Source organism: Macrobrachium rosenbergii, chromosome 37 (assembly GCF_040412425.1).
Source record: "Macrobrachium rosenbergii isolate ZJJX-2024 chromosome 37, ASM4041242v1, whole genome shotgun sequence".
Lineage (NCBI taxonomy): Eukaryota > Metazoa > Arthropoda > Malacostraca > Decapoda > Palaemonidae > Macrobrachium > Macrobrachium rosenbergii.
This window is the reverse complement of record NC_089777.1, coordinates 38830031-38902119: the sequence shown is the minus strand read 5'-3', so window position 1 is coordinate 38902119 and position 72089 is coordinate 38830031. Positions and strand designations below refer to the sequence as shown.

At 39.3% G+C, this 72089-nt stretch overlaps 3 protein-coding genes across 6 annotated transcripts in view; all 3 read right to left on the bottom strand.

The window, feature by feature from the left end:
• Positions 1 to 9841, bottom strand: part of Naprt (nicotinate phosphoribosyltransferase) — a 130454-nt gene extending 120613 nt beyond the window's left edge. Inside the window, exon 1 of the mRNA XM_067082079.1 lies at positions 9554 to 9841. Coding sequence (XP_066938180.1) covers positions 9554 to 9641 — 88 coding nt within the window. The 5' untranslated portion in view covers positions 9642 to 9841. The remainder of the gene's footprint in view (positions 1 to 9553) is intronic.
• A 3172-nt stretch (positions 9842 to 13013) lies between these two features.
• On the bottom strand, positions 13014 to 49366 carry VhaAC39-1 (V-type proton ATPase subunit VhaAC39-1). Its single transcript, XM_067082076.1, has 7 exons — positions 49192 to 49366; positions 44027 to 44152; positions 43206 to 43383; positions 31260 to 31432; positions 28421 to 28578; positions 28031 to 28207; positions 13014 to 14551 (listed from the first exon to the last, which is right to left on the bottom strand). Exons 2-7 carry the CDS (start codon positions 44145 to 44147, stop codon positions 14312 to 14314), a joined length of 1047 nt encoding a protein of 348 aa, XP_066938177.1. The 5' UTR covers positions 44148 to 44152; positions 49192 to 49366; the 3' UTR covers positions 13014 to 14311.
• An 11164-nt stretch (positions 49367 to 60530) lies between these two features.
• LOC136825507 (protein masquerade-like) overlaps positions 60531 to 72089 on the bottom strand; it is a 74077-nt gene continuing 62518 nt past the window's right edge. Inside the window, exons 3-12 of one of the 4 annotated variants that reach the window (XM_067082072.1) lie at positions 70264 to 70422; positions 69521 to 69606; positions 69001 to 69286; positions 68344 to 68546; positions 67355 to 68144; positions 66450 to 67022; positions 66002 to 66227; positions 64906 to 65183; positions 64352 to 64506; positions 60531 to 62682 (exon numbers count right to left, since the gene is read on the bottom strand). In XM_067082072.1, coding sequence (XP_066938173.1) covers positions 62515 to 62682; positions 64352 to 64506; positions 64906 to 65183; positions 66002 to 66227; positions 66450 to 67022; positions 67355 to 68144; positions 68344 to 68546; positions 69001 to 69286; positions 69521 to 69606; positions 70264 to 70422 — 2924 coding nt within the window. In that variant the 3' untranslated portion in view covers positions 60531 to 62514. The remainder of the gene's footprint in view (positions 62683 to 64351; positions 64507 to 64905; positions 65184 to 66001; positions 66228 to 66449; positions 67023 to 67354; positions 68145 to 68343; positions 68547 to 69000; positions 69287 to 69520; positions 69607 to 70263; positions 70423 to 72089) is intronic. The other 3 variants (XM_067082073.1, XM_067082074.1, XM_067082075.1) reach the window with 3 other exon arrangements.

Below are 72089 nucleotides of genomic sequence, written 5' to 3'. Positions count from 1 at the left end.
TTTTTTTTTTACTATTGAGCTAAAAAGGAACGGCCGTCATAAGCCAACGTTTTATTGTGCTTTTTTTTATGGTCAGTTTCACAAGATCACTACAATTTGCTTTCTTACTGAACCCAACATTAACAACCGCTGAATCACAATTTTACCTAAAATGGTCCCCTGGTTAACATCACCACACAAAACTGGGAAACAGAACGGACCACATGAGGGTTACGCCTAACTTGTCTCGGTTGGTTGCCCATTCCAGAGGTCTGCAACAGACCCCATAGTCCTTTTCACACCTTACTACACTTTGGACGAGGAACCGTGCTGGACCATAGTTGGATTAACCTAAACCAATCAACCTATAACTCTCACTAAAGGAATATTAAAGTATTAAGGATACACGAAAGAAACTGCCAAATTGATTGTTAAGTCCAAAAACAAATTCAGCAATTCTCTCTCTCTCTCTCTCTCTCTCTCTCTCTCTCTCTCTCTCTCTCTCTCTCTCTCTCTCTCTCTCTCTCTCTCTCTCTCAAACATGAGTGATCAATCCTCAGTGAACATACATACCGTGTGGTTAAAAGAACAGGACCCTGACGAGGTAATCCTCATCTCATACAAGTGAAACATTCCTCGTACACACGTGAATATTACTAAAATATTCCTTGGGTATAGAAAGCTTCCTCGATAGATAATGAAAAAAAAAAAAAACGAGTGAGGAAATTTTACAAGTGACCAGCACCCATTTTTCTCACCTTGTGTTCCTCACTCAGCCGTGTATGGAAGCACATTACGCCTCAGGTTAAGAGAACATTTTGAAGGATGACAGAAGGCCATACTTTCCACACCACGGTATAGAGAGTAGTATTTTCTGATAGTGTAACCACCCACCTCCACATTCCCCCCCTCTTACCTACAAACATTATATATATATATATATATATATATATATATATATATATATATATATATATATATATATATATATATATATATATATATATATATGAGTACACTTTCGTACCACAAATGGGGGATAAATCCACAACACCATACGTGTTCGGTGATAATTTACCAAGACTGCTTCCGCTTGCTACTGACAGGCTTCGGTCTTATTTCAGTTATCGACCCAACATTTATATTATTGTGGATCTGCTCATTTTATATATGTATAAATATATATGTTGAATCTACTGGTCACTTTTTACCAGATAGATAGGTAATTGTAATAGCCACAATGCCCTCTTAACTTCTCGAATTCACGAGGTAAAGTTGCCGACCTGACCTCGTTGTGATTATGGGACGCGGGTTCGTTTCCCGCTATCAGACACCATAATTACTTCAAATGTCTTGCACTTGGATCTAAGGCTTTGTAGTGACAAACGTATCCAAAAAGCACGAAGAATTCGAGTAGTTAAGAGGGCACTGTGGCTATTACAATTACACAAAAACACACACACAAACATACACACATATATGACTAGTTTCATAAACGAGAGGCTGAGCCTTTGCTGACCTAAGCAGAGTTAGTACCTGGTAGGTGATCGACTGGGGGTAAACTCGGGGTAGAAAAGGGCATGGGGCTAGCAAATCCAGTCCATGAAGACTTGCTAGAGTAGCATTATCTAGACTCTAAGCTACCACCTCTAGGGTGAACTCATTGTGAGAGATGGGGTTGGAACCAGTGACGCACGCATCTCTGGATCTTGAACAGAACTTTTTACCTTTCCTGTCATCGTCAAGTTTAATAAGGAACACTTGCTCGCACTGGATGCATCATTGCTGTCTCTTTGAAGTTAGACGGCTTAGGAAATATGACGCTCCCAAATCACAGTGTTATGCAGTAAACATTAAAACCTGAGTCTCGAATTTTATGTTCAATTAACAGAAATTCGAAATGCAATCAGTCTTGTCTTGCCTCACCAATATAAAAATACAATATGGATACCAAGAGTTCTATGTTATTTTTTTTAACTTACATGATTGGGAAGTGATTTAGTCCAGCTCTGTTTCAACAGTCTACGAAATATGAATACTCGCCTCTTTCACTTTTTAACAATGAAATGTGTCGTGAGCCACTGCTACTTTAGTATTCCATCCCACTTGATAATTACGAAAAATATCAATAATGATCTTGTTGTACGTCCCAATTATTATTATCGTTACCATTGTTATTTTTTGCTTCATAACTAACATGAGCAAAGTTTTTATTGCTATTATTAACTCGGAGAGGCCTACTAAAGTTTGTTACTATCGGCATAAGACTAGAAGGCTAAGAACTGGAATAGACAAAAATGACAAAAAATTAAAGAAATAAACATTCAAATACATCACAAAAAAAACTTGAAGAGCAATGCAAAATTAAACTCCTAACAAAAAAATATATGCTAACACAGAATTCACATTCTTTACTACGACGGATTTCAACGTAATGTTTACAAGAGAGAGTGGATTGAAAGAGACTTTACCTTTACCATTCAAAAAGAAAAATCACTGATCCTGTTCCGTACCTCTCAATACTAAATACGTTACTCCCCTCATTGGACAAATAAACAGATACACTAATTGTTCAATTGAGTTTTCGAACCTACCGAAAACAATATGAAACGCCATGCAATGACAAAAATATCAAACAAAATAATGAGTTACTACCTAAACCACATTTAATCGACAAAATTACAATGAAGGAATATGCTGAAAAAATAAGCACAGGTCACTATCTCGCTTGGACCCACAATTGGTTTCAAACTACCAGACCGTGGAGATGATGCCAGAATTACATCATTGCAAAAAAAAAAAAGTATGTGACTCTTCATGAATAAAAGGACAAATTAATACAAAATTGCTGTTGTTTCGACACACATACGCAGACAGATAGACGGACAGACAGAGAGACAGACTCACTCTCACTTACACAATCACTCACTCAGGCGCACACACACACACACACACATATATATATATGTATGTATATGTATGTATTTGTGTGGGGGGGGGGGTCGACTGACACACTGTAGATGTCCAAAACGCAGTTGCTAAGGCTATGGTACAGCTTAAAATCTTGAGACTTCTGCAGCCCAGCTCAGCTTTTTCTTTTGCTAGTACACACATAAGTCCCTAATTTGCATATCTAGAATCATACCGCTGGGCGATGCTCATTTTGATAAAACACTACAGACTAACCTTAGCAGACGTCACGTGAGGCTCATACTGGTATCGTGAATATGGTGTATTTTATTTATCTCATGACTGAGACCGTAGTTAATTAGACTGTAACTTGAAACAGTCAGAGAGAGAGAGAGAGAGAGAGAGAGAGAGAGAGAGAGAGAGAGAGAGAGAGAGAGAGAGAGAGAGAGAGAGAGAACTTATGCTGGCATAAATTCAAAATAATCATGATACTTTACATCGTTTGCTTCATGATATAGCACTGGCTAATATTGACCCCAAACTTAAATAAGTGAGACTAGTTTTTGACATTTTACGAATAAATCCAAAATGATTCTGAAATTCATAATTCCAAATATAAAGCACTGCACTAAAACTGACTCATACGACAAAGACAAGTAACTCTAATTAGAACATAAAAAAAAGATTCAATTATACTACTAAAGTACAACTATGATTCATCTCCCTTTCCCTGGCCTTACCTAACACAGATATATAACGCGAGAAACTTTTCATCACCAGAGATAAGTAGATATAATAAAGATAAACGGACTAACCCATTTAATGTTTTCCCACCTGACATTGGGCTAAATTGACACCAAAGTTCCCAATAAAATTTGTAAAAAAATAAACTAAAAAAAATAAGTTCAGCAACAGAAGCGCAAGCACGTGAAGCTGGAGATTTTGTGAAAAACAAAAAAAAACTTATGAACTGCAGCAGTATATCCATCAACCTTCCCTGGAAAATTATTTGGTCCTGGCCATGACAAAATTTTTTAACCAGCAAAAGCCAAAGTCAGTTTTATTAGTCCACAACCAAAAGTCAATGTAGGGAAATTCAACCTAGTAAGCTGTGTTATGAATCAAACTACACTCTTAGGTAAGAAAATTTGCAAACTGTTCAGTCACTGCAGACTACTTTGAAGGAAGGAAGGAAGGAAGGAAAAATGTCCTCTTAAATATGTAAGTTGGTTAATTACACACTTCAATGGCAGATCAAGCTTAGACATCAAGTATACAATAACTACTGAGGTAAAATTTAAAACCAAATTATACACAATTTTTCTAATTCAAAATTTGTTTGTAAACCCTTTAAAGGCAATGGCAGACAAAAAACTTTCAAAAGAGCCCTAAAAGAAATTTCTAAATCCTTTAAAGGCAATGGCAGACAACAAACCTTTCAAAAGACCCTAAAAGGAATTTCTAAACCCTTTAAAGGCAATGGTAAACAACAAAACTTTCAAAAGAACCCTAAAAGGAAATTCATAAACCCTTTAAAGGCAATGGTAAACAACAAAACTTTCAAAAGAACCCTAAAAGGAAATTCATAAACCCTTTAAAGGCAATGGCAGACAACAAAACTTTCAAAAGAACCTGAAAAGAATTAAGATCCTAAAAATCTTGACTTTCTCAACGCATTAACCAATAAAACAAAATCAGTTTGACACATCATTGTGGGAATATCAATGTGATATGCCTGCTAGTTTTGGAAAGCTGCTCAAAGTACATCACACACTTAAGAACAAAACATTAACTTGGGTGAACAAGGTAAAATTTCTTCAGTCTCAATTGAATCATCATCTAATCTGTCAACCATTCCCAAAGTCTTTGTCCATACTAAACCCGAACAATTACCTTCACTGAGAAATGGGCACATATGGAGTGCTAGTAGTATATAATGCCTGGATTCCTTAATCTTATATACATATTATATATTACAAAATACATATGCGAAACCACTGACAGAGCTACATACAGCAACCCAAAATTCAAGAAACATTTGTAAATGGGGGTTTATTTTCCTAAAATATGCACTTGTGTAAAGTGACATGCACAGCATGCTGAGCTGAATTTCAATTCAGTACTACTGGTCACCTGCAATCTTCTTATAGTACATACATTAACATCATCTCTTTACAGATATCAGGCTATAGACGAAGGAAACACATTCAAAGCCCAATATTGTATAATTATCTTCATATGTCTGGGTTCTGAAGGTGCCAAATAAAACAAAACAGATTAAATCTCACTGTACAGCGTGAAAAAGTGGTGAAACCACGTTGCAAAGAAGGCAACAAAGTATAATAGACAAGCTAATCATCATCAACATTTTTAAGTCAACATTTACTTTTATGGGGGTTAGAAAAAATGGGTTCCCTCCACTCTTCTCATTCTGTCTGAACTTTAATCACATCTCGGTCCTATCCTGTCACCTTCCTCCATGTTCTTCCTGTGCAATTCTACAGGTCTTGTCCTGCTACTTCCCTATCTACTGCTTTTCTAGCCAACTGTTCCTTGTTCCCTTCTCATCACATGTCCAATCATCTCAACCTTTGAGATCCTAGTTTCTTCCAGCCTCTTAATAATACACCTCTCCCAATTCATCATTTTGTTACTTTCTTCCTGCTGTACTCCAGGTATGAATCTTAACATTTTAGTCCCATATTTTAAAAACTGCCTTCATTTTCCTTGTATGTGCCCATGTTTCATTGCTAAGAGTAGCATAGGCCTTATGAACTCACAGTAATCTTGCTCTCTACACTGGGCATTTTTATTAAACAGGAGTCTGGCTATCACTGTGCATTTTATCTATGCTTCAGCTACAGTACTCTTTTCCTTACTGCTCTCTTAATTCCTGCTTCATAACATAATTGCTCTACTTCTTCGAACTGCCCATTTATCACAACCAGGATCTCAACTTCCTATCTTCCCCAATTGATCTTCTAATGCATTTTGGCCATCAAAAATCCTTTAATTTGAAAATATTTTGTAATCCTGAAAACCTCCTGAAATACCACCTGCTACATACAATGCAAAGTTCACCCAAACATCTTTCCCACATCATCTGCATGGCTGCTTACCTAGCTGCACTTTTTCCTCTGTTTCATTTCCGGTCAACATAAGTGTGTGATGTATTCTGCGCAATTTCCCAAAACATTGTTTTATTTATACTGTACTGATTTTCAGCCCTCTCCTCTTCATTCCTCTCTTTCACCTATTAAGCGTTTCCATCACCTCTTCTTCAGATTCTGCTGTTAACACTAGGTCATCTGTATAAAGCAGCTGCCATACGGCCCTTATTTTCACTCCTTTGTAGCATCAACCACTATTAAGATATATAAGAAAGGGTTCAACACTAACCAGTGATGGATACCAGCATTTATCTCAAATTTTTCTTATACACTTGCCAGTCTTCACTCTAGAACTCACCCAAATACCTTTCCCACTACCACATGACCAGTTACCTGACTGGACTTTTTCTTGCTTCTTTTCCAGTTAGAATTGACAATGCTGTTGACCAATTTAGTGAACATGAGGTTAAAATTAATCTCAACATAATTCAGCACCTCAAATAAAAATTGAAAGCTAACATGCCAAATTTCTTCATATACCTGAAGACTAGAGACATCCGATAGGCATATCCTAAATTATTTGACACAACTGATATGACATTTAAATCTCACTTGTGGGCCACACACAGCACCTAAATTGCCAAACATCTTTGGTGAAAGCTTTGCATCAAATAAAATGGTCAAGGTCTGGCAAAGCTAAATGAATTAAATGAATATTTGCTGCCAGGCATATCCACTAAAGACAAAAATGTTCTGATGTGTGAAATAATAAAAAGAAAGTTAAAAACTGAAACTGTACAATACAAAAATCAGGTAATTAAAGCTGTCTTAAGAGCACAAAAATACAACTTTCTGAAAATCCCTTTTTTTTCATTAAAATAGCCAATATATGAGATGGCTGATTCACTTGCCCAAAATTTTTTAGTACAGTATTAACAGGAGTATAAGAAGTACTAGCCAAGAATGTGCGAAACCGCAGACAATACTACATTATGGTACTTATACTTTCTACTCATTTACCGCTATTCCCTATCTATTCTACACATATGCTTCTGATTCACAATATCCCAAAGGTCACAAGATTTATAGTGTTGAAAGTCATCATTACTTGTGGATGCTCATCTCTCTCCCGAGGTCCTGGTCTGCATCACTAATGAAAAATGAATATTGTACGATAAAAAAGCAGATACTGTACTGCCTAGAAACAGAAAAAACGACATTAGGCTGACAGTGAAAGAAGAAATATTGTACAATATCGAAAACCAAACAGAAAATACACTATGAATAAAATCAGCATTCCTATTCTTATTCTTATACCCAAAATAAATGGGTAATACTACAGTAGTATACGAGAGATTACAAAATCAGTCCCATTGCTTAAATCTCAATGAACTAGACTGAAAGGTGTTTCGATAAAAAGGTGAAAACTGGAGCAAGATAAATATGAAGGAGTTGGACAGCTAAGTAAGAAAAGCAAAAGGCCACAGATGAAAGTGACATTCAAGAACCTTCAATCATGCCTCCATTACACTGAACTATGCAGTGTAATGTAGGCAAGATTGAAGGTTTTTGCAATTCTTTTTTTTTGTATGTGGAAAACAGCTTCCTTTCCTCCCACATAGGGAATTCCAAAAAAGTGCAAGGAACTCAACATTTACTGTCTTCTCCTATACTGTACATTATGACCTTTCTAAACAAATTTTCTGACTTCATATAAAAAGAGGATATTATACTTCAGTAATTCCTATCACATATAAAAAGAGAGCAAAATGATACAACCCCACACCAGGAGCGAATAGTTATTTATATTCATTAATGTAAAGAATATGTGCCCTTGGAGCATCCATAAGAAGCTCTGTCATATAAGGGTTATACTTTGTGCTATCTCTAATCCCTTGATATGAAGACTGAACTTGTTGGATATGACAACTAAATTTGTTAATGTGTTAATAACACTGTTTTAAACACAGTACACAATGGAGCAGTTCTGGATTGACCCAGCACAGAAGTCCAAACACATTTGATAATTTTGCTTCATAATCTTCTTTTTAAGATGATAGCAAAATGTGTTACTTTGTTCAAAATACTGTATTGTGTTTCCAACAATTCCTTTCTATCTAAAAATAATAAATATAAATTGCCCTGCAAACAACTAAATATAAAAAACATGTCAAAGAACAGAATGCTAACCCAAAATCATATCTACGTTCCTCCTGTATGTGTCCATAACTACCACACTGTATGTGGCAGCTTTGGAGTACAGTATCATGACTATTTTCAAATTACCAAAGCTCTGTAATATTAAAATATGCTATACCATATTTATAAAGAATGGTTTCTACTATTCAGATTGATAATTCTCTTACGGTTCTATGTATGCTATCAAAGGAAGCAAATTTTTATTTATACTCACTTATCAAATATGTTCCAAAAACATTTTTGAGTTAAATCAGTCCTAATTTTTATTGTTGCTTACTGTTATTTACATAATCTCAATCCTAAACAAAAGCTGCTACACACACCATCAGCACCAAGAAAGTGTTATTATTCAAGTGTAACGGAAATAGTGGTACAGTAACCTGCTATTACATAAAAACATGAATCATGGAATAGATGGCAATGCAAATATTTATATATATGCAGTGTTTTGTCAACAATGCAGCTGATAGTGGTAGGCTGTAGCAGATTATGGTAAACTGTCATGCCAGTTAAAACCATGCACGATCAAAGCCTACCTAACCTAACCTACTCTATGAGACATAAACTGTAATACCACTCTGCATTTCTCATGGGTGATCTTTGACTCAATACTCAGCCCAGGGACATTTTTTCTTAAAACGTCTCTTAATATTACTTCTTAAAACTTCTCTCAATATCTCCTAAGTATAATTTCAAAAAATAAGTGGTGCAGAATGAAATAAAAGGATGCAAATGCACTACATGATTAACAGTTCTTCAGTTGACTGGAGGCCAAGTCTTGGTAAAGTTAATGCATCGCCTTTTACTAATGGGTTTTAACAGTTCAGCTAACAAATTAACATGGCCGAAATGCCCAACATCCAGGCTACTCAATAAAAAACGTAAACGGAGACTACTCTGAAGCTGGTCTACTTGTCTTGTCATTTTGACAGGGTCGATGGCAATGATAAACCAAGAGTGCCAAGTCTTTGGCTATCTAGATTTTCTCGTGCAATATCTTCGTTTAGTTTACCTACGTAGACCTAATTTAAACAGACAAACGAGCCTACTTAAAGTTACATTAGACTAGTTACTGAATAGACTAAGCCTTGCCTGGGTCAACCAATATTAGGCAGCCTAGGCCTACCTTAAAGGGGCGTGTCGCCGTGACACGTGAAATTTATTAGAATCTAAAAAGAAACGACACGTGAGTCACGTTTCTTACAGTACTCAAAATTAATTACATAACATTCAACTAACACAAAACATGCTTCTTTGAGGTTTCACGAAACTGAATCAAGACGTGATCTCGTACCCGAGGAAGTTTGACTTTACCGTAACCTTACAAAAAAAATACAGTTGTCATTATCACTTACCAGTCAGAAGTGGCTGGATGACACCATTCTGAGAGTGCTTATTCCGGATACGGTCAGATGAGGCTTCTACCCGATCTCCCGTTAGCATGATTTCGTTCTTGCTTTAAGTCACCAAAAAATCTAAAGTGAAACGCGAACGTCCGACGTTCTCCCACGATTAAATTCGTCTGCTGTTGTCTCGCGTTGTGTCACCTGGAGAACTATAAACGAAGAATATTCAAAGAGGGTTACAAAAGAGGTGCAACTTAACTGAAGTAAGCATCGTGAACTTATATTTTATTCCTATACAAAAGTAATTTTGTAGATTTTAATACTATTTATATAGCGTTCACTTATTCTTATATCATCTATGAAAATAGGCGGAGCTTGCGCAGACGACTTTGTGGGCGGGAAGAGCTCGAGGTCACAGAAGGACATGAAATGCATACATATCGCGGTTAGACATTGTGCATGTTATGAAAAATTGCTTCGTCGCTAAATATCTGCTATGCAGGTATTTAAGCAGACATCAAGAATTATAGATGCAGCATCTATAAATGGAGAAACTTGAGGCCTCATAGCCTACCACGTGTCATGAAAGTTAAAAGATCACAAAGCAAGACGTATTTTTGACCTAGCGCTGGCTGTCAAAATAAGGGGTGTTTTTCATAGTGATCATATAGCATTTTTCCTTACTATTAATTATCTAAAATGCATAGAGATAATGGCTTATGGAAGCGAATACATAACTGTGCTGTATTTCTCATATGACACAAAAAGAAATGATGGAAAAAGGAAGATGACGCATTCTTTGGGATCACACAGAGAACGCTTGTATGCTGTTATTACATTAAGCTAAACTAATGCTAGCACGTTGTACAAATAAGAATATAGATACGAGAAAATGCCGATAGAATTTTGCTTTGGAAAACTGGGCAAATGGCAGAACATAACATTGATAGTGTTTTCCAGTAATAAAAGAACAATCTATCCCATCCTCCAGAAACTCGGACACTTGCCAATGTCGAAATCTAACCCACAACCCCAACCCCTTTCTCTCTCTCTCTCTCTCTCTCTCTCTCTCTCACCTCTTTTATATAGCCTACTATATACTCATTTGATTCACCGCCACTTATAACAATTGCACTTTTTTAAATTAAAGTCTCTCTCTCTCTCTCTCTCTCTCTCTCTCTCTCTCTCTCTCTCTCTCTCTCTCTCTCTCTCTCTCTCTCTCTCTCTCTCTCTCTCTCTCTCTCTGAAAGAATATCACGAAAATGGTTAGGAATAGGATTTTCATGCTGCCATGAATAGGCTAACAAGGTGACTTTCATCTGTACCAGACATCTCATGAAATCTTTTGAGGGCTTATATAATTAAGTAAATGAAAAATAACTTCAAAAACTACTTTAAGATGTAGCTGACCTCTTGGGAACAGCACATTTCATGAAACTGAGAACCGTATGAATTCATTTATAATAATAATGGATAGTCATAAATGAAACTAATATCATGCCAAGAATAACAAACGTATTCATTAGTCAGTTAGCATTCAGTTAACAGTTAGAGAGGCTGGACAACAAAACTGAAGAAAGCGGAAATAGAAGTACGTGAAAGTTTAAAAAGTGGGTGCCGAAGGGAAGCTGCAAACCCTTTAATAGTGTACAGTGTAACACCTTTGTGCACAAACAGCACTGCCACCCTACGGTGGTTATTAGTTACAAGAGGAGTCAGAATTACTTGAGTGTTGTTCCTTTAGATAGGATGAATTCCTTATTCCAACATTGGCCTTGATCTGTATTAATTTGTTAGTCAGGTTTATTATTACATATATTCGTCTATCAATATCTACATGTAATTCTTGTCATAGTCGCAGCTTTGGCTGCTTTATTGGCTTCTTTAAATTCCTCAAATGCCCACATGGGTAGGAATCTGGTTTGAACAGGGGTTTATCTTTTTTCCACCGATAGGCAGACAAAGATAAAAAGCTAAAATGAATTATTTTAAGGGTGAAACTGTCAAAGCTACAAACATTTCAATTAAAATTGTTTCAGGCAGTGATACCTAAACTGACCAGCAAGTTGAGTTCTCCCCCTCAAATGCAAAAATATTTGCTTGTTAAATTTTCGTTTTAGTCTGAAGCAGATACCCTGATAATGCTTGGTGACTAAGCTGCCACTGGACATTGTTGCCCTTCACACCATTCTAAATACAGTACCCTCACTCCACCTGTTGCAAGGATGTTTTTCCAGCCAATACAAACAAAATAAAGCCAGTTCTAACTTAACCATCTGCTCCCTTAACTAGTCTCATTCACTTCTCTTCCTCCAGGTGCTCTTAGCCCTCATAACAACTCACTGCAGCTTGCACAGGACTCGGAGGGGTCGTACCAAGTTTCAGCATGAATGGGTCATTGAAAGGCAGAGGTATTACATCCATGCTTTATTCTTTTTATCAAGGCTTTGGGCCAGCGCACAGAAGCCGTAACACCCAGACCTTGTCAGTACTGTATTTCGTACTTTATTCCATGAGGAATCACACTGGCATTCTCTATTAATGGAATCTATCACCCTGGTTGATTTTATTCAATTAGGCTATCAAGCCAAGCAAATGGGCACTTTTGGCCAGTCAGCGTTCAAGACACTGAAAATAGAAAGTTTGAGTGGTTGGACAGCAATACATAAAAAAAATAAGGACTAAGTACAAAGGCATAAGGGCGGAACTGGGAGAAAGCACCTACAGTTGCACCATAAAGTAATAGTTGGAGATGTTAGACAGCAAGATTGAAGCATTTAAGTGGGAATGCAGGTCAAGTAAAAGGTTAAAATGTGGGTGCAGCTAGGGGTTGAAGGCACACTAAAACCACCTTTAGTAATGCCTACAGTGCATTACCCGAGGTGCACTGACTGTGCTAACCCCCTACAGGACCTATCACAATTAATGAATTATCCTTTTAACAGTTAATCTTGTTGATGTCTAGTCTGTCAACTCCCACCCTTTCTTTTAAATAGTTAAGACTAACATTTAATTTCAAATGGGACTGCATGAATAGGGAGGATTCAATCTTGATGCTTTGCTTTCCACTTCAGTTCCGAAGTTCAAGTCTGGAATTCAACTTATGTTTAAGTCCCAGGTAGTTTTTTTGTCATCTATGAGGGCACCTTTCAAAACATTTTCCTATTTATAAGAGAAGCCGAAGTAGCTAAACTTATCCTTAGTTGGCTTTTTTTCATTGTTTAGTTATTACTGTTAATTACATCAACATTGTTATTAAGGTGTTTAACTACTCTAATTCTTGACCTTTGGATGCATGTCAAAAGTTTCCTATGTGTATACAAATGTACAAAGGCAAAGTTTTACTGCTGAATTTTATTCCTAATGAATTCTGAGATTTGCATCAATTTCAACCAACTCATAATGGCAGAAGTTTCCAACATTAAACTGCATAATTCACACACACACAAAGGATTATGAAAAACCTGGATACCATTATAATTTATACTTCCATTTACACAAGACAGACACGAGAATATGTAAAATGAAATATATATTAATGTTTATGTACACATATTGAACAGTACCAGTTAGGAGCTAATTAACATTCACATTTATGACATTGTGCCTGATAGTGCATCCTATATACAATGCTGATATTTCAATTCTGCATTAATGAACATGGAATGGTCACTTTCACTTATACCATGCAAAATATAAGTACAGTCAAAACCTACAATTTTTCACTGAACTTACAGAAACTTTTGCATGATTATATGCAAATCATTTTCATCACTGTTTTCATTACTTTAATGTAAATTTACAGAAATATCCCATAACACTAAATAAACTTATAAATATACTCTTCTAAGCTTCAACCTCAACAACAATATATCAAATTAAACTGCACTGCTACATGACAGATGACAATAAACGAATTTTTTTCACTCCTAATGACAACCTATGCACTCTTATCTATGTAATTATAAAATAAGTTTCTTTCCTCTTTACTAGATAATAATGTACAAATTTGTTTATCTGGGTGGAGATGGTACAAATGTTAAGTTTTCAGTCCAAACTTTATTAAAACAGAGCATTTTATATGCAATGTGCCATGTACATAAGCTTGAATTTCAGCTCATACAAATAAAATTCCACTACTATACTTACAACAACAACATACCACCAACCTTGTGCTATCTGGGCAGACCCCTTACAAAAATTGTTGGGTTCTTAATTAGTTGTTCAAAAACCTCCAGACTCGATTTCTGTACAGTATATTCTTCTTCCCTTGCAAAATTTTCTTATGTAATGTATTTAAAATTAATAATGAAAATTAACTTTAACATACTGGCATATTTCCAGGAACTGGACAAAAGAATCTAACCAGATTAATGTTAAATATGTATTACACCACCAAATAAGTATATCTCCTATTTACAAAGCAAATTTATATTTCACCCCTAATATGAAAATATATTGCTGAATTCAACAAAAATATAAACATATTTTCTAATTAAATTACTGTTTAAAACTCCAGCCACTTCTTTAAACTCTGCACCCGATAAAATGCCATTTAAAATAAAATACCAAAATTATCAAAAACCTTATCAGTGCTCTAATGCACCATTCTGGAATTTATGTTTGAAGGAATCATATTCTTAAAAATCTCAAAAGAAAAAAAAAAAATTACGCCAAACATATAGGGATCATAAACTAAACTTTTGTCATGTTTGGGAAGAACTGATAATTAGTGTGCATTTTAATACTGCATTACTGATAACATGATTAAAGAATTGGTATGTAGTTGTCAATCTTTGCCCTGTGTTTCTGTGCAATACATTCTGCAATCCAAACAATGTTACGGCATTCCTGTTCCTTCAGTTTCAGGTAGGCATAGAAGACACCAAAGTGGAACTGATTCAGAAATGCATTCACATTCAGTTTAACTTCATGTTCAAAGAATTTGTCCTCAAGGGTCTTTTCTCCTGGGTTGTTTCCAGCTCCTTCAAATAATGCACGATATTCCTGAAAGTTGACCACAGGTTAGTGAAAAATATCCAATATCCTTTTTAACACATGGTATGTGTAATTAATCACAAAAAAACAAGCACTTTTCTTCCTTGTCACTACTCAAGAGAAAATATCAGTTCAGCCATACTTTTCCTTCACAGAAAGCATAAGAAACTGAGATTTAACCTGTGCAGATGATGTTTTACATATAGGATAGCCTGGGTTGCTGCTTGCAACCCATGGATTAACAAGATAAATAAAATCTCATGGAAATTCATTAATACTGTATATCAAATTTAAAAATATGATGCATATGATGATTATCATTATTCCACAAAATTGAGAAATCTTTGAGGTATCAAACCTGTATCATACATAGTTTATTAAGTCTTCCATCTCTGTCTCAGATACTATTACACAACCATTTAACAACATTTAGTGTCAAATAACCCTGTCTTCTTGGATGACTTCTCAAATCCACTTGCTGTATATGCTGTATAAACATCATCATCATTATTATTATTATTATTATTATTATTATTATTATTTGAAGGGAGTAGACCCTCTTTTAAACAGATCTTATTAAAAAGGATGGCTGTATTATGCGAATTTATCTTATATAGTGTCTTTTCTATCCTCCTTATGATTTGCTTTTCAGGCTCAGCGATGTTAGTCAGTAACTGGCCGATATTCATGTTGGAAAAGGACAGTGTGCGGAATATTGGAAGTCTTTTATTAAAATATCCAATCAGAAATCGTTCGTCTGGGTTCAGGTTCTATTGTAGGTACCGTCGACATGTTTTGACCAGCTCGTTGGTCATCCTCTGGACGTGGTTGCAGAAGGTCTGAAGAAACGAGGTGCTCGGGTTGGTATTTATAGGGGAGGTCATGATCGGTGCTGAATTATGATTGGCTGCCCGGGGCATGTACCCTCGGGCGGAGATTTCCCATCAAGTTCTGTTTTTCGTCTTGCGTGCGGCGGCATTGTAGTGCTGAGGATGAAGAGAAGAATTTCGATCCTCGGATGCCTAATTTTGATCTGCTCAAATGCGCTATGGGGATCGCTCGGTGCATGTCTCCTGGCTGCCGTGGGGAGGAGAAAGGTTTCTTGCGTAATGTTGAGTGTTGGTTTCTCCTTCCCAATGTGCAATGCTTCCAAGAGGCATAGGCGGCGGTGGTCGGTAATTTGGTCAATTACTTCGATGTTCGTGATTATGTCTTTTCTTGCTATTTCTCTGGTTATGGACGGTCCTGGCATGATTAAAGATAGCCCCCTCTTGGGCGTGGCAGGAAATCCTTTTGGAGAAACGCATGGTGGTCATACTGATGTAAGAACCGAGGCATCCTCGGACGGGGAATGAGTACCGGTATACCACGTTGGTTTTCTTCAAGGGGTCCTGCTGAGGGGGGGCTGGGTTGTTGCGCATAACCAGGCTGCTCGTCTTTCTGCTCTTGAAGAAGACGAACGCACCCTCAAAAACATCATCAAGAATAATGTCAGCCCTGTTGACTCCAACAGAAACATACATCTGGTTATCTATTACAAGAGCAGAAAGACGAGAGCAGCCTGGTTATGCAACAACCCAGCCCCCTCAGCAGGACCCCTTGAAGAAAACCAGCGTGGTATGCCGGTACTCATGCCCCGTCGAGGATGCCTCGGTTCTTACATCAGTATGACCACCATGCGTTTCTCCAAAAGGATTTCCTGCCACGCCCAAGAGGGGCTATCTTTAATCATGCCAGGACCGTCCATAACCAGAGAATAGCAAGAAAAGACATAATCACGAACATCAGTAATTGACCAAATTACCGACCACCGCCGCCACGCCTCTTGGAAGCATTGCACATTGGGAAGGAGAAACCAACACTCAACATTAATAAGAAACCTTTCTCCTCCCACGGCAGCCAGGAGACATGCACCCGGCGATCCCCATAGCGACGTGCAAATCAAAATTCGGCATCCGAGGATCGAAATTCTTCTCTTCATCCTCAGCACTAAAACATATTTTTCGCACGCAAGAGACGAAAACAGAACTTGGATGGGAAATCTCGCCCAAGGGTACATGCCCCGGCAGCCAATCATAATTCAGCACCGATCATGACCTCCCCTATAAATACCAACCCGAGCACCTCGTTTCTTCAGACCTTCTCAACCACGCCCAGAGGATGACCAACGAGCTGGTCGAAACATGTCGACGGTACCTACAATAGAACCTGAACCCAGACGAACGATTTCTGATTGGATATTTTAATAAAAGACTTCCAATATTCCCACACTGTCCTTTTCCAACATGAATATCGGCCAGTTACTGACTAACATCGCTGAGCCTGAAAAGCAAATCATAAGGAGGATAGAAAAGACACTATATAAGATAAATTCGCATAATACAGCCATCCTTTTTAATATTAATTATTATTATTATTTCGGAAGAACACCCTCTCTCAAACAAACTTCATTGAGCAGCATGGCCATCTGGATGCCATTTAGTTTGTATTGTAGCTTCTCAGTCTTTCAAATGAGTTTCTTTGTGGCAGCAGGTAAATCATACAACAGCTGTCCAAAGTTCATTTAGGGTATTTACCATGCTCGAAAGGTGAATGAAGCCAGGGGTACATCTACGCCATAATTATACCCACAAGCAAGCTTACAGAGATTTTTGGCAATTTTTCACTGACTGTTGAAGTTTGGGAGGTGGCTCCTCCTGTTGACTGGGAGAGTCTGGCTGACCGATGTAGTCGCTGATTGGTTGGCGCCAGGTTTGTCGTGCCCAGTCACACTATTCTTCCTGGAATACCACTTCTGATGAGCTCGAACACGTCACCAAAAACCTGGTGGATAACGGATATTCTTACTGTTGGGTTGCCAGGGTGACGAGAAATGCCACTGACAGGTGGCATCGGCGGGAGAACCACGTCCCCCGCAAGAGTGACAGGGCCATTAGACTGTCCTACAGGGGCTCCATGAACACTGAGTACAAGAAACGTGAGGCAGCCCTGAAGAACATAATCAGCACCCATGTAAAACCCACCAATGCAGACAAAAAAGTCAAACCTTACGATCTACTAATACAAGGATCAGAAGACTGTCCAGTACCTCACGAGGAGCAGCCTCAACGATCCCATGAAGAGGAGTGGTTTACCAAATATTTGTACATCGCTATGACTACAACTCGACTCTCCAAAAGGATCCCCATTCACCTACACAAAGGGGCAGTATACCAACACTAAATGAGGGGACGCAGCAGTGCCCTCCAACACCAGCAGGTCGTAAGGGTGCAAAAATACTAGACGGCGACAATGAGCATCGCCGCCTCTGATATAAGGAGGCCCTTGCCAACCTCCAAAGGAAACCCTCACTAAATGTAACCTAGGAGAGCCTTCTTCTCCCTTCCACCATCAGGAGAACAGCAAGGTGCGCCCATGGGATAGCAATTCAGCCGCCCACTACTGTTGGCAGCACGCCCTATGACCAAAACTCCTGGGACCTGGTGCCACCCAATCAGTGACTATGTCAGTCAGCCAGACTCTCCCATATCAGCCATTCTGCTCCCAGTCAATAGAAGGAAGCCCCCATCTTCGAAAACTGGTGAAATATCGCCAAAAATCTCTGAAGCCCACCTGCAGGTATAAATATGGCATAGATGTATCCCTGGCTTCATTCGCCTTCTAAGTATGGTAGAAAGCTCTACCGAAATGTCAAGGTTAATAAATGAACTTGGGACAGCTGCTGTAAGATATCCCTGCTGTTACAAAGAAACTCATTCGAGAGATTCAGAAACTACAATACAAACTAAACGGCATCCAGAAGGCCATACTATTATTATTATTATTATTATTATTATTATTATTATTATTATTATTATTATCATCATTATAATTATTATTACAATGAATAGTTTAACCAAACAGAGGAATCACACTTCTTGACTCATATAGCAGAGTTGATTCTTTTTTTTTTGTAAAGAGCAAAATTTGGAGCAAGAAAATATGGTTTTGAAAAGGAAAAGCCAATTTTTGGTAGCTGCTGTGAGCCTTCAAAGGAATCACCTACATGGTTCTGTCAGGGTCTCCACAAGGCAGACCAACCAGTATCTTAGACAGGGTAGTGCCTTTTGACACAAAGATAGGGTATAAATGGACTCGACGCAACAGGGGTTTTCCCCTTCCCACAGCGATTACGATGGTTGCTCCATTCACCTTTCTCACACAGATGTAGCAACACTGCATAAAGCAGGTGGGTTTGAGGACTCACAGTAGCTGTCAAAAAGAAACCTCTCCCATGTCAAAGCCTGTTTTTGATAACATAGCCACTATACATCTTAAAAGGAGCATATAAAAGAAACTGACAGGTGATGAAATGGCCTAGCCCCCTTACAAAGGAATCCCAATGGCCAAGATGAATAACTGGTCCACATGAGTGATTATCAACCATCTTTTATTCAGGATTCCCATTCCGGATTAATAATGAAGGATGGGGAGAAAAACTATAAATGTATTAAATGTATGGCTCAAGGGTGATTTACCTAAATATGTCAGGGTGGGATGCAGGATAACTACTCTACCCCTGCAATTAGTGGAAGGGTGTAAAAAAGGACCTCCATCTAGGTACCTGAAGTGATCAGACAGTGCATAATGTTTTTTTGGTAATATTGAGTTCCCACAGAAGAACGGGATTTCCTCTTCAATGGGTTCTCATTCTTAGCCATGAATTATGAGCCAAGGGACAACAGCAAAAGATGGCTAGTGGTGTAGGTAATGAATTGCTCTCAGCAGATATCTGAGTCTGCTGATCCTGCTCATTCAAGATATTCAGAAACTACAATACAAACTAAACAGCATCCAGAAGGCCATACTATTATTGTTATTATCATCAGTGTCATTATTGTTACAACAAATAGTTTAACCAAACAGATGAATCACACTTCTTGACTCATATGACAGAGATGAAAGATTTTTTTTTATAAAGACCAAAATTTGGAACAAATGAAATCTGGTTTTGACAAGGAATAGCCAATTTTTGGTAGCTGCTGTGAGCCTTCAATGGAGCCACCTACATGGTTCTGTCAGGGTCTCCACAAGACAGACCAAACAGTATCTTAGACAGGGTAGTGCCTTTTGACACAAAGATAGGATATAAATGGACTCGACACAACAGGGGTTTTCCCCTTCCCACAGCGATTATGATGGTTGCTCCATTCACCTTTCTCACACAGATGTGGCAACACTGCATAAAGCAGGTGGGTTTGAGGACTCACAGTAGCTATCAAAAAGAAACTTTCCCAAGTCAAAGCCTGTTTTTTGGTAACACAGCCACTACACATCTTAAAAGGAGCATATAAAAGAAACTGACAGGTGATGAAATGGCCTAGCCCCATTATAAAGGAATCCCAATGGCCCAAATGAAAAACTGGTCCACATGAGTGGTTACCAACCATCTTTTATTCAGGATTCCCATTCAAGATTTATAATGAAGGATGGGGAGAAAAACTATAAATGCATTAAATGTTTCACTCAAGGGTGATTTACCTAAATATATCAGGGTGGGATGCAGGATAACTACAGTACTCTAACCTTGCAATTAGTGGTAGGGTGTAAAAGAGGACCACCATCTAGGTACCTGAAGTGATCAGACAGTGCATAATGTTTTTTTGGTAATATTGAGTTCCCGCAGAAGAATAGGGGAGTTCCTCTTTAATGGGTTCTCATTCTTAGCTAGGAATTATGAGCCAAGGAACAACAGCGAAAGATGGCTAGTGGTGTAGGTAATGAATTGCTCTCAGCAGAGATCTGCGTCTGCTGATCCTGGCTCCTGACGCCAAGTCAGTCAAGAAACCCACCTTCTGGAGCATTTGCGACTAGGACTGCTGAATTACAGAAGAAACAGGAGTTGAAAAATCTTAGTTGAGGACAAGGAAATAGAAGCCTCTAAAGGACCAGAGGGTGGAGCTAGAGACTTAGAAATGGAGCCTATGCCAAACTCATACAGCAAGGGTTTTGACAATGAAGCCTTGTACGTTACCACTGTAGTGGTGGCAAGGTGCATGTCCTGTAGCAGGTGGATCAGAATAACTTCTGAACCGTACAAATCATAATTTTTACCTGGCTCTCTTGGATGATAGAGGGAATAAACAGATTGCCTTCCATGTGTTTCAGTCCTGTAGGAATGTGTGTCTTGCTACTGTTTGAGTGCCCAGGTTTAGAAACATGCAATGCAGTCAATAGTTCTCTCGTATTGAACAGGTCCACTTCCAGATGTGGAAGCTGATTGGCCATCATCGGAAAGAGGGTTTTTCCAACATCCACTCAAGGACACTACCGTTCTCAACATGGAACCCATTGTCATACTGAGTGACCCCATATGGTGGATTGATGAAAAGTGCCACTTTCTTGCTGAAGCTATTTGTAAGACTGGACAATATGACTGTACTGAAAGGAACTGTGCTTCCTGATACACATCATCTGAGTCATGTTGTCTAGGATCAACAAGACAAGTGTCCTCTTTGGAGTCTTCAATTTTCTGATGCAGAGAGACGATATCAGTTTCAGGAAATTGACATGACGTCTCCTTAGAATATACATGGTGTCTATAAAGTCTTTTTACATTTTAAAAAATATATTACAAAAGCCATTGATGAGATATCTTCATCGGATTTGTTCTATGTACTAGGCAGATATCAAAGTTTTTAATCACACTGCATTTGTGTATTTCAGGTACCCTGTTGATGAAAGAGGTACTGTTAAATGAAACTGTAAAAAATGACTACTCCATAAGAAAAGGAACAATGTATGTCATGGTTTATTGAAACAAACTCAGATATGTAGACTAGGCGAAACTACAGTACTAAGTATGGAAGAGATCCACCATCACATCCATCAATTCGTGCATGGCACAAGAGATGCATGGAGACAGGGACAGTGTTGGAAAAAGGGAGAGGTGGATGACCAAGAACATCTGAGGAAAACGTTGATCGTGTAAGACAAGCCTTTGATCATTCTCCTACAAAGTCCACCAGTACTGCTGCCAGAAACTTACAATTGACCCCTGCCTATTCGCAGTTCAGGATTTGTGGCTTCACCCATTTGCGGATTTTTCTGTGGAACTTATACCCAAATTATTTGCAGGAAATTTGGTAATTTGCAGATTTTTTTCATTGAGAAATATTCATTAATTACTGTATTTTCATGTTATTTTCATGACTAAACACATTTTTTATGATAAAAATTATTTATTAATTTTCAAATATTAATATTAATGTAAACAACAAAATATTAATAAAATTTATTTTTTCCAATGCCTAATAAATATTTGGGTACTGTACAGTATATGACTCTACTTGTGAATTTCCACTGTTTCACCTATGTACTGTAAAAAGAAAACGCGACTGCTTCAGCACTGTATGAGGAAATGGATGTGCCTCAACGCAGTGTAACTTGAATAGTTTTCACACTTGAAATTATATTAAAGTGTTTTAAGATGATAGTTTAAGGTATGTTTGGTGTAGGATGATAATTTAAAGTGTACATTTGGTGTTTAAACTATTAAAATAGGCAGTTATAAATGTTTTTAGAGGGGGTCTTTGGTGTTTGAACTATTATAATAAGCAGTTATAAGCATTTTTAGAGGGGGATGCCAAGTATTCGAGGATTTCAGCTATTTGCGGGTGGTTGTGGTCCCTATCCCCCATGAATACTAGGGGTTGTCTGTGCAGCTACCACTTTCAATAATGCACAAAGTCCTACACAAGAACTTGCGATTGTACATTTAAAAAGTGCAACTTACACAGGCACTCGAGCCAAATGATAAACCAAGACGAAAAGAGTTTGCAGTTAACATGCTGGAACAAATTTCTGAGGATGGAAAGTTCCTCAACTGAGTTTGTTTTAGTGATGAGGCAACCTTTCATGTTTCAAGGAAACTGAACACATAATGTGAGAATCTGAGGATCAGAGCATCCCCATGTGACTAGGGAACTTCACCAAGATAGTCCGAATGTGTGGTGTGGGATCATGTGCAATCGAATCATGGGTACATTTTCCTTCAACAAGACATCAATTACTGCAGGTGTTTACCTTGACCTTTTGACTAAACATGTGGCACCACAACTAGATGACCTTCAAATAACCATCATTTTCTAGCATGATGGTGCACCAACACATTGGGGACTGCATGTTTGTGGGTTCCTAAATCAAACATTTCTAGACGGGTGGATTGGAAGGGATAGCCCAATTCCCTGGCCACTTTGTTCATGAGATAACACTGCCCTGGACTTCTTTCTATGGGGTTATGTTAAAGATATTGTGTGCTGAACAAAGATACGGGACATCACTGATCTAAAGCTAAAGATCACTGGTGCCATTGCCACTATTGATGAGGCTATGCTACAATGAACATGGCAAGAAATCGAGCACCGTCTAGATGTGCTTTGTTTAAACTAATGGTGCCCGTATAGAGGTGTATTAAATGAGGCAAAAATACTTTAATATGTACATCTCATTTTGGAATAATTTCCACATATCTGTCTGTTCATTTGCTTTTGTGATTTATTTTTTAAATTGAAAAGAGACTTTATGGACACCCTGTATGACCATCTTTTAGTTCTTTGACAATCTTCCCAATGTCCTCCCAATCTGTCAAGGGGACATCAATGTATTTAACTGTCTGCACAGCAAGGGGAGTCAGTCAGAACGACCTGTTTGACAAGAGTACCCTGTCCAAGTTCACAGCAGGAGTATTTGCACACCTTGTTTTTGCAGCCGGAGACTATCAATAAACCTTATTAAGGCACTTAAGAACCAGACTCCAATCATGTCCTTGAGTTGCAGTTTGAAGATTATGATACCCATGGAAGTGGAGGGACAGGATGTCCCCCTTCATACCGACTGTCTCTGAACTTTCAGCAAGATATGCAACCCTGGCAGAAGAAACAGGAAGGCAGAGGAGGGTTTCCTTCAATATGAAAGGCTACAGTTTGTATACCTAGGAAAATTACATATTACTTTAAAAATTGGGTATTTGTTCCTACAGAGTCACAAACCCATCACCTTTCATATGTGAAGACTCACTAATCAGGAGGGTGGTACTACCAAAAGAGAGGACAAGTGCACTGGCATGTATGGATGATGACATAATAGGTTGAGTAAAGGTATGTATACCTCTCTGGCAACTCCTAGCAGCTGACCAGTAACCCAATCTGTCCCAACCCCAGTATCAGGAGGCACTAGCAAGTGACCAACTACTTAGTTACCCTTCCCATGCCAACGGGAGGAAATACTTTGGTTAATCCCAAATAACCCAGGCCCCTCCAAGGAGGATATAATGCCGGCTGGCAGCTTTTCCCAACAGGTTAAGTAATCGATAGGTTTGGAGATAGCTCTCCCACACCTCCCCTTCCCCTTGTTATAGAAAGAGGGACCAAGGGTTGCATTCTAACACTAACAGAACAGAAGCTTGTGGAATACAAACTTACCTGTTTGCATTTGGATCCAACTTGTGCCCTGGTGATAGGATGAATGAAGAGGTGCCATCCTTACAAATGCCCCTCACAAATCTATCAATAAACACCCAAACTCAAGTACTTAAATCAGACATGGGACTCATCCCTGTTAATAAGGAAACCTTTTGACCAAAATCTGCTGCTTACTAGTCACAGGTCTATGAGCAATTTTCTCTGGTGGTTTCCTATGAAAGCCACCAATTGAACTCCCTCTTGTTCGGCACAGACAGGTTGAGGATCATCCTCCATTCCGAGGAGTTTTTCTTGCGGATACTAAAGAAACGTTCTTAAAGACAAATAAACATCTTTCTTTACGGTTTTCTTTCAGAACATACAGTACTTCCCCAGGGGTGGGGTACAAGGAGAGGGGAGTGGGACCGGTCCAAGAAGACCTGGGGAGCTCCCTCATAATCACTTCCAGAATAGTGGATGAGGTTGACAGAAAGGAGCTCGAGCCTTGCATGGAACTCAGGAGTGGCTGTCCATTCTGTGATTTTGCACACAGGGGCACCAAACTCATTGATAGTTACATCAAGTGAGAGCTTTTTCCATTCCAAAGAAAGGACAGGTCTAGTCCATAGCATTGCAAAGTTGTCGCCATACTGAGAGAGTGGAAATAAATAGCTTTATTCTGTCATTATCTCATGCTTCCTAGTGACTGGAAAGTTCTGAAATTCTGTCTTCACATGACATGCAATGGGGTACTAGTTCTCAAGGATTGAAGAGGTACCATAATCTCTGTTAAAATGGAAAAAAGGTTGCTGCAATGGCTTTAGTTGCCATGCTAACAGGGAGGATGTCAATCTCCTTTGGCAGTCTCTAAATTCCCACTGAATGAGGAAACAAGTGCCATTCTATATTAGGAAAACAAGCTGTTCTGAAATTCCACATATTCCACCCCAATCACTGTTGCCCTTTTGTTGATAAGGTACTAGCCACCTGGCAAAATGACACACACACAGAAGTGTCATGCCAAGGGTTTTATCCGTACCAATATCGGGGTGGGTATTGGTGTCCCTGCTCCTCTCAGCTTTTGGAGGTCTGAACTGGTCATGATATCAGAATTGGTCAGAACTGTGGAAGCAGGAAGGTTGTAATTTATCAAGTCCTCTGACTCTAAAGGGATCTAAGTGACCAATAAACTTCTTTTTGACCTTGGAATTTTTGTTACCTAGCTCACAGAACCTAAATTTCTCCAAGGGAGATCCAATCTCTGCACGGGTGGTTTTTGAAGACTTTCTGGTCTCTGATGAAGGACCAAAATATCCTTGGAAGGAAAAAGAACTTCATTGTGCCTGGATCTTCCGGATACAGAAGGGAAAGCTCAGTTGCAAGGTCCACTTCATGCCTGTTACAGGGGGCACCTATCCCAGTGAATGACTCTTGATCTACATCAGAAGTCATACAAGGAGATCTTGAATTCCAGTGTCAACGGCATACTGACCAGGATGTGGAATCTGCTCGGAAAGGAAAGGGAGAGAAAAACTCTCTGCCAGAGCTCTGCAAGGAAAATGTACTCAACTCCCCCTATGCTCCCACTGAAACCTTGGACCTAAATGGCTACATTGGGCAGTACTATATTTTAAGTTATTATGGACTGTCTGGTTAATATTCAGTAGTGAGGGGTGTCTATATACTACTAGACTTGCCTAACAAATCAGCATAAAAGAACCACCCATATTAATTAAATAGGGTGGTACTGACGCAAAGATTACATAATTATGGCTTCCTTTTCTATGCAGGTAACTAATATATCTCTGAAACTATTAGCTTAATAACAATAACCAGTACTGGAATACATTTGTTACTGCCTGCTAAGGAGCTATAAACAATTCACTTAAATGAGGTTGTGATGTCACTATTCAGTGGAGTAGTACTATACATACTAAAAGTAGATCCATCTGAAATCATTTTTCCACTCATTTGTATAAAACCCCGATATCAAAGGTAACTGGGTTGATTGTTGAAATAAAGAAGTCTTTTAGATGTTTCTTAACTATTTAATAAAAAGTTTGTTTGTTGAAATAAAGAAGTCTTTTAGATGTTTCTTAACTATTTAATAAAAAGTTTGTAAGTTATTAATTAAAAGAAAAATGACACTTGGTTTACAACTAATCCATGAAGTTAAAAAGATAAAGAGACTACAAGTCAAGACTATCATTTCCTTACCTGGAAGGAATATTAGGCTATAGTATTGTTCCTTTACACCATAAACTAAAAGTATCAACATACAATGAAATATCACTGACTATCAATTTTAAATAACAAAATTTCTAATTACTGTCATCTAAAAATGGATATCAAACCTAAAAGGAAGCTCAGAATGCATGACATGGTGCCTAATTCAGAATCCCCACCTTAGGGGATGCACTGGTTAGTAAATTTACCAATTAGGTCTAACACCTGAAAAATTAAAGAACTAAAACGTTTTTACAGGGGCTTAAAACTATGCGCATAACTTTTTCTCAGCAGATAGCTGCAACATTTCACTGTTAAAGCATTACAATTATGTTGGTTATTTAGGAACACACCAGTGCAGAGTAATGGCGAATGTAGCCAACTCGTGCATTATTGCCGTAAATGGAAAAACCTGGTATCACTTGTAGACCAAGTAAGAGCTCTCCTGACTTAAATCCATTTGTACACTATCACTGTGTCAGCAGGCACTATTCTGGCTAAATATGAGAGAAATCTTTGATATTGGTTGGTTTGCCTAAAGGAGCCCCTGGCAGGACCAAAAAGGGTAACTCTCTAAAGATGACCAACAAAAACATTTAAAACTTCCATGACGTAATAAGCTCAATCACACAAACCAGGCACAATACATAAAAAGAAAAAGGCATAATTTTTGGGGGGGGTTTCTAATCTGGTGGATCATTTCGATAACCTGATACAGGTATTCTCTAATAAAAAATTAAAATATTTAAATTATAAGTTTCTATCCCTCTAACCACCTCAAACCATACCACATAACTTTCATAAAAATACCGCAAATGAAAAGCTCAGTGGTATATTTCTAATATACTCCACCATGCATTTGCTGTTTTGTACAAAAAATCATATAACTCCACTAAAATATCTATGAACAATTACTTCAGTTCATCCAACAGTAGTTCTTCATTGGAGGGGTGGGTAGAGCTCCTGGCTAGCACGCTGTTGGCCCAGCGTTCGACTCTCCGACTGGCCAATGAAGAATTAGAGGAATTTATTTCTGGTGATAGAAATTCATTTCTTGTCATAATGTGGTTCAGATTCCACAATAAGCTGTAGGTCCTGTTGCTAGGCAACCAGTTGGTTCTTAGCCATGTAAAATAAATCTAATCCTTCAGGCCAGCCCTAAGAGAGCTGTTAATCAGCTCAGTGGTCTGGTTAAACTAAGATATACTTTTAACTTCAACCAAGAGTGCCTCTTGGCAACAGTAAAGCTTAAAAAACCATTCTGTGTAGGCTTCAATTTTTTTAACATGTCAACCTTTCCTACAATGCATAATATAAATAGCATTGAAGAAAACATATGTAATAAAAAGTTACTGGAAAGGCAACTTAATGAGCAAACTTCATGGAAGTTCAAACTAGAACCATTGGTTACAAGAGTGTATGGTAATAGAATAGAATAAAAATTTTGGCCTAAGGCCAAGTGCTGCGGCCTATGAGGTCATTCAGCACTGGAACTGAACTTGACAGTAAAAAAGTTTGAAAGGAGCAACAGGAGGAAAACCTCACAGTTGCACCGTGAAACAACTGTTAGGAGAGAGTGAAAAGTAAGAAGAAAGAGATTATGAGCAGAGGTACAGTAATAGGAGTAAAAGGGGTTGCAGCTAGGGGCAGAAGGGATGTTGCAAAGAACCACAAGTTATGCCTTCAGTGCACTGCATGAGGCGTACTGACTGAACTAACCCCCTATGGGGGGTGTATGGTAATAAAAGTAATCTGGACTACTTCTAGATAACCATAATTCTGAGAAGCTTAATTCACCCTTTAAACCTGAAAAAGTACTCACAGTGTAAAACTCAGCAACTTGTTTGACATTCTCAGGGTCATCAGCACGTGCCAGGGCAGCTAACCCATCAGGGTACAGTTTACCGCACTGAGGATAAAGCTTCTTACGATCTTCATTGGTCAACTCAGTTCCAAAACTGTTCAGTGTGATGATAAATGCTCTCCTGTCTGCCTCAAACTGTTGCAAACAAAAAAATAATTAAACAAATACAGAAATTCTATCATCAATTATCATCCCATAACATGGAACTTAATAAAAATCAAAAGCATTTGATTAAAACTTTTGCAAAATTAAAAAAATGAGTGACTTTGTGTATTCAAAATATCATCAGTGCATCAATTGCAAAGTAAAGAAACATACAACAATACATAACCAATATTAAAAACTTACAGCCAAGATCTCACACATGACTTCAGCAGTAGTTCCACCTAAAGATTTGCAATAACTATAAAAAGATTCCAGGTATGCCTTGTACAGGGTGTTTCGGATGATTTCAATGTTAAGTTCGTCTAAATCTTGTTCACTAATGCACTCCCCAAAGAAGTCAGCTGCAAGTTTAAAATGGTTTAGTATATATGGTAAAAAGATCTTCAATTTCACAGCCTCCAAGTGAAAAGTATTAAAAAAGGTATCAAAAGTCCCAATTAATAAGTCATCTAGACATAATGATCAATCAAGAATACACAAAGAATTCCAACTAATATGCAGGCTACATGGTTTGCCAGCAAACTGCACTAACATCAAATCATTCACTATAACAATGAGACCAGGAATTAATTTAAACACAATGAGGCACTGAGCTATCAGAAGCTTTATAAGGCTAGTCTGCTGCTTGATTAGAAATAAAAAGTCTCTTGTTAATCTGTTATTGTGACATTATTATCATCTTTCAAAAATAAATTATGCATGAACTGAAACATATTCCTCCACTCTAAAACAGTTGGCTCAAATTATGTTCTTAAAGAGTATGTACTGAAAATAGGAGCAAGAAAAAGTTAAAAGATGCTAAAAAGAACTGAGTAATGATCACCACATTAAAAATTTACTCCAAAGTTCAGCAATCTTTACATCAGGTAAGACCTCTTCCAGATCCTGTTTACCCTGGTATTTGCTTTGAGCTCCTACTTGTCATGGTACACTCTAAACTGTTGCTAACCAAATTCTCTCCTTGCTCTTGCATATCCTGAGCCTTCACCTTACTACTACTTTTAACCACTAGGCCTAGCCTAGCCCAAGACATGACTGGAAGCCCCATCTAACTCTGTGGTCCTTTAATTGGACCCAAATTTTTTTTCTGTGGCTTCTGAAACACAACCAGAATTAATCATTGCATTCTGAAAAAACTGGTATACTCCACCAATAGCTAGTAATACTTTCTTGAAGTATACACAGTAAACTGCTACTAAACATTTGCTGGCAAATGCTATTTAAAGTCCATAGGCCAAAGAAATAAGCAACCTAATGCCATTTCCCAGCCCAGATGTGTAGAAGAAAATAGGAAATCTACCTCTTGAAGGAAGGAAGGTTGTAAGAATCAAGAAAAACAGAAGCAGAGGGAAAGAAACAGTTACCAAACTATGCAATATATTACAAATTTCCCAAAAGCAAATGTGGGATGAGGTAGCCAGATGGGTTTTAAAATGTCATCTCATGGCATGAAGAACTTTTCTCTTAAGCTTACTGAAATAGCAATTGAATATTCACTATGGAATTATCATTTTAAATTACTTTAAGAAGACCAATTAGTGATATTTCTAGACTCACAGGGCTTGCCAGTAGCCCTAAAGCAGTTAAAGAGAAGCCATCATGCAGAAGAGAGCAACGATCACTAAGTGACAAAAGAATTGCCAGAGATTTAATCCTATAAAGGAGAGAGACAAAAGAGAAAACACTTATATATAAAATCAATTCTGTACTTCCAACTGGGACTAGCTAATTTAAAGTTTCAATAACTAGGATGAAAAGAATTCACAGCATCTAATTTCTTAGGGTAGATTTAGCAATCTAAATTATCAAAAATCTCATACATAAAGCATTGCATTCAAATGCCAACAGAGATGCAAATAAAAACAGGTCAAATAATATAAGTGTAAGAAACAAGACGAAACAATCTGAAAACTGCAGCTGCCTACATTGTTTACTTTACAAAACTATAAAAAATAAAAATGTCAGGCTCTATAATTCCAAATACAGTAACTGTTTAAAACACTGAATGCTTAATAACTATCTTACCAAAAAGTAAAGGACAAAGTTCAGTGTAAATAAAACAACAGTACCTTAGCTGAAAAAAAACATTCCACCATTCACGAAAGATCTGGATCAACTACAAAAAATAACCCTGTCTTGTGGGACGAACATACCGCCATAAATAAGCACTAAATTACATGTCAACATACTATCAGCAAATTATTTCTGCCATAAATAACAAAAATAAATCATAATGATTACTTTGATGGTAAAGCTTCACAAACTGCAAAACTGGTTGTTCTGCAATGAAATATATTACTGTACAGTCACCACCCTACTCACGAACGAGTTAAGTTCCGGACGGCCATTTGTATCTTGAATTGTTCACAAGTTGGTTTTTAATATGTGGTGCATAATTTTTTTTGAAGTTTACATTCCCGAGTTAACTACAGAGTCATAGATTATACTATTTTCACTGCATTTTTAATTATTGCAGTATTATAAAGAATTACTTTGTATGCTAGAAAGGTAAAAAGAAGAAAGTAAAATTTAGATTCATGCAAAATTAAAAATTTAGTATTTTTTCCAAGCTTTGAAAGTTATGATCTTGGAGAGAATTTCAGAGGAGCAGCATTTGTGCCTGACATTGGAAGTTCATAAAGTAAACAATGCACATTACCATCTATTGACAAAAGTACATACAGTACTAAACTTTTCCTACTGGGAGAAGAAATATAGAAAATGGGAATTCATCACAGAATGAGTTAAATCAGGAAGAAAGAAATAAGTAGGAATATTTTAAGTTTATGAAAAAGTATTCTCTTGATTGTAAGAGGAATACAAGGTAGTTAACCATGAGAATACTAGGGATAATCAGGGAAGGAGTTAAAGGAACAGGTTCCTCTTCTTCCTCATGTTCTTCTGTTCTTTGAAAAAATTCTTACTAGCAGAATATGTGCGCAGAGAAAAATTTTACCTTGTGACCCTGTCTGTTTGTATCTCTGCATGTTTGTAAGTAGGGAGGTGACTGTACTGTACTTACCGAGAGGGGTGTCAACAAGTACAGCATTGTAAAGCTCAGAACTTGTAGAGGCAACATTAATAGCCTCGATCTGTTCAAAAGTTCCAAGTGGATGACACTTAGGCATAAGTTCAGAAATGGGACGTTGATGTAGAGCTCCCGTGATGAGAAGTACAATGTTATCAATCATGTACCTGTGGAAAATGAAAAGTATTTCCCAGGATGAGTATATATTAAGAAGACATAAGTTTACTCTATGAGAAAATACCAACAAGCTATACGACAAGGATTAAAAAAGAACAATTAGATCCAAGTGATCAAGATCATTTTTAAATAAAAAGAAATGAGATAATACATTCTATGAAATCCATCTTATAACATCATAATACAACAAACAAAACTTGAGACTAAAGTAAACATTTGTTTCACACCAAACCTATCACTGGTACTTATAATTAGCTCTTTTCATTGTCACAAAATCATTTAGCTGCTACAATCCCTCTGAAATACAGACAGAAGACAGCATTCTCCTCTGCACATGCATGGGGAGATTCCTAGGCCCCTAGAACAATCCATTTAGTCATCAGGGATCTGCAGAGTGAGTACTGTTCACCTTTCGGCCAGCATTTCCATAAAATTTTCTTTGCTTCTCCTCTAAAAATTTAGTTTTTTCAATTTTTCATCTTTCAACATTCTTGTACTTCTATGTGTGATGAAATGATAGCATAATGGCCCTTAGTTCAAACAGAGAAGTAATTACCAATTATCTTCTGACAGCTATCCTTCATTCTGATTAAATCCCAAGAAATATAACAGATGCTCTGGAACTCTTTATCCAATGATGAGAGATGCGTCTGTACCAAGAGCAGTAAAGAAAGCTATATTCGAGGGACTGTTAACACCAATAATGACATGCAGATAGAAGAGCTGGACAATAAGTAAAGACAGAAGTAGGGTCCAAGCCTCAGAGATGAAAAGCCTGAGAACAATAATAAACAAAACAAGGAGAGATAGAATGAGAAATGAGAATGTTAGGAGAACAGCAGGAGTGGCACCTGTGATGAACAAGATTGAGAAGGGACAGCTGAGATGGCTGAGTCATCTAATGAGAACAGATGAAAACAGAATTGCAAAGAAAAGATGGAACTGGATACATGAAGGAAGGAGACTGAGAGGTAGACGTAAGAGCTGGAAAGATGGAGTGGAGGAGATCCTGACAAAGCACAACATACCGACAGTCAAAGAGCTTAAAAGAGATGGAATATCTGAAGGCAGAAGAGACTGGAGAAGACGACTGACCCCACTGACAGGCTGAAAGCCTACCTGGGAGTGGAAGTTAAGTGAATTTTGTAAACATACTGTTCTTTTTTTGTTAAATAGAAGTGCTGGAGCTGACATATTTCAAGTTCACTGATAGGTTTACAGTTAATGCATTTCTCTTATTTTTTAACAAGTTTTGATGTTAGTAAGTCTATCTGATTAGCAAACAAGAGGCTAGTTTCACAGTAAATTACCTTTCATTCAGCTCTACGCTAATATTAAATTTGTACTGTTTAAATATCAGGCTTGCCTTGTATGGCATATTTTGAATACCTTTTTCTTTAATAGCATAGCTGCCTGTTTATTTTTGGAGCTTCACTAACAAACCAGTTTTGGTGAGATATTTTTCACCTACTTTTTCACCTAAGTAAAGTACTGGTTTTGTGGTACTATTACTATTGTATATTTAATGTTCTATACTGGATTTTAATAACAGCTCCATCATTTTTTGCTCTCTGTAAGATGATAGCAGTGATAAGTATTGAAACTTGATAGTCAAGTTATACTACCCAACATCAATTTCACAGTGCTCTGGAGTGCAGAAATGCAATTCAAGTTATCTTTATAGGTGATGTAAATTTCTGCTTTTGAGTAAGTCTTATATAGGTACCTTCTTTGTAACAATGAAGCAATCCCCAATATCTGAGTAGTAATTCAGAGGTAGGGTTTGTTCTTTACCAACACTGACAGTCAGACAACAAGACTGCATTTCTTCATCACAACCTGCTGCTCACCTTTTTTGTAATGGTTTGTATAAGAAATTGCATTTATAACATGATTCCTTATTTCCAGTCTCTTGCTCTTGAGTGAGAGATCCTATGCTGCTAACCTTTAAAAAACTTCTCTTTGGTAAAGTATTTCCTGGCCTATACCCTAAGACCAGCGTTCCAGCTAGTACTATTTCACTTCATTCTGTTGCCTTCCTTGTAGTATACATCACCTTCTTGAATGGAGGGGGGAAGGGGAGAATAGCAATACCCTCCAGTTTCCCCTCCATGTATAACATGTTCACCATCTCTGGAAAGAGACTTCTCAATTACCATCTTAACTGAAGTCATCCTGTGGTATCTTGAAAGTACATTAGACACTCCTCAGACACTTCTTTCTTCAGTGATAGATCAGCACTGGTTAACACAGGAGCATCATGACAAGAATCACTCCAATAACAACACCCATTACCACAGTACTCTCAGTCATTGTCAGCATGACTGTAGCTGCAGTTGCAGTCTGAACCCAGATTAGAGGTAACAGTCTGTGCTGATGACCTATACCATGGACATGTAATCATTACAAGCCAAGACTAAGACTGTGCTAATGATACAAACCATGATCAGAGCTGTAATAACTGATGAATAACAAGCAGGCCTGTTCCAGGGGAGCTAGCTGATGTTTAATGCCTTGACCAATGCAGAAAAAGCATACGGACCAGAGCCATAGCAAGAGCTATACTTTTACCAGAAGCCACAACCACTGCTACCTTGGAGAACCAGAGACCAGACAGAGGAGCCATGCACTGTGACCAGAAAACATACCAGTGATAACCAAATATGCATGCCATGGCTAATTCAACCTGCAAAATAATGCAAATTTTATTTAATCTGTATCCACATGAATAATCATCTATGGATCCAAATACTCTAAGCAATCCTTTGCTTACTGGAGGTTGTGATTAAAATTATGATCTAACATACTTGCTCTACATATTTAATATGACAGGACATTTATTGCATTCAATTTCAAGGCAAGAACTTTCCGCAATACTCCTAGTTGACATCAAACTAAGAAAATGGCTTTGGTAACCAAGTCCAACACAAAATCCAGGTAGGCAGATGATTCATAACTGACCATCAAGCTTCCTTTTCCTTATGACACATCAGTTATGACTGCAGACACTAAGCATTAATTGCTGCTTAAGGAATACCTGGCCTTGACTGTTAGTCAGTGAACCTTGATTATAATAAATGCCTTCCTTTTTGTCCAAGGTCAGCTGGTTTCAAGATATTATAATTATTATTATTATTCAGAAGATGAAACTATTCATATGGAACAAGTCCACAGGGACCACTGACTTGAAATTCAAGCTTCCAAAGAATATGGTGCTCATTAGGAAGAGAGGGTAAAGGGAAATACAGAAAGAAGAGACCTCACTTATTAAAAATAAAAAACATATTAATAAATACATAAAAATTTATTAAAATGCAAGGAGAATAGTATTAGGGCAGTAACAAATTGCATCTTTGCTTGTACTTCTGAAGTTCCAATTGCACAACATCCTCTGGGAGGCTGTTCCACAGTCCAACAGTGTGAGGAATAAAGGCCCTCTGGAACTGAGAAGTTTGACAGCAAGGCACATTTACTGCATACTGGTGCTGCTGTTCAGTGAATCTGGTTGTTCTTGGCAGGAAAAGGGGATCAGGGATCAATTGTGAATGAATGAATGAATGATTTTAAGTTATCAGGCATCGTGACTTCTATGGTCACTGACGCCAATGTTAATTAAAGGACTTCATAGTGTAGTATATTTACAATATAATTAAAACTTGTAGGAAATAAAATAATACCTTATGTAAAACTCCAGCTTCTAAAATATATTTACAAATGCCACTAGCTTCATACATCACATCCTCTCCAAGGATCTTGGCAAAGATGTACTTGTGAATATGAAAAGATTTCCATTAAAATACAACTTGTGAAAAAGTCATAAACAAGATACCAACCACTGATGGTCCGAGTCATAACTGCTAATACTGTATTAGGAAACAGACCCTTACCACTACAAACAACTCTACCTAAAAGAGATAAACCTCTGGCACAAGCAGACATCCACACTGGAGAACAGTATTCTAGTAAAGGAAGCACAAATGACCTAAAACAGGTTGCATTGATTTTATCAGTTATAAATATATGAGGCCTTACGAACAACACCTAACTTTCGTCTGGCATTTGCTGAAACTTTCATTAGATGTTTCTCAAAAGTACAATGTGAGTCAAAATTTACACCTAGAATAATTAAAGCTTCAGACACATTCAGCAGAGTCCCATCCATCTGAATGGGAGGATGGGTTGGAAAATCAGTACGAGATCTGGTAATCAATAGTGTTTTTGTTTTACTGGAGTTCAGCCTCATACCCCACCGACTACACCATTTACTGATCCAGTCCATGCCCCGATTGAGACTGAGGGCAGTTTCATTTCTTATAAGTGGAGACTTTACTACACCAAGTGTTGCATCATCGGCATACTGAACAATCTTGTTTTCCAAGCCAACCACCATATCGCTTGTATACAGTACACCAAAAATAATAGTGGACCAAGAACACTATCCTGCAGAACTCCAGACAACAGGTCTTGGTTCACTACGGAGTTCTTCAACAGCAACCTGTTGCTGCCTACTATAAGGAAATCTTGCAGTAATCCTAAAACATATCCACCCACTCCAAGAGTTGAAGTTAATAAATAAGTGCCTTATGATCTACTAAATTGAAAGTAGTACTAAAATCTATTTGAATTATTCTGCACTCAAAACCCTTATCAAGGTTCTCTTGCAAATGGAATGTCAAGTCTAAAAGAGCACTGCAGGTACCTAACTGCTTTCTATATGCATACTGACTATCAGCTAACAATCCTTTAGATTCCACATAATTATATAGTGGCTTAAAAAGAAGTTTTTCAGAAACTTTGGAGAGCACAGGGAGAATAGAAATTGGCCTACAGTTACTGCAGTTTGCAGATATGCCACCCTTTGGAACAGGTACAGTATTACTAAGCTTGCACTCATCTGAAAAGATACTATGGTGACATAAAAATCTATAGAATCTACTAATCTTGGGAGATAACACACTAGAAACTTTTTTAAAAAACAAAGGGAAGAAACCATCAGGATATTCTCCATACCAGCTATCAAGATTATCCAGAATTTTCTTAACATCCCTAGAGCTAAAATGTTATTTTCATGATAAAGTTAAGTTTCATATATACTTACCAAGTAATTACATAGCTATAGTTCTAACTCAAACGGCAGCCTTTATTTAAAAAATCGCGGTAGTGCTTCCATAGTTTAGTGTAGGTGACAAACCCTGCCCACCAACGGGAGTACTGGTAACAACTTAGCAGAAAACCTCATTCTGTTTGTGCCCTTGTGTCCATGAGAGGGGAGGAGGGAGGGCTCCAATCCGTAATTACTTGGTAAGTATAAATGAAACAATTTTATAATGAAAATAATATTTTCATATAAATAATTTACCAAGAAATTACATAGCTGAATCCACATTGACAGGAGGTGGGATGCATGGGCATATTCTACTCCAAAACATTAAGTTATGATAATGACTTTGAAATAGAAAAATTGCTAGCATTGAAGACAATGCTTGCTGTTTCCTTATTTGGTAAGAGAGCTACTGCAGGTAATTACTGCCTCTGGTTGGTGCTAATCTTAGCATGTAGTGGTGTGGCACGGTATAGCCATGGAGCGCCTCTCCTTAGGTGGGAGCTTTGCAGCGAAGGATATGTCCGATGTCTAGCACTGCATCAATAAGTGTCCTTGTCCTGGGCGAAGTACCACAATAAAAACAACCAGACGATGTTTTCACCTACACTGAAAACACCACAACCCATCCACTGAGACTGGTGGGCACTCCAGGTACACTGTACCCCCTGGCTTCCGAAAATTCGACACCCTACTTTAAGGAGAAGAGATAGTAGGAGAAAGAGAGAGATTCCTATGCTTCCTCCCCTAATACCATGCCAGCCACTGATAATGGCCCCGAGGTACTGCAATTTTCAAACAGTTTCAACTTCTTTCAAACAGGGAGACGCGAAGATCGGTTCGCACTTCCATTAGGCCAAATGCAGAATGGAAGTGAGTGACATACTGTATGTGCCTGAAAGCCAATAAGGTAGAGACTGTCCTGATGTCATGAGCTTTCACTGTAAAAGTAGGCAAAATGTCCTCCTGAATCTGTGAGTGTGCCTCAGAAATTACGTCCCTGACAAAGAAGGACAATGCATTCTTAGTCGCTCCTGCTCAGGTAATACCTTTAAGCCCTAGCAAGACAAAGAACTCTTTCTTCTTCCGTTAAGGTCTTAATGGAGAAAAAATGGGGCCAAGGCTTGGAAGGGTCCTCGTTCTTGGCTAAAAATTCAAGGTTAAGGAAGCAAACTGCATCTCCTTGTGAAAAAATCTACCTTTTATCAATGTCTTGGAACTTGCTATGTTAGCAGTGGCCTCTGATACTCCACTTCTCCCAAAACTCGAGAAGACTGGCTCCCACTTGTGCACGGAGGACTTCTTCCTCATTTCTTGGGCAAGGACTTGAGCTTCTCTTGATAAATCTTGTTCCAAGTAGGGCCAATCTTGCTACATAGCATCTGTTGCCCATGCTAGAGGGCCCAGGGCCTGAGAACAAAAAAGAGGAAGGCAGTGGTTCCTAGAGGTTGCAAACAGGTCCAATGTCGCCCTGCCTCATAGTATTGCACATTCCGATAGGCCAGGGGATCCAAGGTACACTCAGTGGGAAGGACCTACTATTCAATGGCTCAGCTCGTCCATCAGAATATTAGTTTGCCCTGAAAAAATCGAGTGACTAGACTCACTCGATTTAATCTGTCCACACTGGAAGGTCTCTTGCTGTCTGGCAGAGATTAAAGAGTGAGAGCTGCCTCGCTTTCATATGTACGTTAGGGCTGTGGTATTGTCTGAATGGACTGCCACAGTCTTCTTGTGAACTAGGGTCGAGGAGCACTGAAGCCCTAAGTGAAGAGCAGCACCCTGATGTTGATGTGAAGGTTCTGTTCTTCCAGAGACCACATCCTGGAAACTTCCCAGTTGAGAAGCAGGCATTGGAGAGGGTCCTAGACTGGACTTGGGCTCACTCTCACGAAAGGTATGTTGTTGGAGAGGAGAGACTGTCTTAGAAACAAATGCGGACAAATCCTTGGGGTGTTTGGAAGAATATGCCAGAAGATCCTAAGCCGACTTCTATTGAAAGCCCGACTTTTGGGTGTGAGTGACTCCTTTAGTGGAACGGGAGCACCAAAAATCTCTTTCCTTCAAAACCCCCAAGAGAAAAGGGCCGCAAGTTCAAGAGAGCCATCCTGAAGGTTTTGTCTGCAAGAAAAAGGACTCCTAGTCAGTCTGAGGCGAAGTCTCCACAAATCATTGCAATTGTCAATCTTCTTGGCTAGCGTGCTCACCATCCAGTTCAAGGAACTGAAAGCTTCAAACAACTCAAAGAGGTCTTGACAAGGAGGTCAAGTTCTGGCGATGAAAAACAATTTTCGCCGATGAAAACGCCGAGTGTCAGGAAAAAGGATCTTCCCCGGTGTCGCCCTCGCTTCCTCTTAGCAGAAATCCAAACTTCAATCTTGAGCGTCTTCCTAGAAGACGAGGAAAGCACCATGTGGCCATGTGGGGAGCTTAGGCCTGTCATCTGGATGTCTCCTCATCAGGAAGGCTGGGGTAGGCAAGACCAGGGCTAGCAGGAGCCAAAAAAGAGTAGGAAAGCTCACCCACAAATATTGAAGGAGAGCTACATAGGCCAGGAGACCTGTGGTCAGAAACGGGCGCTTGGAGCTCCTCACAGGAAACTGATACTGAAGAGTTGGCGGCAGGTGCTCGGGAGCTGGCACCTGGAGCTCAGAAGTGGGTGTCTGGCGCTCGGAAGCAAGCACCAGGTAATTGGCGCCGAGTGCTTGGGGGCTGGCGCCAAGAGCTTGGAAGCAGGCGCTGGGCACTTGGCACCGAGCACTCGGGAGCTGGCGCCGGGCACTTGGAAACTGGCGGTGGACGCTTACAAGCTGGCGTGGAGCACTCATGAAGAGACGAGGGCTTGAACAAAGACCACCAGCGCCTGAGAAGGATCGTTGGGTACTTCGAGCCAAATACTGGCGCCCAACAGAAGTACACTCAGAAGAGAAATAATTCAGACTGTCCCATACACTGCAGGAAGGTTGAGGACTGCACCCAGCTCCTTAAACCGCTAACTGGGCAGCAGAAAAGAGCGGCGAGCATCGCCTGCTTACCTCTTCAATGGACGAGACGAATATAGAAAGTGTTTGTATCGCTTCAAGTCCGGGCTGGAGTCTTGAGGGTCGGACAACTGATGCACATCCACAGCGATGCCTTTCCAACGGTTGTCTGTCGAAGCCTGGGATTGATCAACAGGCTTGATTGATGGGGCGACTACCTGTGGGCAAACCCCACCAACCTCCCTGGACCTCCGGTATGACCCCTTCCAGGTTTAGGGGAGTATGACAGGGACCTTCGTCTAAAAGAATCAACAGGACAAGCAGCCACCCCCTCCACTTGCACAACACTTTCTCCTGTCAAGACACCTTCCCAGTGGCTGTCTGCTGATACCTGGGAACATACAACAGGTTCAAATGAGGGGGCAACTATCCATGGGCCAACCCCCTCAGCATCCATTGGACTTTCGGTATGTCTTCTCCCAGGTTTAGGGTAGTATGACAATGACCTAGGTCTAAGAGAACCGATGGGACAAGTAGTCATCTTCTCTACTTTACTGTATCACTACTAGGTTAACTCTTGCTAAACTTAGACTCAAGACTGGCAATGGCAAGGGTCGGAAGCAAGGGAGCCAGGTGGCGGAGTACAGTAGATGGACTGAAAGTAGGAGGGATAGTAGCGGGAGGAAAATGGCAGGAAGAGGGGAAGAAGGAATAGCAGAGCTATCTTCTAATCTAGGCTAGGGTAGAATTCTAGGCTAAGGGAAGCTCGTTTCTCGACTCTAGAAGGCCGCTTTCCTTTCTATCCCTCTCTAACTTGTCTAGTTGAGATTTAAGTACCTTCTACTCTTGCTAACCATTATATTTACCACAAGTTTTCTCCCTACTATATTTCTGCCCCCTACATTTACTGCAAATTGTATGAGAATCATATGAAGATTGATTAATCTGGTTTGCAACTTTTGCTACAATAGCAAAAATAGGTGAACTTGAATCAGACATAATAATAAACAAAGGACTAGAAAAAATGATCCTGAAAGCTATTAAAGCTTGAAGGATACTAAAATAGCGATAATACTTCACCGAAATCCAGCCATACAAGCGAAAATCTGCAAACAAAAGCTGTAGCAAACCCCCGATGTTACTCGAGAGCCGGCAAAAACAAAATGAGGTTTTCTGCTAAGTCATTTCCAGTACTTCTGTTGGTGGACGGGGCTTCTTGCCTACACAAAACTATTGAAGCACTACTGTGATTTTTTAAAATAAAAGTTGCCGTGCGAGTTAGAAGTATAGCTGTGTAATTACTTGGTAAGTTACTTATATGAAATGCAAATTTTGTAAGAATAGGTTCCGGATGACAAGTATCGGGAAGAGGGACACCCTCAGCTGATTGCTTAGCATCAAAAGCTCGATAAAGCAGTTCAGCCTTTTCCCTAGGAACAGTAAGCAATTTACCATCATCTCTTAGTAGTGGTGGGATGGAAGGCCTGCCTGACCCAAAAATAGATGATGTCAATTTGGTCCACCACAGATGGGGCTGAGTAATTCCTTCAAGTTTCCTCTTCAAGGAATTATCGTAATTTCTCTTGGCTGTATGGTAAGTTCTAGTCACAGTGAGACTAAACATAAATAGTGTAATTTTCATTTGAAAGATTTCGTCTCCATGTGTTTGTCATGGTAAGCTCGTCTACATATATCACCAAACCATGCCTGGTAATTTGTCCTGAATTTGTTGACCTTTCTATAGCCACCTTACTAAAATATCCATCAGCATTTCATTTAACTTCTTCTTGGATCAGGGTCTAATACAGCATCTGAAATATTACGTGCCTGACAAGCTTCAATAAGGTGATCCCAATTGCTCTAGATTTCAGCCAGACCTTTTATCAAATGGTAGCATTACAAATATACTGACTGACAGATACACTATGCCCATTTCAATGGCGCAATGATCAGAAGTGCCTATATATTCACAGACCTTTGACTTGACAATAGCTGGAACATCTCTGAATATCATGGCTCAGAAAGTAGACTCTTTCCTCAGTTTTCTCAGCAGATATTTGTATTTTGTGCTAGCAGTCCTCCCACTTCTATAATAATTAGGACCAGGAATTCAATTGAATTCAAGGCTGTCAACTCTTTCTGGAAGATATGATTAAAGAACTCCTGATAAGCTCAAAACAGGCAGTCCCTGGTTACGGCAGGCTCAGTTAACGGTGATGCAGTTTTATAGCACTTGTTTAGTGGCGAAAATCAGCAATTTTCAGCACCAAAAATTGCAGATTTCCGCTTACTGGTGCGAATAATTGGGTATTGGCGCCAATACATACCTAACAGAGGCGCTAATAACCGAAAATCAGCGTTTTTCGGCGCCGATAAGCCCCGAAAATCACCGATTTTCGGTTATCATCACACCCTCAGAACAGAACCCTCACCGATAACCGGGGACTGCCTGTATTCAGGAATTTGATTCTGTCCTTTCAAGCAAAGGAGTATCAGGTACGCTACAGCATTAAGATATGACTACCCAAGAAACCAAACCCATAATTACTGCAGAATCCTGTTAGAATGTATGCAGTGGCTATGGTCCACCAATACATCCCAAAAAATTGGAAAGGGGCACAATTCCTGTACTAGCTGGGAGTTATAACTTCTGGTTTTCAAGAGGCATTAGGTCTGAAAGGTTGGATCGCTTGACTAACTTGTTCCCCCTTGCAGGTCATTAATACAGTATTATTAAGTAGCTTAACAAGGCCACTGTGCCAATTTACTTAGCTCTCACATGGCTGGCCAAAGCAGCTTTGAAGATGCCTTAATACTCTCCTGAGACAAAATGTCAAAACCTACCCTATCATACAGCATGATCAGGCCAGCACTGGTCAATATCATGGATTCTTCTTGGCCACAGCAAGAGTGGCTTTCCAGCCTTCTGAGGCTGCACAGATTTCTCCAGGATAATCTCCAGACAGATGAGATCCCTGAGTCTAACACACTTCAGTAGGTTTGACTGAAACCTGGAAAAACCACCTTGACACTTGAAGGCTATCAGGAAGTCTCAGACACACACTTTACAGTGCTTGTATTTATGTTTGCCTTACTTACATAAGTAAGTCCTGTACTTGTACGTGTGCGTAAGAGAGAGAGAGAGAGAGAGAGAGAGAGAGAGAGAGAGAGAGAGAGAGGTACTCACATTTCAGAGAGAGAGGGAGAGAGCGAGCTAATGAACATACATTTCAAACACAGTACTGTAGTATGCAATTTTCAAATACAGTAGTATGCAAAAAAATAGAAGTTTCATGTCTGATCTTCAATCTTTAGCTGATGACTATTCTCAGATAATACCACATTACTACAGCATAGAGCATGTCTGATCTTCAATCTTTAGCTGATGACTATTCTCAGATAATACCACATTACTACAGCATAGAGCCTATGTAAAATAAGGGGTTTTCACAATGAAAGAATACACATTACCATTCCAGTACCACACTAACTGTTAACAGTATACTGTGCAATAGCTATGACACCTTCATTACACTATATTTTACTGTGTAATGATACTAGCATCCTTGGAATTAACTAAAAAACAAGGTACACCACAATAAGCTCTACAAACTGACTTAAGCAATGAAAGACAAATATATAGCAAGACAATGTAATTACTCAAAAGAACACCATACGAACCCATAAGTAATGTAGTCCAGGAATGTAGCCAATGGTTCCACTGCATGAGTACGCAAATGCTGGAATTCAGTCACCAACTTGTCTCTTAGTTTGTCATCAATGACTGATACCTGGAGAGGTGATGCTTCATTTGCTAAGAAGTTTCCATAATCGGTACTTTGCAGATGAAGCTTTAGATCTGGAGATGAAAAAAATATTACATGAGTAGTCTTCATCTTTTGAATCCATTTCCACAGCGAGAATATGTGCACCAAAATGTTGGACGAAATGCATAATTTTAATATTCATAGCCACTACAGTGAGGTAGAACTGAGTTTAGTATAATAATCTCTATTAAATAAAACCGGTCGCTTGAACTGCATGAATTTAAAACTACTAAAAATGCTACTGTAGTAAAGAACAGCTAATTTTTCACATCAAATAATTTTTCTTGGTGAAAAAGACCTATCTGTTATATGGCAGGAATATATCCAATCAAGCCTTAACAGTTATTCTAATAAAATATTAAATAACCAGAACTGTCCAACAGATTTAGAGGGTTTCATCATATAGACAGTACATCCATCTAGCATAAATTTGTTTACAAACAAATCTTTGTAACAGATCCCTAATAAGCCACACTTATTTTTATGAACAATCTCTCCTTCGTACCTAAACCACTTTACAACAAATCACCTGCTATATGAAATTCTGACTTATAGTAAGGAAAATGCTACAATGACCATGTTTCAAGTACCTTGTGTATAATTAAAACTTTGTATATGTGAAAATATTTAAATATAAAACAATTAAAATAAAATACTATAGCTTTAAAAACTTACCATCTAAAGTTTCACACTGGACAAGATTCAAGTAGTCCGTCTGCTTGAGTATACCATTCTTGAAGCCCCGAACAAGGCCTTCAAGGTACCCACAATCAATGTTGAACAGACTGTCTAGCATATTGCCTGAAATGTCAAACAGCAAAACTGAAATACCTCAATAAATAAAACAGTACTTTACTGTACTTATGAGATGCAATGCAAATTCAATACACATGATAAATGAATATGAATTATTATACAGCAATGTACTTTTATAACTTAGCAAACTGAGGTATAAAATGACATTTTTATAATAAAATAGTTTTATATATACTTACCAAATAATTATATAGCTATAGTTTCTACTTTACGAGGCAGCTCAAAATTCGAAATTCGCGGTAGCGCTCTTTTGTTTTAGATGTAGGTATGTTGCCCCGCCCACTATCCGGGAAGATTAGGTACAACTTAGCTAAGGAGCTCAATTCGTTTATGTTTTATGTCCAAGAGAGGGGGGGGAGGGCGGGCTCTGATCATGTAATTATTTGCTAAGTATTTATAAAACTTTATTTTATTATAAAAATGTCATTTTTATATAAGTAACTTACCAAATAATTACATAGCTGAATCCCACATTGAGTGGAGGTGGGATGAATAGACATATACTACCCAAAAAACTACTCGATATGGGGGTAACTTGGGGTAGCAAATTACCTAGCATCTTGGAATGCTTGTTGTAACCTTAACTAGTGAGGAAGCAACAGCAGACAGGTACTGCCTCTGGTCGTGGCTCCTCTCGACCTGTAGCGGTGTGGCAGTAGAGCCAAGAGTCACCTCTACTGAGTGGGTGCTTTGCAACGTAGGAGGTCAATCACAGGTTGCCAAAGCTAATAATTCCAATGGGTCACATAATGATATGTGGATCTGCCCTTGCCCTGGGCAAAGTACAATAGAATAACAAAGACCAGATAAAATTAACCAACACCACACGACATTTAGCCAAAACCATAAAATACCAATTGGTGACACTCAAGATTCAGTGTCCACCAAACTTCCCAAGAAGTACGACTGCCCTTATTCAAGGAGAGTGGATAGAGGAAAAGGGAAGGCGTTCCTCCTATCCTTCATCCCCCAATACCATGCCAGCTGCAAAGAACGGACCTAAAGTACTGCATTTTTCGTGCACTGCCTCAACGTCCCATAAATAAAACATGGCAAACACTGACTTGCACCTGCAAAATGTTGTTTGTAAAATTGAAGAGATAGACAGGTTACGTTTAAAAGCCAAAGATGTTGCCACAGCTCTTATTTCATGAGCCTTTACTTTGCACAAGGGTAGCAATTCGTCTTGAACTCCCGAATGTGCTTCCAAAATCACGGATCTTAAAAAGAATGATAGTGCATTCTTGGACAAAGGATGGCTGGGGTTTTTAACGGAACACCAAAGATTAGGGGCTGATTCTCTAAGGTTTTTGGTTCTCTCGAGGTATACTCTTAGAGCTCTTACTGGGCAGAGGACATTTTCTTGATCGTCTGGGCCTAGTACTTCTGAGAGGCTCTTGATAGAAAAGGAGTGAGGCCAAGGGTTAGCCGGATCCTCATTTTTGGCCAAAAAATCCAAAATTAGTGAGTATACTGCATTGCCTTGTGAGAAGCCTATCCTTTTATCAATGGCATGAAGCTCGCTGGCTCTCTTGGCTGTAGCTAGTGCCACCAAGAATAATGTCTTCTTCATAAGATTCCAAAGAGACGACGACTCCATTGGTTCAAAAAGTGGTCCTGAAAGCCTGTTGAAGACCACGTCCAAGTTCCAAGCGATTCCTGAGGGTTTAGCTTGCTTACTAGTGCTGAAATGCTTGATTAAGTCACTGATGTCTTGGTTTGAAGACAGGTCTAATCCTCTATGTTTGAATACTGAACTCAACATCACTCTGTAACCCTTGATGGTAGATGTTGAGAATCCTTTCGATGTTCTGAGATACTGTACAGAATTATTAAAAGGCTAAAATAGCCTTACCTAACATAGAGAACATAGAGGTAAAACTGATCACAGAAAAATATAAAAGCTTCCATAAGCATCATGAATAGCAACTATCACCATCCACTGTCAAAGAGCTCTGAATGGAAGACCTTCGATACAATAACAATTGATCTTGAAAATGATTCAGGCATTAACATTTCAACATCAAATGCACAAATTATTTTTCACATCTGTTTATTCCTTTTTGAAAAACATCTAAATGGCCATCATTGGTCCATGTCTGTTCTTAAATTCAGTTTGGACATCCTAGCCCAAACTGAATTTGATACCAGACTAAAGATGGCCATTTTGATGTTTTCCAATTAGGAATAAACAGACACGTGAAAAAAAATTTGTGCATTTAATGTTAAAGCCTGAATCATTTTCTGGATCAACTGTTATTGCATTGAAAGCCTTCCATTCAGAGCTCTTTGATACTGGATGGTGATAGTTGCTATTCATGATGTTTATGGAAGCTTTTATATTTTTCTGTGATGTAATAATTACCTGTCTTTTAAAACAATTAGTCTAAACCTTTATTTTATAATAAAAATGTAAAATGACTCCTCAACCATTTAGATATAAGTGAATTCCTTCCTAAAACAAATGCCTCTTTACAAAACAAACCTGGGGTGAAAGAGACAATTACTGGGATTACAGAATAGCACAAGAGACATGTGTGTCTTACAGCAAGTATACTACCTCTTATCCTCAAAATAAGGAATATGTCTTGTGTAATTTAGAAGGGAGGGAGGAATGAGGGTGGCCATAGATTCTTAGGACCTACTTTGCAAGGTTAGGTCAAGATGAATTCCTGTATTTCACTTCTGGTGATTTATGTCTGGTTAGGATGGGAGTCCTGCACCTATCTCAGCTTTGGATACCTCTAAATATTTTACTTCATGACTTTTACAGCACAATAAGTCAGGTTAGGTAGGGAGCCCAGCAGCACCCAAAGTTAAAAGCAGCACTATAGCTAAGACCAATTAAACAAACTTCAAGGACAAAATTTATGAATTTCTGTAAAATGCTGGAAATTGACAGATGAGCATCACAATCCCCCAAGCCCTTGCAAAGGCCAAACTGTCAACTAAGGAGCAGATAGGCTATATACTTTCAGCATAGGCATTCAGGCTTTTTGTTACCAGACGTACAGAAAACTTAGATATTACAAGTTACAGAAATTGGGAGGTAATCAACATGGTTAAAGTTAGCCCACCAACATTGGCAAAAATAACCCATTCTAAATTATGAATTTGGTATTTCTAAGCAAGAGCTCTGCACGGACTATTACCTTGGAAATCGATTTTTCCTTTAATTTTTGTATTGCTGATGAAGGTGGCGGTGCTGTTTATTGTCAGTCAACTATTATCAGGTAACCCCATATCTACCCAACATGGCTGGGGACCCTTTGGGAACATGGGGTTTTGGAAACGTTAGGAGAAAGACCGGATAATTCTAAGCCGGCTGTCTGCGGTGAGCTAGCCTATGGCAATTGATGTTTTCCTATGTTATTTTACTTGCTGAACAAGAATTTAAAATAATATTTTGTCGGTCGGCTGTAACTAAAATGTAATTGACCCTTGAAAACTGCACGTCTGTACCAGTGGGCAGAGAGAACCGCCAGTGGGTCGCACACAGCTCAAGGTTAAATTACAGTTTAGCAGCAGCCGACCGGCAAAATATTATCTTAAACTCTTGTAAAGCAAGTAAAATAACATAGAAAAAAGTCAATTGCCATATCTAGCTCCACTGCACACTATTCAAAGCTTTCATAAACGGGAAACAAAACATTACCATTTCTGCTTTCAACTTGGGTGGCCTTTATAGGTCGCAGTAGCAGAACGGCGCTGCGCGCCTTATCTGCATTTTTAAAGATTCCTGCAAGCTCGTATGTTCCGGCAAGAGGTAATTACTTTAAATTCTTGTTCAGCAAGTAAAATAATATAGGAACACGTCATTTGCCAGTCTCTTGCAGTTCTCGGAACACGTCAATTGCCAGTCTCTCGCAGTTCTCGCTAAGCGCAGAAAACCGGCAACTAGTGATTGGTGAACCAAAAGCTAGCGCATGCGTGTTAAGGCTTAGAATCAGTAGTACTAGTAATGAATGAAAAGTGCCTTTGGAACGGCTCCCACTATCCATTTATTCGCCCTTCTTTTTTTGCGTGTTTTTCGTGTTCCAAATGACATATATAACAGGAAATACAACAATAAGGTACCGAAAACTTTTCCCAAGTTATTTATCCCACCAAAAACCCAAATTCCCAACAGGTCTTCCTTACTGTTAGCTATTCTCGAAAGGGTTTTACCACACCAGTTCTAAGATAATTTACAGCTTAATTACAGCCGAGCAACAAAATATTACTTTAAATTCTTGTTCAGCAGGTAAAGTTCTATAGAAAAACGTCAATTGCCATAGCCTAGTTCACGACGGACAGCCAGCTGAGATCTGCCAAAGACCGGACTACCGTGTTGTTGTTATAGAATGGTTCCCCAAATGTGCAAGTCATCAGGGAGCCATATGTTTAAGAAGGAACTGGCTAAGGAAATTTATTATAAAAAGAACTATACTAACCTAATGTACCCTAACTTAACCTAACCTAGTGGGCCACATTACTTAGTTGGGGATTCCGACCCCCTGGACCCTCAGGTGAAGGAAACTCCACTTTTTACCAAAAGCTCTCCTAGCCTATAAGACTTCGCATGTGCGATAGCATTCCAGGATGGCCAGCGTAGAACTTCTCAGGTTAATTACAGTCGACTGACAAAAAGTAACTGTAAATTCTGAATGAGCAACCAAAATACTATAGGAAAAATCAATTTCCAAAGTATCACCCGATGCGGAGCTCTTGCTTAGTTCTGCCATGAATTATACTACTACCTAATGCTTTATATTACAGAAAATAAGCAGAAACTACCCTACGGTAGCTTGAATGATCCTAGGCTAGCTCAGCCTACAGAGAACTACTAAGTAAGCTAAAATATTATCTTTCCCTGGGTTAGGCCTGTGGGGTCTGCCAGTGAAATTTTAAGAGAAAATATCACTTTATAATACAGGATATTACTGCCCTGAGAACTCAATCAAACGATGGTCAGTTTTCAGGTCCTAAAATATGATTCATGGCAGGATATCTGGATAGAAAATAAAATCATTGGCCTTTCTTACCTGAGTTTCTTGTATGTTGTTGTTGTAACAGGCGACGAATCAGCTCAGAATCGATCAGCTGTCATATGACAGCACAGTATTTCTAAAACCAAATCTGATTGGTCTAACCATCCCGTTCTAGCCAATCAGCTCTTTCCTTACAAACTTCCGCCGACGAGTGGTAAATATGATCTGCAAAATCTAAACCACGTACCCGCTTTATCTTTTAGATTTTTTTAACCAAATCTTCCTAAATTTTAGATAAAAATGCTAATAAGTTTTAAAAATGAGTTATAATAAAAATTTTAGAGAATTTCACAGGTAACAGCCATTCTATACTCATTATTTAGCACGAATCTTTTCTCTCTCCGAGCTTACGCAAATCGAGCAATTTTTTCATATCAGTGTTAATCACATGACGAAAAAAAGAAATTTAGATCTATCACTTCAAATTTTGTGAGGTTTCCCCTTTTGTAATATTATATCCTATCTCTCTCTCTCTCTCTCTCTCTCTCTCTCTCTCTCTCTCTCTCTCTCTCTCTCTCTCTCTCTCTCTCTACCCTTATATGGTTATGACCTTTGTTTTACTACGCTTAACTTTCACCATTATTATTATTATTATTATTATTATTATTATTATTATTATTATTATTATTATTATTATTATTATTATTATTAAATGTCTGAAACTGCCACTTGGTAGTATTCAGAGGTTTTTATTCAAGCCAATCACATTGATGAATGAAAAATATATTCTGTTTTTAATAATAGAGAGAGAGAGAGAGAGAGAGAGAGAGAGAGAGAGAGAGAGAGAGAGGTTTTATTCAAGCCAATCACATTGATGAATGAGAAATACAGCCTATTTCTTCTATTTTTAATTTTATATATATAAATATATGTATCATATACAGTATATATATATATATATATATATATATATATATATATATATATATATATATATATATATATATATTGAATAACACACACATATATATACTGTATATATGTATAAATATCTGACTCACATCAGGATCGAACTCAGGTCTTTCAATTGAAAGGCGAGGGCGCTGCCCACTAGCCGCACAAGTCATGAAAGAAGTTGGAACCTGAGGGCAACTGCACCCAAGGAATTACCTGGGTAAGCTAACTGCTTGCATACCAGCGTGTTTTCCCCAACTTCCAGACTCAGCAATGACCCAATTGACAGCATTTCATTTGAATTATCCCTTCTGAGTGAATAAGATAGAAATAATCAACACACAATCATATGTGGAACAGAAATAAATTTCTGACTCACATCAGGATCGAACACAGGTCTTTTAATAGAAAGGCAAGGGCGCTGCCCACTAGGCCACACAAGTCATAAAAGAAATTAGAACCTGAGGGCAACTGCACCCAAGGAATTTCCTGGGCAAGCTAACTGCTTGCATACCAGCGTGTTTTCGCCAACTTCCCGACTCATATATATAAAGGTAACAGTGATCCCTTAAAAAACTTACTAATCACTTGAAAAATCAAACTAAGTTTATCAGAATATGTGAGGCATCAACAATTAAACTAGAACTATTCTAGAGTAAAAGGGCATCACTCCATCAAATAACTTTAACTATTTCCCTGGTCTTAACTCACTTTTGCAAAACTAAAAGAACAAAACATGTGTATCACTTTGCCTTATGCACAAACAATTAATCCTATTCACTGGTGGTCAATAAATGAAACACTGTTTTTCTAAAACTATTAAACGCAAAAATTTATTTTTAAATTTAAAATTTATAATTAGAATTCACAATTTGAAAAAATTACTATTACTTGAAAACAACACAAAACTTAGTTAATTCTTGAATTAAATTATAAAACAAAACTAATTCACAAAATCTTTAATTTATCTGGAATTTAAATTAATCAAGAAAAATTTAAAATATCAAGAATTACTCAGGATTTGAAAAGAAAATCTTAATAAATGAAAAATTAAATCAAGTATGCAATGTTAAATTACCAAGAAATATTTAAAATGCTACGTAAATAAATGTTACATCACAAAAAATGTGAAAATATGAAGAGAGTGCAATCACAAGAACACACAATTCCACGAAAGATTTATCAATAATAATTTCACTAAGGCAAAATTTCCCTAACTTATTATACCATGGTATTAATAAGTAAAATTCACGTTACCTTACCAAAGTTTGTGAAAATTTTTGTAAAATCACTTGCTGCAGCTGGTTTTCCACAAAACACACTTTTAATAAGGCGCCGTTACACTTTTCCTACCCTCAGATCTCGAAAAAGCTAAGACTGACGCAAGTGGCCACAGTTTTCTACGTTAATTAATAACTTCCCTCTTATGAAGAAAGAGAGAAAGAGAGAGTGAACCAGACAGGTCAGTCTACAAGAACAAGAATGAAACAGATTTCAGAATTCCAGTAGCACATGAAACAACTACATGACGTCATTAAGGCATTTTGGTTACGAGATACCAAAAGAGAAATTTCTAGAAGGAAGGTGACGTTGTAAGGTGTCAAAGAAACGAGCAGGTAAAAGTTACTGCTACTTTATTACAGATCCAGGCAGCTTATATTGCGGCCGACTGACGCCGGGCCGTGAGAGACAATGGAATTGACTGTGACCTGAGGTCGAAACAATAAACAATAATATGCAGTGAACGAGTACAAATTACAATACAAAACATACAGAGCTACAATATAGATACAGTCTTGATGCCTGTGAATGAAGAAACAGGTGATACACAATGTGTGACATTCGTATAAATACCATAAAGTAAAAATTATTAAAATGCGTGACCTGGCACGTTTTTAGGCGTGACTAATTGAGCTTGAAGAAAACAGGAAGTCACCAAAGAAAACAAGCTCAGCGGAGACTTAATTAATGGCGCCGCCGAAACACTATCCTGGCGCCGACTTGGTGACTTTACAAATACTCCCCCCAAGACGAGGACGTGTCTGATTAATCCCTGTATCTGCTGGGACGCTGAAGGGTGCCGCGGCTCTTGAAGATAACTGAGGGCCTCCCGCCTGTGAGGCTGCTGTTTGGGCGGTACCTTCCTGGGGCGGCGCGCCTGCAGGAGGTGAGGCGTGCTGGAGTGCGTTTGGGCGGAAGGGTGCTGCATCGCTGCCGGGACTCTCCGACAGGAAGGCGGGCTTTAGCCGGTCTATGGAAACCCAGTCGTTCTTGCCTGGGAGTGCCAGCTGGAACGCCTTGCTGTTCCGCTCCAGCACGCGGAAGGGTCCCCTGTAGGGCTTAGTTAGTGGTGGACGGACGGCGTCGACTCTGGCGAAGACGTGGGTGGCGGATGACAGCTGTGGCGGCATGAAGGTGGTTGCTTTGTCGATGTATGAGCGCCTGCAGGCGAACTTGCCAGCCACGTCGCGGAGCCTCTGCAGAGATGGGGAGTGGCGCCGTCCGTCACGAGCTCTCCCGGCACCACGAGGGGTTCCCCATAGGTTTGTTCAGCTGCGGATGGGGTGCCGTCGGCTCTGGGGCGGTCCTCAACCCGAGAGGACCCACGGCAGCTGATGTTTCCAGTCCTCGGCGGTGCAGCGGGCCATGAGGATGACTTTAGGACCTGTGGAACCGTTCGACCAGGCCGTTGGCCGCTGGGTTGTACGCTGTGGTGGTGTGGTGCGTGGTTCCCAGCAGTTGAGCCAGGGCAGACCACAACTCGGAGAGGAAAGCGGGGCCCCTGACGGTTGTGATGTGGTCCGGGGCGCCGGCGGCTAACCCAACTGGAGAGCAGGGCCTCAGCGCACGCGCTGGCGGTGGCTTCTTGCATGGGTGTGGCTTCGGGCCACCTCGTCGAACGGTCTACCACCGTGAGGAGGTATCTGGATCCGCCTGATGGGGAAGGGGCCCGACGACGTCGATGTGGATGTGCCGGCGGCGCCCTGGCTGTGGAACTCGCCTACCCCCGACTGCGTGTGACGACCCACTTTACTGGTCTGGCACTGCAGGCACTGTTTTTGCCCAGGCTGTGGCGTCCTTTTGCACCCCCGTGCCAGACGAACTTTTTGAAAGCAGTTTGGCCGTGGTCCTGCCGGAGGGTGTGAGAGGCCGTGAATGATGTCGAATACCTGGCGGCGGCGTGAGGCTGGAACCAAAGGGCGGGGCTGGCCTGTGCTGATGTCACAGAGCAGGCTGGGGCCTCCGGGGCGAGGGTCACGTCCCGCCACTTGAGGATGTGATGGCGGTGCGGTATGCTGGGGTTTCTGGGTCAGCGGCCTGTTCTCTGGCAAGGTCCTGGTAATCTACACCAAGCTGCACTGCGTTCAACTCGACTCTGGAGAGGGCGTCTGCTACGGGATTTTTCTTGCCGGGGAGGTACCTGACGGAACAGGTAAATTCGGCTATGGCTGAGAGGTGGCGCTGCTGTCTGGAAGACCATGCGTCCCCTGCTTCGTGAAGGCGTGAACCAGTGGCTGGTGGTCTGTGAAGATTGTGAAGGGCGTCCTCTCAGGAGGAACTTGAAGTGCCGAACTGCTGGTACATCGCGCAGAGTTCCCTGTCGAAGGTGCTGTAAGCGGGACTCTGCGGGACTGAACTTCTTGCTGAAGAAGGCGATGGGCTGGGGGCGCGTTGATGATTTGCTCCAGAACAGCACCGCAGGCAACGTTACTGGCGTCTGTCGTCAGCTGGAGGGGAGCCTTGGGATCCTGGTGTGCCAAGGCGGTTGCCTTGGTGAGGGCGGCCTTCGTCAGGGAAAAGGCCTGCTGCTGGCTGGGTCCCCAAGACAGGGACTTCGGTTGACCTTTAGGACTTCCGTCAGGGGGCCGTGGTGTGCGCGATCCCGGGATGAACCGCCTGTAGAAGTTTACCATCCCAAGGAACTCCTGGACGGCCTTGATGGAGGTGGGTGTCGGGAACTTGGCTACGGCTGCCACTTTCGATGTAAGAGGGCGGACGCCTGTCGGAGACACCTCGTGACCCAGGAATTCTGCTTTCTGGACGCCGAAGGTACACTTGTCGAAACGGACGACGAGGCCGTTTTCTTGGAGGCGCTGGAGGACTGCTTTGATGTGCCTCTGGTGTTCGCTGTGAGACCTGGAAAATATGAGAATGTCGTCGACGTAGCAGGCGCAGAATTTTAGGTCCCCAGGATGCTGTCCATGAGCCGCTGGAAGGTGGCCCGGCGTTCCTCAGCCCGAAGGTGGAGAAGGCGAACACATAGGACCCGAAGGGCGTGATGATGGCTGTCTTTGGTATGTCCTCTGGCGCAACAGGTACCTGGAAATAAGATTTAAGAAGGTCCAATTTAGTGAATATTTTGGCCCCGTGAAAGGAGGCCGTGAGGTCTTGCATATTGGGTAGAGGGTAGTGGTCGGGCTCTGTTGCAATGTTGAGCCGCCTGTAGTCGCCGCAGGGTCTCCAGGAGCCGTCCGGTTTCTGCACCATGTGGAGGGGGAGGCCCATGGACTGGAGGCTTTCCTGCAGATGCCCATCTGTTCCATCTCCCATGAATGCTTTTTCGCCTCCTGAAGGCGCTGAGGGGAAGCCTGCGGAACTTACGCATGTCGGGGCCCTTTAGTCACTATATGGTGGTATATGCCGTGCTTGGCTGGGGCCCCGGGGACTTGGCGGCTCGGGCTTAAATACCTCAGGAACTCCGACAGAAGGTGTGCATACTGGTGGGGGCAGCGGCGCTGATGGTGGGTCTGGGTCCCGCCGTTAACGGAGAGACCGGCAGGAGTCGGTATCGAGGAGGCGCTTGCGCCCCACGTCGACTAGCAGGCCGAAGTGCGCCAGAAAATCGGCCCCCAGGAGTGGGGTTCCACGTCCGCGACGATGAAGTCCCAGGAGTAACTCTGGCCAAGGATGGAGATCGACAGGAGCCTGGTGCCGTAGGAGAGGATGGGGGTTCCGTTGGCGGCCGTCAGGAAAGCGGCCGGGTCTGGTGTCTGGTTGCGGTCCTCTCTGGATGCTGGGAAGACCGACTTAAAGGCTCCTGTGTCGACCAGCATCATCCTGCCGGAGACGGTGTCGCGGACGTAAAAACCTACTGTTTTTGAGGCCCTGGGTTCTTCGGCTGCCATGGCGGCCTGTCCTGCTGGCTGGCCGCCACCCCCGTTTTGAGCGGTTGAACGAGCAGGGCGGCAGGCAGTTTCGGCGTCCTTTCCGAACCACTTGTGGTAGCGACAGAAGCCCGGGACCTCCGTCTGCTGTGGTTCGATGGACGTCTGTTGGCGATGGCGTTGACGGGCTGCTCTACGTCCTCTTCAGGCTGGACGGAGCTGACCGGCTGTGTGGCCGGTTTTAGCCGCTGTGAAGCCTTGACGGAGTCTGTGAGGTGTTGTGCCGCCTCTGAGGTCCTCGACAGGCATGGTGTGGGGTGAGCGATCTGGTTGCGTACTTCCGGGAGGAGTTGGCGAAGGTAGATTTCCCGTATGAAGCTTATCTCCTGCCGCTTGTTTGTGCCACCCAAGTCTGGTATTGACAGGAGATCTACGACCATGCCCCCCAAGCGTCTCTTGGATTGAGGTCGTGGCGTGGATTATTGGCAAGGTCGATTGCACGGGCGGCCTGCTCGGCGATGGGCAGGGAGCAAGCTTCGAGGAGGAACTTTTTTGTGGTGCTGTATGTGAGGGTGTGTGTTTCGGTACTCGCGAGATGAGTTTTCTGTACACGTCCTCCGGAAGGGCGTTGAGCACTGTGTCGGCCTGTAGGATTTCGTCCGTGAGGTCCGCGATTCTGAAGTGGCTCTCCACCCTGCGCAGCCACATCGATGGGTTCCCCTGCGTAAACGGCGGCAGCTTTACGGTGAGGGCGGCCCGCGATTGTGTTGCCCGGCCGTCGTGTGTTCGGGCGCTGGTGTGGAGTTGCGGGAGGGCCTCGATGCGGGCGGGCGCGGCTGTGATGGGAGGTAGGTAAACCTCGGAGTCCGCGGGGTCGCGTTTAACTGCATGAAGGAGGAATATCCGCGTCCATGCTCGCTCCTTTGACCCCTTACTGGAGTGGGGTACTCGCGTCAGTACGCACTTTTCGTGCGCGCCGTGTGGTTCGCTAGTGACGCTGGTGGGGTACGCCGACGCGAGTCAGCACGCTCAAACGCTGGTTACAGCGCCGTGTTTAGGCCGCTAAGAGCGTTTTGGAGAAATCCTGGAGCCAAGACTGAGTCGCGTGTGAGTCCGCTAATGGCTCCGGATACCCGGGTCACCACTGTAAGGTGTCAAAGAAACGAGCAGGTAAAAGTTACTGCTACTTTATTACAGATCCAGGCAGCTTATATTGCGGCCGACTGACGCCGGGCCGTGAGAGACAATGGAATTGACTGTGACCTGAGGTCGAAACAATAAACAATAATATGCAGTGAACGAGTACAAATTACAATACAAAACATACAGAGCTACAATATAGATACAGTCTTGATGCCTGTGAATGAAGAAACATGTGATACACAATGTGTGACATTCGTATAAATACCATAAAGTAAAAATGATTAAAATGCGTGACCTGGCATGTTTTAGGCGTGACTAATTGAGCTTGAAGAAAACGGGAAGTCACCAAAGAAAACAAGCTCAGCGGAGACTTAATTAATGGCGCCGCCGAAACACTATCCTGGCGCCGACTTGGTGACTTTACAACGTCACTCCATCAAAACGTTTTGAATGCAATTGGGACATGTTACTCTTTCTCTCAAAATGGCATGTGTGAAATCAATTGTACTCTTTTCGTATGGGACTAGGCTCTTACAGAAATCTTTACATGATCGAAACATGCTGCAATCGGCTAATTATGATTGACGTGTTTTATAAACAAGACGAAAAACTGAGTTGATTTTCTGAACGAATCGGCAATTGCTATTCCAAACTGTCCTCACGTTAATTCAAAACATAGCGCTCTCTCTTATCTCAACTGATGACAACTGAAATGAAACAAGTCTTCGCTGAACACACACATGTTCATATACTATGCTTTTATCAAGAAAGATATTCATTCTAAATTACGCTATTAAGTTATTTAGATCATTAATTCTTTTGAGATCTGTTATGATATTTCAATAATTATTATTATTACACATAATACATGATAAATAAAAGAGTAAATATATCAAAATTATAGGAGGATATATGTATTACAAGGCAAATCATCATATATATATATATATATATATATATATATATATATATATATATATATATATATATATATATATATATATATATATATATATATATATATATATATATATATATATATTATCATGAAACTACAAATGTCGCTTAATATCGAAATTCACGCTACCTCAGTATATCTCCATGTCGCCGAAGGGAATTTTTATATAAGTGATAAATGAATTGGAATCGTGGGGAGATGAACCCCATGACGAAAGCCTATTCAGCGACTCCAGTTGACGTAAACCATTGAGCCATCAGAGAGGCTCAATGGTTTACATCAACTGGAGTCGCTGAATAAACTTTCGTCGGTTCGTGTTATTCCAATTCATTTATCACTTAATTCTCCAACGGAGATATACCGAGGTAGCGTGAATTATTAAGCGACATTTGCTTCATGATTGTATATAAATCACGGTGTGATAAAAATTTCATATATATATATATATATATATATATATATATATATATATATATATATATATATATATAAGCCATGTAGCTTAAATGGAGCTGGATCTACAGGAATACATGACTCCCTGCAAAACGTACCCTTTGACAAATGAATTGAGGATGAACTCTGGTGTTCAACATTTTCACCCATTAACTGATTCTCATACCTACCCAAAGATCCATCGGCAGTCTGTTAAACCCCAACATACACTATACCACGCAAACATAGTTGTGTGAGAGAGGGAGGAAGGGAGGGGGTGGGGTGTTAGTAAAGGAAAAAGGCTATCAGTATCAATAAAAAAGAAAGTCAAATCAGTATGCTAGGCATTAGCCACTCATTTAGCGTCATGGTAAAACCATCGTGATCAGCAAAAACAAAAAATAAAGAAAGCTCATGGCTGTTATTTCTTTTTTTTAATAATGTAACTGGAGGTCTTTGTATATTATAAGATAACCTATTAGGTTTGTTTCTCAAATCATACTCAATTACTAATAAAAAATATCTTTTCTGTATTATTAAACGTGGGCAGTTAGTTGATGTAAAGATATTTCAAAGCAATTTTTGTGTATGTTAACATACGAAAGTTACTATTAATCTCTTTCTCCTTTTTTTGCCGAAGTTTAAAGATGACGACGAAGTTACAGGGAGGAATTTGTGAAAATCTTTCAATAAAGTTGCCATATGGAGTGATGATTTTCGTTGGTTCGATTACGTAGTCTGTTACCGCCGTCTTGGAAACTAATTTAAATGATGACTCCAATATAGACTACCATTGAAAGCCACATGGCGGATTTCAAAATACATTCACAGTGGGACAAAGTAATATCCATGACTTGGGATTCTCTGTTTTCTTCTGTAGTTCCCTAGTTCTTTGACCCTCATGTTTTGAGAAGCTGAATTTGCCATGTTTTGTTGACATCGGACCTGATTATAGTTGTTGCTTTACTTGAGCTGCTCTTATTGATTTGAGTAGCTATCCTAGTCTGGGTCTCAATACAACTTAAAAAGAAAGTGTAAGTGATTACTGGCGAAGAACCAAATGAGACCCTTGGCAGTTACGCTGTTAGCAATCTAATCACGAAAGGAAATAAATCCTCTCATATAATTTAAGGCCTATGTATTTTAGAAACTACCATCCATGCTTGCAAAAAAATTGAATCAGTGTTTTCATAATTATTTTCTAACTTTTTAATAGTTTTTGTTGGTAACATATAGTTACCAAAATAACGTGTAATTACTGTAAATAATCAAACAACTGGCTTTTAATGTAGTTATAAATGTGATCTTCAAAATATGAAGCCATGACTTTAAATAGTTATCAAAGCACTAAATGGGTTAGTCCCATTCCATTTCTTCTTTACTGAACTTCATTCACTTTTTCCATTCTCTTGTGAAACGTAACTGATTTTCTTTGGTTCTATGTAGTTACACTTGAGCCTGTATTTATATATAAAAAACTGTAAATACAGAATCGGAATTTAAATAAATGCATGGAACGAGAAAATGACTGCCTTTTTATTGCCAAGGTCGAACAGAAATATAATTAGGAGTGGAGGAAAAAAGTGGGGTTTAATCCCTGAAGGAACAAGTCTTGCTCGTTTGACGGGTGGAAGATTGTTAGTCATGGAAATTGGAGGTTGGAAGAGATTCCATAACTTCATTCTAGAGTGAAAGGAATTGAAGCTCACGGTACAGAGGACTCCGATTCACACAGAGTACATGTGGTAAGTGGTAAATAGTACTCAAACATGTTTGAAAAGTGGAGCAACGCTCTTCTTAAGTTCAACGCAAAAGTTAAAGATTCCATAGAATCTTCCCGAACACCAACACTGGATTAACAGTTGCACTAAAGTTCTACACCTACCATAGTTACTCCTCCATCAATCAAACAGTCGCTACTATTGAACTCTGAAACTATAGAGTTAACACTGTGAAAGCTGTTAATTACTTTGGATATTCATTGTTGTTCATTATTCTATGGTTTCTAATCAACTAAGTTATTTTTGCTGATTTCCTCGAGTCGAGAGGTTCATATCAGGTTTCGCCTCGCTTCTTACCATCACTTCGTGGCCACAATTGTATAAAAGCCAGGCTAATCTTTACAAATCACAAAGTTCTTCTCAAAACTATACTTTACAATGGATGACATGATACTGTGAGTAAAACTGCTATGAGAAAGTGAGAGAGAACTTTTACTCCCAATTAAGAGACTTATATAAGGCTGATATTTTCCTGTTTTTCTTGTAAAATACTAATATTAAATCCGACACCAAATCTTAGTAATTCCATGGAAGCACGAACAGTGTAAACTTTGATAAGCAAGCGCTAACAAAATACGATAAGATGTTTTGTCAAGCATCCTAAAACAATGAATTACCCAAGGATCACGGTTTTATGTGGATTCTACAGCCAACAGCCACTGCTTTATGATTACTAAAGTTATTCACCAGCATCCTTGACGTTGTCACGTCAGATATCCTATTCGCAAGTTTAGGTGTGCAGTGTTTTCTACACTGCCTTCTGTCTTGTACATCTTCTGCCTAATCTCCTACGCCATTAATTTTTCTAGGATTTTCAGGACATCATTACTGGTCTTTGTCTAGTTACTTCCAAATTCCCTGCTTTTCTAGCTTACTGCTTCTCATCCATTCTCATCACGTCCAAATCAGCTCAGGTTTTGAGATCACAAACTACTGCCTAACCTGCTATTCAATATTATTATATACAGCTTTTCAACTTTCGGGTACATATCAGTTGTTTAAAGGAAATGAGTAAACAAGTTCTGTAAAAACTTTATTTACATAAAAATGCTCATCTTTATATTCAGAAAATACGGCTATAGAAAAAACATCTTTTTAAATTAGTCTTTGTCAGTGATATGAATACATCATGAAGATTTATAGTGGGACATTCTAAAAATAACCAAATTTTAAACAATGTTGCTCACATGAAACTATCAAAAATCATGTACAATAAACAAGCAAAACCTGGAATCATAACAAAAACAAAAAAAAACAAAAACAAAAACAAAAAACAAAAATATAAGTTAACAACTTAATGAATGATGTGTAAGTTACATGTTACAAAAACTTATGGTGCCATTTTTTGGGAAGAAATTGACAAAATTGTAATGATCTTTTTGGAGGTTATATTGTACTTTGGAAGATGTACCAACCCAAGAAACAATTTTATGGAGATATAGCAATCCACAAAATATTTTCCTTTTATACAAAATCCTTGAAAAACTTTTTTTATGGCATAAATTTGTTTTGGACTAGTTACACGATTTCAAAGAGCAAAATTGAGCCCTTTACAACCAGCACAAGAAAAGTGTGGCTCCTAATGAAAGGAATGCAAGAAAAAATAACCAAATAACACCATAAGTTTATCTTGTGCTAAAACTAACAGATAAAAGTGCTTTGATGCCCAATTTGTTTCACTTTCGATTGTGTCAAGTCCTTCATTTCAGTAGTAACGTAGCCTCTAAATCCATATTAAATAATGACATTTTGATCACTAGTTAAAGTATCACGTAGGGTACTGCAGTCTCAATTCCAATTGCGGTAAATAGTTGCGTCAATCTGGCCACTTGTAGTGAAAAGTGCAATGTAAGCCAACATATCACATCGAATTGTGTGATCACACGGAAAAGTCTTTGGCTCAACAATAATCAGGTCTTTGCTAATATAAATCTCTTTCACACGAGTTCTATCAACAGTCACAAGTGCTGTGAGAGACAGCAGATGACGTTCCTATTTGATTTTTTTAAGTCACTTCGTCACACTGGGTCATTTTGTCAGATTTCCAAACGAAAGCTTAATTTTCCACATACAGTATACGTCTTTGGTTATACAACAATGAAAACTGATGCAGTCTGTCTATAGTTATTTGATAATCTTATACAGGGGAAACTATAATTTCTCTTATTGGAAGACTTGCATTTTTTGAACCCCTGTATTTTATGTCCATTGTAGAAGTCCATGTCATCGCACTAAATAAAATTGTCAAAATTCCATACATTATTTTAATGGAAGAATCTGTTGCATGAAAAAAACATTTTTATAAAAAATCATTTCAGTATTTTTCCTCCTACAAATAAAAGAGACTGTAATAAAAGACATGTCCTGAAAGTACATTCCAGAAAATCCAATTGTCATGCTTAGTTCCTAAGATAAGAATTCACTTTGATAATACTGAATTATTAAACAAATATCATGCAACATTCTTAAGCTAAAATAATGTGCCATATCTACATTATAAGGCTGAAATAAATTACAAATAAATATGATACATAACACTAACCTCTATAAGAGTATTATGGCTAATGCAAATTTCCACGGTTTGAGTTTTTTGTTGTAAACTCATAATTACAAGTTTCATTTATAAGAAACATTTCATCAGTATACCAAGAATCTGGTAAAAACCAGTAAACAACATGAGCCGAATTGGAGTGATTAAGATGAAAAAATTTTAAAAACTCTAACATGAGACTGTAAAACTACTATCACATGCATTCTAAGTATTAATTAAAAGTTTTCTCATAAGATCTTATACTTTTTCCTTTAAGATTACTGGAAATCCAATGTTTAGACTTTATCTGTCAATTAAAACCGATGCCCTCAATCAGGAATAAGTCAGATCCCTGTATTGGTCCCCACCAGAGTAATCCTTCTCCCATCCTTGAAAAATATTAAGTAGCTCCACCAATTCCAACCAAACACCTCTTTATAAATGCCAGTGTTAGACAGGCCTTAGAACTCTTGGTTACAGGTTGTTGACGGAAATAATTTGGTTAATCCATCCGATGAAGGAGGAGACCTTGACATAAACTCCTGGAACATCCTGACGACCACATCCAAAGCCCCATGACACCAGACCACTTAGTTCGAAGTATCCATCCACGTTGCATACAAGGGGTCCACCTCCATCACCCTGAAAGAGAGGAATGCAGTATTGTACAATATGAAAAATGCTGATTTGAGTTATACCTTGATTCAATTTCATTTGCTTCATTTACCTAAGGTCATTTGTCTTTGTGGGGAGTTTCAATACTGTCTGCCAGTCTACAGATAGCAAAGGAAAAAGTTCTTCCACCTTTGCTGAGTCATCCACATACAGTCTGAGGGTGTTAATGGTATTAAAACAAAAACCCTCCGTGCTGGGTGAGGGTCTTTCTTATTTTGTTGGCTTCCAAGGTTCATTATAATTCATCCCCACCTTTCTGAGCAAAAGCCACAGGGCCAGAAAACCCACGGCACTTTTACAGCCCCGGTCCATAGGATACAAGAGAAAGGGGAGATAAAAGATTAAGGGTGGGATTTTTTCACGAAGGAAGCAAAATGCCTGTCTTTTAGAAGGAGCACGTCATAAGTCAGAAAAAACGAAGACAGAAAATATGAAAAGTATTTGGCAGTAGGAGAAAAGTTACTGAATCAAAGAGGATCACCAATTTCCAGAGAGTATCAAGGTTGATTTTTTGTGTATCAGGTCAGGGTACTGATCCTTTGCTCACTTTCCTCTTTTATCTGGGCTTGGGCCCTTAGAGAGTAATGACCATAGTTTGCCCGGTAATAGGTCTTAGCTACAAGAGTTAGCCTTTTGCTTGTCATCTGCTCCCCTTGGCCCCTTCCAACATAGCTCCCAGCTTCTTTACCTTGTTCCAATTTTCACCTCCCTCTCAAAAACCTACCCACTGGCTCAGCTGTATAAGCCTGGACACATATGGGACTACAATCTGGTTATATTACCTTATAATACCTCAGATGTCTAAGTTTGTGACGAAAATGAGTTTACATTTGCCATGGCAGAACTGGGTAAATTTTTCGAAGGTGGATACAAAGACGAATAAAGAATCTACCACATGAGAATGTAAGACAGCAGTGGATAAAATTAAAGAAAAAATCCTCAGTTGTTATAATGAACCCATCCCTGACATAATTTCACATTCACACCTTGCAGATTTATCAGAATGACCAAAATACCAGTAATGAATTTTAGAAGCTTCTACTGTACTGCTACTTTTATTAATACTGTATGTTATGTTAGTTTAGCATAAAAGCACATGAGACCTTATATAAGTACTCAGCAGAGAAAACCTTGTATAGTATTATCAACATGTTCGTCTCCAAGCGTTACAAATTTTAGTCATAAACGGTATTGCAACTGTTACTCTCATATTTAGTATCGAATCCAAGTTGAACTACCTAACAAGCACTGTACTGTGATTTTATTAGTTCCACCTCAAATAATATGACATGATTTCTTACTGCACGGCAAGCTCAGATGCTCATATATTTTGTATTATACCACTGATAACTGTCGCATGTTTAACATCTTTGCTTTGCTACAGTGTTGGCTAACCAGCACACAAGCAGAGGGAAGATCACCTCTTTTTATCAGCCTCCATCTAGCATATTTCGGTGACAAGAATGACAGTTAACAACGTCTCCTTACCATTTCAGGTATATATTTCCAGCAGTACCAAACAGTACATATGTTGTATTAACATATTAAAACAAGGATCACAAACCTGGATAGGACTTTTGCTAAATTTATAACTAAGAATAACCAAATTCAATATAGAATTTTTATCCTTTCATACCTGACAAGCATCATGTCCACTCTCTCCACCAGCACAGAAAGATGAAGCTGGGAGAATGAATATTTTCTCTGTTACAGCATTAATCTTCCGGACACACTCACTGTCAGACACCACGGGAACCTCAGCCTCACGCACGCGCAGAGGTATGGGGCCAGCTGAAATGAAGAAGACAGATTAAAGGCGAGATAAGGTGATTACTTGAAATAATTAAATTGCCTTGTTTCATTAAATATTGCAGGAAGTCATTTTGAAAAAAAAAATCAGTATGTTATTCAATCATTCAAAAGAGATGTCTATCACTTCAGTGTCTGGACACAACTAGAACTGTATATGATATTTACATATATATGTGCAAGAGTATACTTTTGCAAGCTAAAACAGAGCCATTTAAGTTAAACACATTAGCTTATGTCGGTTATGTCATACTAAAGGCTTATTTTAAAGGCACAAAGTAAAATATTCATGTACTACATAATAATAGCATACCATAGTACCCAAAAAGTATGAATATATGACTAGACAGTACCAATAAAAAAATGCTGCCCTCTACTTACTTTCTCCCATATAGCCATACCCAGTGACAATGCATCTGCTACCTGCCACTTGATTGACTCCTCTTGCTGGCAGACATGCCAAACAAACCCCTTCCTTAAGGTCGGCATGACCTGAGAGCTTCAGGAGTGCAATATCATTATCCAGGGTCTGTGAATTGTGGTTATGATGGATGTAGGTCGTTGCAACACGAAGAGTTTGAGCTCCTGGAGATCCAAATTTGGTGGTCAAGTCGTGATCACCAACTCGTACATAAATAGCATCCCCTGAGCGTACTATGCTGCAAGTACAGGCATAAGGTCGCGTATGAGCATCGAGTCTAATGATCTATACTAAGTTTGACAAAAAGACCTACTTAAAAACATGACCGATTCCCTGTGAATCAGTGGGATACTGACAGATACTTTTAGAATACTTCAGATATTGTGTGATTTTATAGATCTCCGGAAAAAAAGCAGGAATATATGTGGAAACAGAACAGTTTTTATCAATCATTGTGCCCAAAAACAGATATACTTTATATGCAATAATGAGCTAGGAACTACAGTGAATGCAAAATCATCAGTTACACGAGATGAAGATGAAAGGCATCAAAAACTTTCACCTACATTTCATGATATCTTTGAAAAGCCAGAAACAGGTTTCACTTGAAACCATACAAAAACACCTGGAGTAAGTTTCTTTTCCCGGTCTCACACAATTAATAGAGATTAACACAGCAGATACCATGAAAAAGTTTCAGCAATGCTTCCACAGGTATCAGTGTTGAGGCTTCAGTCAAGTGCTGTATAAACAAGAACAACAGCTATTGTACCTCAATGTGTAGCAGTTCAACTTGGCTGTAATCATTAGTAGTCATAAGAAACATTCATGACCAAACTCCTCAAAAATATTTTATTTAATGAAAGAAGAGTTAACTGGTCAACCACTTTGAATAAATAACGAGACCCCAGAAGAGGTTAAATAAAGCAAATATAAGTGCCAGTAACAAATACTAATAGCATAAGAGAAGGACTTAATCCCAGAAATAAACACTGGAATATTGAAAATTTAATGTCACCAATGGAGATTCAGTACGAACAAAGAATGGCAACTTACTTTGTGACGCAGTGTGCAGCTGTCAAGACCCACTGGGTGCCAATCAGCGCCCCTCCACACAGATACTGATTCAGTGAGTTAATGAGAGCTACTTGCCAACACCATTCACCGGGTAAGGCATCTTCTCCACCGACAACGCGCCCACTTCGGTGGGTTCCCTTGACGCCGCACACATACTTGTTTCGAACAGGAGCCCGAGTTGTGTGCACAGGTTTGGGTGGAATTACTGAGAAAGAGTATATGAATTTCTCAAAGTTAGTTTAAAAGGTATGAGATGAGCCAAAATTATGATTACTCATCCTTCAAAATTAACCAGGCTTGGTTCTGAAATTTTAATAATGAAGTTCTTTCACCAAAATACAGAAAAATTATAATGAGTAACTGCCTCGCAAATAATCTAAGCACAAATATTGCTTTTTATAGGACTAAAACACTTATCAATATATACCTTGTGATGTGTTTCTTCTAGCATGGAATGGCTGGTAAGGGGGCTGTTCGTGCTCGTATGGTGGTCGTTCAAAAGGTCTTTCGTATGCTGGTTGTTCAAATGGAGGCTGCTGATAGGCTGGCTCTTCGTAGGGCCTTTCATATGCCGGCTCGGCATATGAAGGACTTTGATAACCAGGTTGTTCATATGCAGGCTGCTCATAGGGCTGTTCTTCATATGCAGGCTGTTCTTCGTATGCGGGTTGTTCATAATGGGGTTGCTCATAAGGTGCTTCATACTCCTCATCCACATGCGGATGTTCATAATGTGGTTGTTCATAGGGAGGCTGTTCGTAACCAGGTTGTCCGTATGAGGGCTGTTCATAGTCAGGATGACCATATGAAGGGTCAAATCCTGGTGGTCCATAAGACGTTGGGACGAAGGTAGAATCGTAAGGTGGTCTCCATACTGTGTCGTTTCTGGCGATGTTTGGTACATCTTCATAACGGATGAGATCTCGAAGGGCTGACTTGGGTGAGCAGCACTGTGTGTTGGACTTTTGACACTTGAACAGGTCTGTCATGTCCGCATTGCCTAAGAATAAGAAAACAAATGTTAATAAGGCGCTCTTTATATCTAACTATGGCATAGACATTCTTCATTGGTTGTAATGTTGCCTTATATTTACAGGTAAACTACTGTCAATTAATCTCTTACAATAATCAAACGATTTGGACGCTGTAATTTATGTGTGCGTAGGGCAAAATCTCTACATACATTGTAAATTAAAAAGTAAATCTGTTTAAACACCACCAATTCTTGTCTTTAAATTACAGTTTTTCATATCAAAATAAATATGAATAAGACAGTATATGATGTGATCATCTTATAAGTACCAAGAAGTAAGTTTTGACCTGTCCACTTACCAAAGCATGTAAATGAGAGGAATGGTTGAATACAAGTTCCAGGGCAGTCCTGTCGTAGATCGGAAGCCTCTGTTGGCAGTGGTGGTGGTGTGGTAGTTGTGGTGGTGGTGGTTGTGGTGGTAGTTGTGGTAGTGGTGGTTGGTGGAGGTGGAGGAGGGGGTGGTGTTTGAGGTCTGGGTGGCCTCAAGTCTTCCCGTCTTGGTGGAGGTGATGGTCGAGTGAAGAAAGAACTTAAAGCATTGAAGGGAGGAGGAAGTGGTCTGTCAGCAGGTGGTGCTGGACGAGGTGGTGGAGGTGGCTGTCTTTCTGGAGGTGGTGTTGGTGAAGGTACTTCACTCTCCACATGAGAATTACAGCAAATAGTGCCTTCTTCACAGCTACTTCTTTCTATCAAAACTGAAGGCTGACTACAGAAAGAAGAAACCAATACTGGCAAACAGGTACCCGGGCACTCTGGTAATGGGAGAGGAGTTGTGGTGGTCGTAGTAGGTGTAGTGGGTTTCCTTCGATCTGCCTCCGGTTCTTTGGAATCTGGTTTCCGTCTTTGGGTAACACAGCATCGTCCACCTCGAGGACAGAGTCCATTCCGATCAATTTCATCACAGAGGAAAGCAAAGAATCCAGCCACACATGTTCCTTTACAGCGAAGCTCAGGAGGTATGTTCCTTGGAGGGCTGGTGGTTGGACGCGGTCTCCGAGTATACACTGTCGTCAGTTCAGTAGATGGCTGTTCTGTGGTAGTTGTTGTGGTGGTAGTAGTAGCAGGAGTCGCAGATGCCAGTTCTGAAGCCTAATGAGTGAAATTAATAAAATTATTGAAGCTGACATTCTGTATTACGTAAATAAATACTGTAAGTAGATTCAAATGGAGAGACCAAAGAGTTGAAAATCTATAAAATCAACTAGAAGAGTCTTACACTCTTATTATTAAAGGATGATAAACCACAATGAAGAACCCAACTATAACATGCAAAAAATGTCATTCAGACCTCAGGAACACTGTCGTCCTCTTGGGGTGGCTTCCTTCGTTTTAAAATCACAAATTCCTTAGGAGGTTCGTCCACATCAATGAAGAGGTCTGCAGATACGCAACATCTTAATCCTGCCTTGCAAAACTGCTCTACATCTAAAGCAGCCTCACAGTATTCACTGATACGGTTAGCCACACAGACTCCTGGACAAACTCGTAAACCTATAATGATTATTAAACAAAAAATTACTAAACGACAAACAAAGCATAAAATAAAATAAAACAAAACGAACATATACATTCATTCTTTATGTACAGTAATTTTTATAAAATGAAGTGTGCATTTGATATAGAAGTCCTCAGAATACATGAATAAAGTGAACAACATAAGAAATCATATGAGGACAGAGTAAAAAAAATTCTTGTTTATAAAGTAACCTACTATACAGCTGTTTTATTTTTGATGGAAGGTACCAAAAGTGCTACTCTGAAGTTCTGAATTCATGGAAAAAGTGACTTTTTGTTCTGAACAAGAGACCAGAAAGTGGCTACCCTCAAGTACTGAATAAGGGACCAGACAGTGGCTACTCTCATGTTCTGAGTGTGGTCACACTATCAAATGCAGCACTTCAAAACAAATACAGCACTTCAAAATTCAAGCTGTAAATGGCCTTACTACTTGAGGGAGCGTAGGCCTGAGCTGCTGGAGTGGTAGAATCTGGCTCATCAGTGGTTGCCATTTCTTTGTCCTCCGGGACTTCACTTGAAGGACCTTCGGTGTCAGCATCTGCCATCTTTTCGGGATTTTCCGCAGGTGAGTCAGAGGGTTCACCTGCTGGTCCTGCGACCATGGGGTCTTCGGTACTAGGGAATGGAGTTGGGGACAGATTATCCAACTCTTCATCATCTGCATTTTGAATGCCAGTCCAGGTAAAGAGTCCTTCCGTGGAGGCTGTTGTCTGCTGTATAGAATTCAGGTGAAAGTAGCTATTGATAAAATCCATTCAATGGCATCATTTTTCTGGTAATTATTTATGGAGTTGTATTTCTTTTCTGAGTAAAAACGCAATATTAACTGTATTACCTTAATACTTCTACTTTACAGGCAGTGAAAGAAAATCACAAAGATCTTAGATGCAATCACATTTTAATTTCTTGTTCAGACATTTCTAGACAAAGTTATCATGAAAACTCACATCCTCTTGGTCAGCTGAGGATTCCGTTGTGACATCTGTCACTATGGGTTGATCCTCTGTGGTTTGTTCCTTCAAACGATCATTACCTGGTGATGAGAATGGACTTTTAAAATGCAAATTATATGTATAAAAGTTGAGAAATCTAGTATATAAAACTCAATGCTATCCACGACAGATAATAAGAAGGGATGCTACAAAATTATACAGCATTATAAGGCAAAATATGGTTCGATATATAGTGTTCTAAACTATTATGAGAATGTAAGAGATTCATAAAGGAAAAACAGCATGAACACTTATGTGGCTGGATGACGTATTCCTTTAAACAGAGAAGTACAAAGAAAGCATGCAGAAGAACATCGAGAAAATTACAAATATGGAAAATAAATAAATTTTGAACAAATATTTGAAAGCCAAGGATAAGAGAAACAAACGTCAAGAACAAAATCAACTGGGAGATTATATACTAAATTGAAGATGAAAAACCAAAAGCACTGGGAAATTTTGAAAATGTGTAGGGTTAGTGCAATTACATAAAAACTACAGCAAAACAACACACAACAACATAAACTACAAATGCACAGAAACTACAAAGTTATTTATCTACAGCATACCGTACAACTGCTTCAATTAACCTTTACATATAAAACTACAATGCACTAGAAAGTTAGATTAAAAAAGGCTAAAACTTTCTGATTTTATTCAAATTTCTCGGTGTCCTTGGGTCCGCGTATCTATCTCACCTTTACTGGGGTTTCTTGGGACACAGCATTTTGCTCCCGGGACGGGGCACCTATCAGGCCCTTCCAGCACTTCGTTACAGATGAGGGCTGCAAGGCCCTGTAAGCACTTGCCCGGACAGTTCTCAGAATCTACTGCTTTCGCCAGTGACTCCAGGAGAGCTGCAACAATCACACATAACCTATGGCTAATCTCGAGTGGACCACAACCACGACAGTTATGTCAAGAATTATAGCACATGCAACATGAATGAGCTTAAAAAAAGAAACTGGTTTCTACAGACATATAAAGGTACTGTAGCACGCCGCTATGGCCTTCTTGGTGAAAATAATGTAAATAAAACTGAAACAGAAAATTTCACGTTGCAAGGTGCCATACGAATTTACATACATTCTCTCGGCATGTACTGTCTGCATATACTCACACCAAGAGAATGCTATTAGCAATTTTCAAAACTAATTTAAGCTTCCATCTCCTTATTTGTATTGCTAATACCAGCAAAGAAGTGGTAGTAAACCTAGAAACACCCCGACATGACAGTAAAATCAAGTGGTATTGTGTAATAAGTGACTACTGTGAGCTGCAATTAAACTACAGTACAGTTCAGTGTTTCATTCTAATATAAGTGACAGGCCACGCCCACAGAAGAGAGGTTGCCTAATGTCTCCAGACAAAACCTGCCGAAACAGATGGCAGCTTTCCCTCTGGAAACATTTGGCTGCTTTCCCTGTTGCAGCTACATAGGTAAATATTGCTTAAAAAATAAAAACTGTAAATTAAGTTTTGCCTTTTCTCAGTAAGGATTAAGATGAGAATCTTGTTAAAAGGATATAATTCTATTCAAGCAGTGCATTATCACAACAATTTCTAAAAAGTTTGGGTCTGTGGCAATGATATAACAAAGTAAAATGTATTAATAAATCAGGATACTTTCCCCATTTTCTCCAGCGCGTCTAAATACGACAAAAGTATTGATTTTTCATTCCTTAAAGCTTCTTCTCATACTATAAAATACCCCTACTTTTAAATTCGTCATTTTTATACTTGATCAGTTGTTTTGATTTATCGCTTTGCGGACGTGAAACAATATGTAATAAAAAGTCTTGAAAAAATGAATTTATAAATATATTGAGCAAGAATATGTTTATACAATATATATATATATACATATATATATATATATATATATATATATATATATATATATATATATATATATATATATATATATATATATATATATATACAGTATATATATATATATATATATATATATATATATATATATATATATATATATATTGTACTACGGAATGCATTTCTAAGATCTGTCACCCTCCAGCTCCTATTTTCCATGTTAGCCAGAGGTAACAAGTGTATTTAAACAGGCAGGTAGTAAATATGCAGTGACTCAGTTTCTTCTCTTTTCATTCAACTAAAATGACTCACGAGAGAACCGATGGTTTGGGCAACCGGGTATCTCTCAACTTGGGCACGAGTTCACATGCGTTTCAGGCCTGAAACTTGTTCTCTCAATTAATTTCCAATTGCATTACCATTTATATATATTACGTAAAACACCGGTTGACTGTTTCTACACTGGCATACATGAGAGCTTTATATGAAAATATGTTTGAGGCCGACAGCAGATAGGTCGTTCGTTTTGGATTAAGCCTTGTGCTTTTTCTATAGGGGAGCCCTGAACGAAAACAGGTGTATTTATACATACACACACACACACACACACACACACACATATATATATATATATAGTGAATGAGTCTGAGTATTTGCAAGAAAATAAGTTGAGAGTAATAGTAAGCAACAG

Coding starts and splice junctions, on each gene's coding strand:
- VhaAC39-1 (XM_067082076.1), bottom strand. CDS start 44,147: ATGCTAGACAGTCTGTTCAACATTGATTGTGGGTACCTTGAAGGCCTT. Junction 31,433..43,205: donor CTGGACTACATTACTTATGG/GTTCGTATGGTG, acceptor CATTTTCCACAG/GTACATGATTGATAACATTG. Junction 14,552..28,030: donor AAGTTGCTGAGTTTTACACT/GTGAGTACTTTT, acceptor GTCAACTTTCAG/GAATATCGTGCATTATTTGA.